The sequence below is a fragment of the Beta vulgaris genome, chromosome 5, assembly GCF_026745355.1.
Source record: "Beta vulgaris subsp. vulgaris cultivar EL10 chromosome 5, EL10.2, whole genome shotgun sequence".
NCBI classification, from domain to species: domain Eukaryota; kingdom Viridiplantae; phylum Streptophyta; class Magnoliopsida; order Caryophyllales; family Amaranthaceae; genus Beta; species Beta vulgaris.
Genome location: NC_079206.1, coordinates 19,498,912 through 19,571,000, shown reverse-complemented (window position 1 = coordinate 19,571,000; position 72,089 = coordinate 19,498,912). Strand labels below are relative to the sequence as shown.

At 35.3% G+C, this 72,089-nt stretch overlaps 3 protein-coding genes across 8 annotated transcripts; all 3 read right to left on the bottom strand.

The window, feature by feature from the left end:
• Positions 1-35,878: 35,878 nt before the first annotated feature.
• LOC104893263 (uncharacterized) lies at positions 35,879-40,224 on the bottom strand. The gene is made up of 2 exons (XM_048645543.1): positions 39,531-40,224; positions 35,879-36,954 (listed from the first exon to the last, which is right to left on the bottom strand). The coding sequence occupies exons 1-2, from the start codon at positions 40,222-40,224 to the stop codon at positions 35,879-35,881; spliced, it is 1,770 nt and encodes a 589-aa protein (XP_048501500.1).
• Positions 40,225-41,221: 997 nt separating this feature from the next.
• Positions 41,222-41,920, bottom strand: LOC125497844 (uncharacterized). The gene has a single exon (XM_048645544.1). It carries the CDS (start codon positions 41,918-41,920, stop codon positions 41,222-41,224), a length of 699 nt encoding a protein of 232 aa, XP_048501501.1.
• Positions 41,921-56,858: 14,938 nt separating this feature from the next.
• On the bottom strand, positions 56,859-64,861 carry LOC104893027 (probable transcription factor KAN2). 6 transcript variants are annotated; one of them, XM_057395041.1, is made up of 6 exons: positions 63,685-64,861; positions 63,485-63,561; positions 62,407-62,451; positions 62,101-62,275; positions 60,532-60,601; positions 56,859-57,645 (listed from the first exon to the last, which is right to left on the bottom strand). In XM_057395041.1, exons 1-6 carry the CDS (start codon positions 64,391-64,393, stop codon positions 57,636-57,638), a joined length of 1,086 nt encoding a protein of 361 aa, XP_057251024.1. In that variant the 5' UTR covers positions 64,394-64,861; the 3' UTR covers positions 56,859-57,635. The 6 variants fall into 6 exon arrangements, with proteins under 6 accessions (XP_057251024.1, XP_010677369.1, XP_057251023.1 ...); XM_010679067.4 differs by having other exon boundaries at positions 62,101-62,269; positions 62,406-62,451; positions 63,685-64,860; XM_057395040.1 differs by having other exon boundaries at positions 60,532-60,604; positions 63,685-64,860.
• Between the last annotated feature and the right edge of the window lie 7,228 nt (positions 64,862-72,089).

The window sequence follows — 72,089 nt, the reverse complement described above, 5'->3', positions numbered from 1 at the left end:
AATTGCCAAATGCACCGTGGTGGTATTCTGTATTACTACAACAGATGGTATTAAGTATTAACAAAAGCTGAGTCAAGTTACGTCCGACTTTATACAAGGTGGGGTATTCTGACTCCAGCTGCGTTACAACTTTTTCATGCAACGTCCTCGAGCTACTCAACTCACTGTAAATTTATTAACATTTGTGTGAAAACAAGGCTGTAATTTTTTTCAATACCATAAATTATTGTAGTAATTGAAAACGTCACAATCGGTGTGGGTCAGTTTCCCCGCGGAAACAGAGCATTGACGATCTGACGGCTAATAGACCTTAGAGGTTGTCCAAACCAATACGACAAGATGAGAACACGTGTAAAGTATGGTTGGACCTAAGAATGAATGATAGTGTAATGATTATTAAATAATTTGACATTCTGACCTGATAGTCTTTAAGAGTAGGTTTTTTCTCTCTCCTCATTATATATATATGTATATTAAAATAATATATATATATGTAAATGTAGAAAAAATAAAAAAAAATAAAAACTAACTTGTGGGTCTTCTGTAATTCAATGCTGCTAGTCACTGGTGATTCTCTGATTTGTAGCACTCATCCTTTTAAATTGTCCCTAGCTAAGCTACAGTCTTTATCAAAAGCTAAGGTCTTTTTCATAAATTTATCCAATTTGCTTTTGCATATTTTATACTCATACTCCTAGAAATGGGAATGTAAGAGTTCTATTAGAGCACCTCAATATTTATTTCTCTCCATATTATTTAGCTTAATATATTTTCAAAAAAAGTTATTAGTGCAATTGCTCCTTTTATAATAAACGTGTAAGTAATTATCAAAAAAAAACTAAATAATCCACATAGGTAAGTATGTAACTAGACTTTTTTTATTGAATTTAGCTAAAACAAATTATTATTATTATTATTATTATTATTATTATTATTATTATTATTATTATTATTATTTAATTAAAATAACAACAACAACAATTTTAATAATGTTTTGGCAATTCATAATTTATTTTTTTGGGGCTCAAAATTTTTTAGAGGGGTATAACTCTAATGAACAAGTGTTGTAACTCTAACCCAATTGTATGGTTGAGATTCATTCTTATTTCTCATGTAAGGAGCATTCTCATGTGATCTTACCCCTATGTATATATATCAAGTCTTGGCAGAAGGCGTTTGATGCTTGATAATCAAGCCCATGGGAGGTATGTTACTCCTGATGATAATGTTGCATTAATATTATCACAACCTAAGAGAAATAAAATGGCGAGAAATGAGATATCTTTTGGCTTGAATTTTCATGTATATTACTTAAAGGATCATTGAGTTCTATAATGACTAAGTTTTCATATATATTTAATGTGTAAGAGGATCCTTGAACATTTAGTGATGCTATGAGGTCTTAAGATGCTGCTTTTTGGAAAGAGGCAATTGATGTTGAGATGGATTCCATCATGGGAAATAACACTTGGGTTCTAGCTGATTTACCACCTAATTGTAAACCAATTGTGTGTAAATGGATTTTCAAAAATAAAATGAAAGTTGATGGGACTATTGGTAAGTTTAAAGCTCGTCTAGTGGCTCAAGGTTTCTCACAAAAACTGGGTATTGATTATTTTTATAAATATGCACCCGTTGCTAGAAATCTCCACATAAGGTTATTAATAGCTCTTGTGGTATTCATAAGCTTGTGATCCATAAAACGGATGTCAAGAAGACGTTCTTGAATGGAGAACTAGAGGAAGATGTTTACATGCGACAACCGAAAGGGTTTGTCGTGAAAGGTCAAGAGCATAAAGTATGCAAGTTTATCAGATCTTTGATGAGGTTGGGTTGTCTAATGGTTTCCAATTGAATAATTCAAACAAGTGTGTATATGGAAAATTTGATGACAACGGTGATGGTGTCATGATTTGTCTATATGTAGATACTATGTTGATTTTTTGAATGGATTTCTCACAAGTTGAGTGGACAAAATACTTTCTATCTTCACAGAAGTGATCTTGTCGCAATACATTACATCGAGAAATTTCTCAAGAAGTTTAATGTTAGTGATTGCTCACGTGTTTCAACTCCTATGGACCCAAGTGAAAAAATTGTCACTAGATGATGGTAATGTCGTGTCTCAACTTAAGTATGCGAGGGTTATAGGTTGTTTGATGTATGATATGACAAGTACTAGGCAAGATATTGCGTTTGCAGTGGGGAAATTAAGTAGATATACTAGTGATCCTAGTATGGATCATTGGTGAGCTTGTCAAGTATTAGTATTTGAGGAAAATCGTGGGTTATAATTTGTCTTATAGTGGATATCATTCGGTATTCGAAGGGTATTCAGAAGCAAGTTGGTTCTCAAATAGAGAAGATCATTCATCCACAAGTGCACGACTCTTCCTTCTTGGGGGGAGCTGTTATATCTTGGGCTTCCAAGAAACAAACTTGCATTGCAGATTCTTTAATGACATCAGAGTTTATCGCTCTATCATTGCCAAGCAAAAAAGTCGAGTGGTTAAGGAATCTCATATTTGAGATACCTTTGTTGCTGAAACCAATATCACATATGGCTATACTTTGCGATATGATGCAACATTGGCAATAGCTTATAGTCAAGTGTGTGATGGTAAGTCAAGGCGCATTGTTCCTGTGAGCCATAATTATTCCAATGACTTATCAAAGATAGTGCAATCATTATTGACTATGTGAGAACTACGTATAATCTAGCAGATTGTTTCACAAAGGCGTTAGCTAAAGATACAGTTAAAAGGATGGCAATCGGTTTAGGATTAGTGCCCAATGGTGATCACGAGTAGGGAATCTTAACCTAACCCCAATAAGACGTTGGATCTTGAATTCAATAAGTTTAATTTCCTTATTTGATGATTAGAAGAACTTATATGAACATCCAAGGTAAATTTCTTTAAATCCGTGATGGTTAAGAGGTTGTTTTATCTTAATAGGTCTCTTGACATTATGATTTATCACAGGAGCATGTTTATTAGAGATCTACCTATGTGAACTTTAGCCGCTTCAAGGAGCTAGAGGGGCATAAATTTGATGTACTTATGAATTGATATGGACACATGGCTTTTTCCGTGTCAATATATATTGGAAATAAGTAATTAATCTTGTGTTTATAATATCTTCAAGTTTTCATTATGGATTGCTAATGGTTCAATCATTTATCGAAACCATATGGATACGAATGCTTGGAATGTGTATTATACTAAGTGAAGGTTCAAGTCTTTGTTCACTTTCATTTATGCTTGAGGTTGTTTTGTTATGATGATGTTTGTGCAATAGATCTTTGTAAACTCTAAATGGGGAAGGATTGTTGGAGATTTAGAATATCATACAAGATTTAATTCGTGATATATTGTTTGAGTCGCTTGGTTAGGATGTCGTAACTTAAATAGTATTTAAGGTGCCATGCGAATGAGAGGAAGAAAGATGGGATGCTTAGACATTCGACCAATTCTCTGCAGTGGAGAAATATCGATCGGAATTTTCCCTGTTTTGGTAAAGAACCTCAAAATCTTAGTCTTGGACTTTATACAGATGGGATGAACCCACTTGGCACACAAGATACCAACATAGCACTTGGTCGGTTCTACTAACCACAGATTAATAAATGTGCAGTTTTAAGTTTTCGAGTATTTTCCCCCATGGTCATGTATAAACGTAAATTTATTCTGCTATCACTTCTTATTTCGGGTCCTAAACAACCCGGAAATAACTTAGATGTGTATCTTGAATCACTCCTTCAGGATCTTAAATTGTTGGGGCATTAAGGTGTTTTAGTCTTCGATGGGTATGCCAAAACTGACTTCTCATTGTGTGCCATTTATTTTGTACGAACAATGATTCCCCGGCTTATGAAAATTTATAAGGGCATACAGTTGAAGGAGCAAAGGCATGCCCTATTTGTGATGAGGATATGATTGATGAGCGGTTAAATCATTATGGGAAGAATGTATACCTGCATTATCGTACATGGTTTCCTTTATATCGTCGCTTTCATAAGAAGTCCCGGCTTCGTTAGTGTTATGGCTGAATTTTTTGACATGATGATATTGACGCAACGAAATGATGACGCGACGACATGATACCATCCGACATGGCGACGAAGTGACTATGACTTGAAGACGCAGCGGAGAACGCAAGATTGGAGCTAAACACTAAGCAGTAACGGTTTCTCTCAGTAAAGATGGAGCATAAAGAGGCATAAAATCAGCCGTTAAAAAGTATAGATTGTGACGTTGGAACATAAATGGGGAATATCTCCCATGATTGAAGGGACGAAGTTAATGTAATAATTAGTGAATTTATTATGTATTCGTTGAGAAAAAGCCAAGGAAAGAAAAAGGCATACAAAAGAGAGAGGAGGATCATTAGTCATTTTTTACACAACATTATCGGAAAAACACTCGTGAGAAAGATATTTTGTAACGATAGTCACTCACTAAGAGAGGCTGTGAACTATAGTAGATTGGTGGATTTCCATCCACCCGCGGTTTTTACCCGTCTTCATTGGGGTTTTCCGCGTCACCATTTTTGTGTGTTCATCCCCTTTGATCCCCATTGCATTTGTTTATTGCATCGTCGTAAACATAATCTGGTTAAATCGTCCCAAACTTTAATTTCGTCGCAAGCGATAAATTTTAGAATAAACAATTTGGCGCCCACCGTGGGGCATAACCAGACCATCTACTGTTCAAAATCCATCAAATGGGGAAAACACCTAACCTCGAGGAAATGCAGAGACAATATGAACAGATGAGAGCAGAAATGGTCGAAATGAAGCAAGCCAATGAGCGGCTAGCTACCTTAACGACATCGCAGGAGAGAATCTAGAAATTACAGGAAGAGTTAGCGTCGTCTAAAGCTTCGAAATTCCGACATCGCGCTAATCTTAACGACATCCCTTTCATGGGAAACCTCTCTGAGTCAGATAGTGAGGAGCCTGAAAATGACGAAGAGCCCGAGGATGAAGAGCCCTTAAACAATGAAGAGAACGACCAAGGTGAAGGAGAAGCGAATCTTATGGCAAAGCGCATGGTCCAGATCGAAAAGCAGAATAAGCGCTTAATGAAGCTCATGTCCCAGCTCCCCGGGGCTCTGACGCCAGGCATCGTGGAGCATCCAGACGGTTATACAGAGTCACCATTCGTCGAAAGGATCGCGAGGGATGTGCTTCCCATAAAGCTCAATCTGCCTACCCTCGCTGCTAATTATGATGGTTCGACCGATCCAGGCGAGCATGTCGCCCAATACAAGCAGCGGATGTGGCAAGCGTCAATTCCTTGGCATTTGGTAGAGGCCTGCATGTGCAAGTATTTTGGAGCCATGCTCATCGGTCCCGCTCTCAAATGGCTCGGATCCCTCAGGCCATGGAGCATTGGCAATTTTTCCACTCTAGTCAATAAGTTCTATGAGAAGTTTGAAGGCAGTCGTAGCTTGGAAAAGCGGACGAGCGACCTATATGGCGTCGTCCAAGGGCCTAAATAATCTGTTCGCGTTTATTATAATCTCTTTAACAAAGAAATGATTAGCATTAAAGATCTTGATACTAAGACTGCTATCGAATGTTTCAGGAAATGATTAATCTTGCGATTAAAGCTATACAACCGTCTGACAAAGTATTCGTGCCAGACGTTCGAGGAAGTCAAGTCGTGAGCTCTAGCGAGGAGGACGATGCCATCCTTAACACTATATCAACACGACGTGCACCAGAGATCCCTGCTGAGCGGAAGGCTTTCGTCCCCAAGAAGAATAATTGGCAAAGCCACCCATATGGTCGCTCAAATCAGGTAAACAATGTTACTGACGTTGTTGATAATGCAGGTAGTGACGCAAGGACGAAGTCGCCGACCTTCCCAGATCTAGACTCTTACGGATTTTCCGTCGCTGTCGGAGGCGTCGTAAATGCCTTGTCCAAATTTGAAGCACCCGTCCGTTGGCCAAAGAAGAGCGACCGACCGGATGCACAAAAAGATCAAACAAGGTGGTGTCAGTTCCATCATGACCATGGCCGTAAGACGGAAGAGTGCCTTGCGTTGCGACGAGAGGTTGCGTTCATGCTTAATAAGGGGCACCTTAAAGACCTCTTAGACAAAGGTAAAGCGTCCTTAGGGAGAAATACCGCGCAGTCTGACCCTCCTGCGTCGCCCACGCACGTAAAGGTAATCAATGTTAATTCTGGTGGGTCTGATGTATGTGGACTAACGTATTCCGCAGCCAAAAGGCTAGCAAGAGAGGGCACTTCCTCGTCTGCCGTTTTTAAATATTGCAGGTTAGCGGAAGAACGCAAGCTCGAAGCAATGGCAATAACCTTTGATGACGACGACATCTGCGACGTAGAGCATCACGATGGACTAGTCATATCCCTGACTGTCAGTAATTGCTTGTTGAAGCGGGTGTTAGTCGATGGGGGCAGCTCAACCAACATTATATTCAAAAATGCCCTCGAAGGTATGGGTTTGTGCGATAAAGATATTACTAAAAAATCTACTATTTTGGTAGGATTCAGTGGAGAGGCCCAACATACTGTCGGAGAGGTTACATTGCCAACGTTAGCCAAAGGCGTCAACCTACCGACCAGATTCAAAGTTGTGGATTGCCCGTCCGCGTATAACATCATTCTCGGCACTCCATGGATACATAAGATGAAGGTCGTCCTCTCAACCTATCACCAGTCGCTGAAGTTCCCAACTAAGTGGGGCGTCCAAGAAATAAAGGGCGAACAAAAATCTGCAAGAGAATGATATAGTTCGTCGCTCAAGCCCCCAAAGGCGTCCATCTAGCAATTAAAGGATGGGTCAGCGACCGACGTGCCCAGCGAGGAGGACGTGGATGAAGTGATGCTCGACCCATCCATCCCTGATCATGTCGTCCGAATCGGAGCGACGCTGTCGCAAGAAATACGAGGTCAGTTGGTCGATTTTTTGAAAGCTAACCAAGATTGTTTAGCTTGGTCCTATGAGGATATGACAGGAATCAGTCCAGACGTCATCACACATAAACTCAACATCGACCCCGGTCATAGGCCCATAAAGCAAAAAAGACTCAAATTCGCACCTGAAAGGAATCAAGTCATCAATGACGAGGTTCAAAAGCTGATCGACACCGAAAAGATCCGTGAGGTAAAGTATCCAGATTGGCTAGCCAATGTCGTGGTGGTCAGCAAAAAGAACGGGAAGTCGAGAGTCTGCATCGACTTCACAGACTTGAATAAAGCGTGTCCCAAGGATCCATTCCCTCTCCCTCATATAGATGCAATGGTCGACGCGACGGCAGGTCACGAGCTCTTAACGTTCATGGACGCGTATTCGGGGTACAACCAAATATTGATGCATCCGGACGATCAGGAAAATACCGCGTTTGTCACTGATAAAGGTATATATTGTTATAAGGTTATGCCTTTTGGTTTGAAAAATGCAGGTGCCACTTATCAGCGATTGGTCAACCAAATGTTTTAAGACCAACTGGGCGACACCATGGAAGTATATATAGATGATATGCTCGTCAAATCCAAGCGAGCAGACGATCACATCCAACATTTGTCGGGGGCTTTTGATGTCCTGCGAAGGTATGGCATAAAATTAAATCCCACTAAGTGCACATTTGGAGTGTCTGGAGGAAAGTTCTTAGGGTATGTCGTTACGCAACAAGGAATTGAAGCCAGTCCGGATCAAATAAAAGCTATTATTAACATTCAATCTCCACGGAGCGTCAAGGAGGTGCAAAAGTTGACGGGTCGTGTAGCCGTGCTGAATCGCTTCATATCCCGGTCGTCTGAAAAATGCCCATCTATTTTATGACGTCCTAAGAAAGAATAAGGGCTTCGACTGGTCGCAACAACATGAAGACGCGCTGCAGAAACTCAAAAGCTACTTAGCGTCGCCGCCATTGCTGTCGAAGCGAAGCATCGGAGAGGCGTTACAGCTTTATCTCGCGGTAAGCAATGTGTCCGTCAGTGCCGTCCTGACGCGAGAAGCAGAAAGCCAGCAACAACCAATCTACTATGTCAGTAAGTCTCTGCTAGATGCGGAGACTAGGTATTCTTCATTAGAGAAGCTCATTTTAGCCATAGTCGTAGCTGTTAAAAAGCTTAGGCACTATTTTGAAACAAATACTGTTATCTTTATGACTAACTATCCTGTCAAGTCTGTCTTGTGACACCCTGAATTGACAGGACGCATGAGCAAGTGGAAAATAGCACTCAGTGCATACAACATCCAGTTTCATCCAAGAACAGCTACCAAGTCGCAGGCTTGGCAGATTTTGTGGCAGACTTTAGCCCAGAGCTAGAATAGCTTGCGGACGACGAAGTCGCAAAGATTAATCAAGTAAACGACGATTCTTGGATATTATTTGTTGATGGGTCTTCCAATTTTCGTGGTGCAAGTCTGGGCAATGTGCAAAAGTCGCCACAAGGGGGCAAGATAGTACGAGCTATTTGCTGTGAATTTAGAGCGACGAATAACGAAGCCGAATACGAGGCGCTCATAGCAGGAATGACATTAGCAGAAGACATGGGAGCAAAAGCGTTAAAAGTCTTCAGCGATTCACTGCTGATAGTCAGCCAAGTCAAGGGCGAATTCGCGGCAAATGACTCTAAAATGGCCATGTAATTAGATATAGCTCAGCGTAAAAGTAAAGTGTTTAATTCGTTTGACATTTTGCAGATACCAAGGGACCAAAATACGCATGCAGATGCATTGGCCAATCTCGGATCTTCTTTAAGGGACATTTCGTTTACTTCCGTCCCTATAGTTCATCTGGCGAATCCTGCTGTCTCTAGGAATGTTGGGGATGCTGTCGCGATGACGGCCGAACGGCTTCAAGACAACCACGAGGTCGTTAGTAACATCGGTAACCTCGCAGCTACGAGCGACCCTGACGCCGAGGAGGTAAGTGTCAGTTGGACAAAACCGCTTTATGATTTTCTTGCTAACGATGTACTTCCAACAGATAAGGCAGAGGCACGCAGAATTCGGTTTAAAGCGTCGCGATACATACTCATTCAAGGAAACTGTTCAAAAAATCCGCCGCAGGCCCCTACCTGCGTTGTTTGGAAAAGGATCAATGGGGGAAAGTCTTGAAGGACATGCATGAAGGCACTTGTGGAAATCATTCAGGAGGACGCAACTTATCCAATAGAGTGTTACGCATGGGATACTATTGGCCAACAATGAAGAAAGACGCAATAAGGTATATTGCCAAGTGCGATAGCTGTCAACGACATGCAGGTATGACGCATAAACCTTGTGAAGCTTTGCATCCTACTCTAACACCTTAGCCTTTCATGAAATGGGGCATGGACATAGTCGGCAAGTTACCTCCAGCCCCAAGCCAAAAGGTCTTCATGTTGGCGCTAACTGACTACTTTTCTAAGTGGATTGAAGCAGGTTCTTTTTAACAGGTACGCGACAAGGAAGTGATTTCTTTTATATATACTAACATTATTTGCAGGTTTGGTGTCCCGTCCGAGATAGTATGCGACAATGGATCGCAATTCATTAGCAATGAGACAAGACGTTTCTGTGACGAATGGAGCATAACGTTTACAGTACTCGGAGGTACGAAACATTAAATTGTCTTCTTTGGATCTTCAAATTGCAGGCTCTCCGTGGTACACTTTATCGAGAAAATAAGCATTTATTTGGAATCGACTTAAGCAATGGTGTTTACATAAACCCTTTTTTGGGGGAGTGAATTGGAATTCCATAACTTCAAAGTAAAATGAAATGAGCGCTCAGGTGGATACAATTTCTCAAGGCAATGAAGTTATGGACCATAAGAGGGACCTAATTAAAACTTCAGTTTTTGCCTACTCCCACTGGAAAGATTGCACTAAGAATATTAACACAAGACTTAGGGAGATCTCTTCGCCTTTTCTTTTTAATCGCATTAGGCCACGAAAAATCAAAAATGATGTTTGTATGTTGCTTGACATTGTGGGTAATTGGATAATCAACAAGCAATTGAACAGATGATCATTGCTCATTTCAAAGACATATTTTAATTCTCACATTCTTCCAATGCCGATGATGATCAATTAGGTGAGAACATTGGCTAAGTTTTGAGAGAAATTCATATCCCGACTATATCTACTGTTGAACCCTAGTTTTGATGATGACAAAGAAACAAAGATGCAAACTAAGTAGTGAACTAATGAGTTATTTAAGTGTATGATGTTTAAGGTATCAATGAAAGGAACTGGGAGAATACGAAGTCAAGGAAGAAGTCAAGAGGATTTCAAAGGCTAAGTAAAGAAGTTTCTGAGTTGATACTGGAGCAAGCATTGGATCAAGAAGAATAGAAGCTAGGCGTTTTATCTCTAGTTCCAATGTAAAGGAACAAAGTAAGAATGGTAAGGAACAGTGGCAGCCTTGTTTGAGAATGAGAGTTTGTTCCTTTGTAAGGAACAAACTAAGTGGCACTACATGAATAAGTTAAAGGAACTAAGTTAATAAAAGGAACTAGACTTAGGCGTGCAAATACATAACGGTAAAATGAGCAATTGAGTAAGTCATGCCTAAATTATAGGAAATTAGTTTTATCTAATTTCAAATGATAAAATCTGTTTTAAAAAGAAAAAGATTTTATTTTTCGGAAAAATCAAGAAAATAATTATCCGGTTTTTTAGAAAGAATTTGTTTAAAAGATATTATTTTCTTAAAGATTAAAAATTCAGTTTTAAAGATAAAAATTGTTTTTATAAAACTGATTTTCGGATAAAGCTCAAGGAACTCCTATTGCTTAGGAGTAGTGGCTAAAATATATCCACGTTCATTTATAGTTCATGGGATCATGGGACATGATGTGAAACGTGTTCCTTGGGAAGGAACATCATGGGTTAATGGACTAAACATGTACTCTAGTTTTAATCCCACGTTCTTCATGATTAACACTATAAATATTGTAGTCTAGATAAGTTCCAAATTGTGTCTGACTAAGTAATTAAGTGAGTTTAACTAATTAAGTGTCAGTGCCTTCATTCTCTCATAATAGCCATTTGTTCTTTGCCTTCTTACTCTAATTTCACTAAGCTTATTTCGATCAATTGTGTTATGGTTTTTGGGGGTAAGGGAACTTTGAGTGAAGTTTTGTAAGAGAGAGGCTTTGAGTGAAGCTTGTGTGAGTGAGGAAACTTCGAGTGAAGTTGAGAGGAACTGCTGTTAAGGGAACAGTGGTTCAGGAACTTGAGTTTAGGAACTCAAGGTGTGGCTCGAGTTAGAATTAGGTTGTAACAAAGTTGTTTGGCCTAATTAGTGAAAGTGTTAAGTTTAAAATCCCTAGTGGTCGAGGTTGTTTCTTCTTGTTGGGCCCAAGAAGTTTTTCCTCGTAAAAATCCCTCTTGTTCCTCTAGCTTGTTTATTCGTTTAAGTTTTAATTTCCGCAAAAAGTTACGTTTATTTCTACACCTACAATTCACCCCCCCTCTTGTAGTGTTCCTAGGGAAATAACATCTACGTATGATTCATACATGCTACTAGCTCCGTTCTCATACTCTAAAATTTAGGAAGCTATTCCCTCAAAAAAAAAAATTAGGAAGCTACGTTTGACATAAACAATGATAAGTCTCCAAGTTTTGATGGCTTCCCTCCTGAATTTTTTGTCAATCGATTCTTCACGACTAACCATCTGCTGAAGGAGTGGAATCAATCTATACCGATTCCCATTCCTAAACAAGATCCTCCATAAGAGGTAACTCACTTACGTCCTATTAGCCTTTGCAATATGCTTTGTAAATGCATCTGCAAATGTATGGTCAAGCATATGTGTAACATCCCCAAATTACTCACTTTTAAATAAATAATTTAATAAATAAATATTTGAGTAATTTAGGATTATTACAGCCACGTGACTACCACGCTTTCGGCAACCAACTACTAACTAACCAAAATAACTTGCAGCGGAAGACTTTAACCAAAAATAATAATACTTCTTTATTAATAAAAGTAAATATTGTCTCAAAACTCAAAATAAATGAAATTCTAATCTAGGTGAAGATCCCCTTCCTAGTATGTCCCATGCACATCCAAAATTCACCTGCAAATTGCTTACCAAAAAGGTAAACAGGGCAAAGCCAAATAGGAAAAAGAAATACGCGTCAGTATAAAACTGAGTACGAAATGTACTAGATAAGTAACACATTTGTTAGTTCGTCATAATTTTTCATTTCGAAAACTCCATAACCAAAATTCAAGAATAACTCTTTAAGAATAAACTATTTTCAAACACTTAATAATAATTCAAGAATAACATTTTAAGAACAAACTCTTACCAAACACTTGAATAATAATTAAGAACAACAAGAACAAACTCTTTCCAAACACTTGAATAGTAATTCAAGAATAACCTTTTTAAGAATAAACTTTTCCAAACACTTGGATTAAAAATAATCCTGAAAACAATTCCTCTTCTTATTCCCCTTCTATTTTGCTAAGTGTGCACACCCCCCAAGCTAGTCATCCCATCACGGAGCTATATCAAGGGGTAACTATAATTGCCAACAAGTGGACTTTGAATCTCTTGATATTAATCAAGCGGAAATAATAATAATATGACTTGTAAGTCATGAATAAACCTCCTTTCCTCATAAACAACTTTTTGAACATTCAAAGTTCATAAAAACCAATCAACCTTTCCTTGTAAAAATAATTTAATTTTCCAAAAAGGATAACAAAACTTCTATATAAAATGATTGATAATATCATTCCTTCTTTTCACTTTCAAGAGTGAATAATAAAACATTGTAACCATTTTAAACCAAATTTCTAAACCAATCCAACCAATAAAATCAATAAACAACTTTATCATATAAACCACATTTTAAAAGATCTAGCTACATAACGTACCTTGATCTTGCACAAAAAGTATACTAGTATCTCCACTTAGTCTTAATCTTGAAGATCTCTAACAAACCAATAATAAAATCTAATAAGTAACTTATCACATGAACTTAATCATGAATGTAAACATGAATACCTATCATGAGCATAATATTTTTGAGTAAGAAACATGGAAAATCTTTTTCTTTTCTTAACCAAAGAGAATTAGAACTTGAATAAGAAATATAAAACTAGAATAGATAAGAAGAGAAAGAAGAACCTTGAAGTATGGATTCTCCAAAGTTTTTGTGTGGAAAAGATGGCTAAAGGTGTGGGGTATTTATAGGAGTAGAATAGGTAGTACTTAATTTTGAAAATTAAAGAGTTTGTAACCTTCACCATAAATTAGGAGATTAAACCAAGATTTGTAACCTTCATCATAATTTGGAAAACAAAACTCCCCCATTACTTACAATCCCTTCAAAATAATGGCCTAAAAAAAAATTTTTTTTTTTTTTTTTGTTTTTTTTTTGAATAATTTTGACTAGGATTTAAAACCAAAAGTTTAACAAATCCAATTTTGGCGCCATCTTCCGCCAAAATAATTTAAAACGAGTGAAATTGCTAAAATACCCTTTGCTTAAAATATTTATTTTAGAAAATAAATATTTTAATTAATAAATAAATACTTGAAAATATGGGGTATTACAGTCTACCCCCCTTAAAAGAAGTTTCGACCTCGAAACTCAAGACAAAAAGTCATAATCACTTTCCAAAAATGGATTAAAATTTAAAATTGTAGTTTCTAACTCAAATGCTCATGTCTAAAATGCATATAATGACTCAAAAATATGCTAAAATGTAATAACTATAGTAAAAGCGCGAAACTCTATCGCATTCTACCCCCTTTAAAAGGAGTTACGACCCCGTAACTCGACAACTAACATCGAAAAAAACCGGATATTTCTTGCGCATATCCGCTTCTGCTTCCCATGTTGCTTCCTCAGTCTGATGGTTTGACCATAATACTTTGACTAATCTTACATCCTTAGTCGAGTACTTCTAACTTTACTATCAAGGATTCTTACAGGTCTTTCCTCGTAAGTCAAACTATCATCTAATTCAATGGTCTCAGGTTGCAGCACATGAGACACATCCGGAATATACTTCCTTAACTAGATATATGGAAAACATCATGGACTCGACTTAAATCATTTGGCAAATTCAACTTATATGCCACTTTTCCGATCTTCTTTAACACCTCATATGGCCCGATATACTTTGGGCTTAACTTTCCTTCTTCACAAATTGCATCACCACTTTCATTGGAGATATTTTAACAATACCTTCTCCCCAACCTGAAACTCTTCATCCCTTCGCTTCAAATCAGCATAACTCTTCTGCGATCTTGAGCTGTTTGATCTTTTCTTGAATCACTTTCACCTGCTTCACGCTCTTCGAGGAACTCGGGTCCAAGCACCACAGTTTCACTAATATCATTCCAGCAGACTGGACTTCTACACTTCCGACCATACAAAGCCTCAAACGGAGCCATACCAATACTTGCATGATGACTGTTGTTGTAGGAAAATTCTATTAAATCCAAGAAATCCTCCCACGAACCCTGATACTCCATAACACAAGATCGCAACATATCTTCTAAAGTCTGAATTGTTCGTTCTATTTGCCATCTGTAGCCGGATGAAAAGCTTGTACTCATTAACAAATTAGTACCCAAAGCCTTCTGCAAACTCTGCCAAAAGTTGGACAAGAATCGTGAATCACGATCGGAAACAATGTCCTTAGGCACACCATGATATTTCACCACCCACTTCACATATGCTTTAGCCAATTGATCCATCGACCAAGTATTCTTCATAGGTATGAAAGTTGCAGATTTAGTTAGACGATCTACCACTACCCAAATTGTATCATTTCCAGCCTTAGTTCTTGGTAATGCAGACACAAAATCCATTGATATAGAATCCCATTTCCAACTCGGAATATCCAGGGTTGAACCTTCCCTTGCGGCCTCTTGTGCTCAAACTTGACCTTTTGACATGTGAGACACTTAGCCACGAACTCTGCTACCTCTCGCTTCATGTTTGGCCACCAGAACATTATACAACTTATCACCACCTGGGTGTACTGAATAAGGTGAGCTATGAGCTTCTTCCATTAATTTCCGCTTCAACTCTTCTCTATTACTTGGTATACACCACCTCCCTTGAACCGAATACTCCATCATCGGCTATCTGGAAATCCGACACCTGACCATCCCAGATCTTCTCTCGAATCTTTTCTAAATTTTCATCCTTTGATTGACGACCCTCCCTAATCTCATCATAGATTGAGGGTTGAATCGACAAAGAACCCAATAATTGCCTTCTTCTAGTACCTCCAATGACTTTTCTGAAACTCGACACATAACTGACTTGGCAGCACCATTGCATTAACTGAATGACTCGACTTTCGACTCAATGCATCAGCAACAACATTAGCTTTCCCTTCATGATACTGGATCTCAAGATCATAATCCTTGATCAACTCCAACCACCTCCTCTGCCTCATGTTCAACTCCTTCTGAGTGAAAATATACTTTAAGCTCTTATGATCCGTGTACAACTTACACGTTGCCCCATACAAGTAGTGTCGCCATATCTTCAAAGCAAACACTATTGCAGCTAATTCAGATCATGGTTGGATAATTCACCTCATATGGTTTTAACTGCCTAGAAGCATAAGCGATGACCTTCCGGTTCTGCATCAATACACACCCTAACCCAAATTTCGAAGCATCACTATAAACATCATACTGCTGGCTTTCATCAGGTAGAGCCAAAACTGGTGTTGTAGTCAACCTTTCCTTCAACGCCGAAAAAGCTTCCTCACACTCTGGAGTCCAAACAAACTTACATTCTTTCTTCATCAGGCTAGTCATTGGTCTCGATATCTTTGAGAAATCCTTTACAAATCTTCGATAGTAACCAGCTAACCCAAGGAAACTCCTTATATCAGACACCGTCTTCGGTGTTTGGCCATTCACGCACCACTTGAATCTTAGTAGGATCCACCGAAACTCCTTCCTTTGAGATAACATGTCCAAAAATGCAACCTCATCCAACCAAAACTCACACTTAGAGAGCTTGGCGTACAACTTATGCTCTCTTAGGGTGGAAAAAACTTCCCTCAAATGCAGCTCATGACAACTCCTATCCTTTGAATATATCAAAATATCATCTATAAACACAACACATATATATCCAAGTATGGTCTGAAACCCTATGCATCAAATCCATGAACACTGCAGGTGCATTGGTCAGACCAAACGGCATCACTGTAAACTCATAGTGACCATACCGCGTCCTAAACGCAGTCTTAGGAATATCACCCTCAGCAATCCTCAATTGGTGATAACCTGACCTTAAATCTATCTTCGAGAAAATTCCCGCTCCTTTCAACTGGTCAAATAAATCATCAATTCTCGGAAGCGATACTTATTCTTGATCGTCACATTGTTCAACTCCCGATAATCAATGCACAACCTCAAACTACCATCCTTCTTTTTCACGAACAATACAGGTGCACCCCAAGGAGAAGAACTAGGTCTTATATACCCTTTTTCCTCCAACTGAACTTTTAACTCTTCATCTCAGCTGGAGCCATTCTATACGGAGCCTTTGAAATAGGTCCGGTTCCTGGCATCAAGTCTACGGTGAACTCAAGATCCCTAACGGTGGCATACCCGGTATCTCTTCAGGAAACACATCAGGAAACTCAGATACGACTGGAATCTCCCTATTCTCATCTTCCTTTTCAATCCTCTGAACCCACATAAGAATAACGGACACCCCTTCTTCACATAAGATTGAATTCTCATCGCAGACACTATCTTCATTCCCTTCTCCTTCCCAAGCTTCCTATAAGTCACCCTTTCTTTCTTAGGACCGACTAAGGACACCTTCTGGGCCTCACAATCAATTTGAGCGAATCTTCCCAACCAATCCATCCCCAAAACAACATCGAGGTCTGACAAATCAAACTCAACTAAGTCGGATGGAAGTTCACCCCAACTATCACTAAAGGTACTTGACTATGCAACCTAGTACAATTAAACATTTCCCCTGATGGCAATGCAATTTCTAATGAAATAGACACTGGACTGCTTAACTGGAGCTTGTCTACTAAAGTGCTAGAAATAAATGAATGAGATGCTCCTGAATCAAATAACACTTTGACAGACAAGGAATTAATGAAAAAGGTTCCAACTACTACCTCAGAAACATTCTGAGCCTCACGGCGGTTCATGACGAAAATCTGCCTTTAGACTGATTTCCCATCCCTGGTTTAACACCAGCATTGGAAGAAGCTAACTTCTGTTGATCATTCTGAGGTGCCTTACTACTCGGGTCAGGTTTAACTGCAGGTTCTCCACCAGCTTTTCTAAAGCACTCATATTCACGGTGCCCCAATTTCTGACAATAATGGCATGTCACCAAGTTGCCTTGACAATCTTTTCCAGGGTGGTTCTTATCACACCTTTTGCAGAAAAAGGTTCTCTCAGCTTTCTTCCCATTCCTTGGTTCCCATTAGGCTTCCGACTAGGGTACCTATTATCTTTCTCAGTTTGGTTAAATCCACCATTGGGCTTAGGCTTCTTATCTCCAATTTGTTGGTTCCCATTGTTGTTATACTTCCTCTTTTCCCCAGAGGAAGTCCCTTCAATCTCTCTTCCTTTAATCCCATATAAGTGAGCAGCTCTACCATAAATTTCATCAAGAGTCTCAAAAGTTACTCCTCCTAGCTTACTTTGGAGAGTTAAGGTTAACCCTTGCTCAAACCTTTGGGCCTTTAAAGTCTCAGATGGTACTATCTCAGGTGCGAACCTCATCAACTCCAAAAATTTGCTATAATACTCATTAACAGACATAGTCCCCATTCTCAGATTGGTGAACTCCATAGCCTTTTGCTTCCTTAAGTACGCAGGATAAAACTTACTCCTCAGGGCTTCTTTAAACTCGTCCCACCCAAAGTTCGGATCCTCTAAAAGATCATCTTTTCGTTGTTTCCACCAAGGTCTGCCTCATCTCTCAAATAATAAACAGCATTATTAACTCTAAGGTTTTCAGGGCACACTATGGCATCAAAAAGCTTATCAAATTCTCGGATCCAGTTTTCTAAGCTAGCTGGGTCCTCTTTCCCATGGTAAGTCGGAGGTTTGACAGCTGCTACCCTCTTAAAGACCTCACCAAAACTATAGTCTCACTCTGCTTGGTTTCTTGATTAGCTATCACTTAAGTGATGTTTTCAGTGATCTTTGCTAGCCATTCAACCATAGAACTCATACTCCTTCTCCTTCTTTCTGCCATTCTGCTAGGAGTAAAAGTGTTTGAGTAAATATACATATATAAACATTCAGAAAATAGCTATCTATCTACCAAACAATTCAATAAATAACCATGTCATATAACTAGTTCAAAATATAGCAATCACATATTTCGTACATCACGGCCAAATATGAGGCCTTATTCATAACAACTACTAGAACATTTGAGTGTATCAAAATATTCTTAAGACAACTAGGCCGTTTCATGGCCGAAACAAAACTATATATTCCTCTGGTTACTGGAGACTTCAAACTCTGGTAGCCCGCCTCAATAACATTCTCCAACTCGTCAATAGCCATATAATCATATTGGCCTGGGTATTCTCGAGGGGTATATTCTGGGCTATCAGGCTCAGATGAACCTTCATATCCCATGCTATCAACTGAAGAAATTGTGGATACTGGGCTAGGTAGGTCAATATCAATGGCATCCCCACCCCTTTGGGCTCCATCTATTTCTATATACATTAACTCGGTGCCAAAATGAAGAATAGTGGCTAACCAAACTCCCTGGAACTCATGATTATCTTTGTTCCACTCCCCAGTTGGTAGGACTACATTAGCGTACTTATCATGGAGGATTTGGTATTTGGGTGTCTGAGGAAGGTGAATTAAGGCTAACAGAATTTGGTAGGGTTCCTCACTGACCCATGGCTCCCAGTCAAATGCATTAATACCACTGGCCTCAACAATATCATCTATAAAATCAGGGACCTTTTTCCTTCCAAAAGAAGTTCTTCAGAGTAATACATGTCCCTCATATGGTTAATCATTGTTAACAAAATTACTCATTAAAAGAAATATAATACACATAATACACTATTTGCTGGCCAATGCAGCATGACCTCTTTTTTATCCCATACATAGGGAATAACATAAATTTTTTCCTCTACTTCCAAGAACAATCATATAAAAGTAAAAAGAATTGAGATATTACAAGAATATCATAAGAGTAATACTAATATATGATAACTAAATATAGTTCAAGATTTGTACTAGATGCACCATTTTGGCTTAAAATATTTATTTTTAAAAAAAAAATCATAAATTTTTTTTTAAGTGTACTTGATTTCAAGATATAGAATAACCAAGGTGATTATAGCTCCCAGGTAAGGAAGTTACCCACAGCGTCGGGGAGAACCTTCCTAATCCTAGACAGAGCTTGTCACCCCAACATATCTACACCCTTCATCTTTCCAAATAAAATTATAAATATAAATATGTATATACCTTTTTGTGGCACTAGCAAGATGCATCTATACAAATCGTCAAAAATAAAATAACTAAACTTAAAAAAAAACAATTTAGAATGCAAATGCGAACTCTATATGCCCATCTTATGTCTACCCATCAATTTTAATGTTCAACTTTTATCTTTTCAAAACCTGAAAAGTGATACCACTTTGTAACACCCCCAAATTACTCACTTTTAAATAAATAATTTAATAAATAAATATTTGAGTAATTTAGGAGTATTACCGCCACGTGACTACCACGCTTTAGGCAACCAACTACTAACTAACCAAAATAACTTGCAGCGGAAGACTTTAACCAAAAATAATAATACTTCTTTATTAATAAAAGTAAATATTGTCTCAAAACTCAAAATAAATGAAACATTCTAATCTAGGTGAAGATCCCCTTCCTAGTATGCTCCCATGCACATCCAAAATTCACCTGCAAATCTGCTTACCAAAAAGTAAACAGGGCAAAGCCAAATAGGAAAAAGAAAATACGCGTCAGTATAAAACTGAGTACGAAATGTACTAGATAAGTAACACATTTGTTAGTTCGTCATAATTTTTCATTTCGAAAACTCCATAACCAAAAATTCAAGAATAACTCTTTATGAATAAACTATTTTCAAACACTTAATAATAATTCAAGAATAACATTTTAAGAACAAACTCTTATCAAACACTTGAATAATAATTCAAGAACAACAAGAACAAACTCTTTCCAAACACTTGAATAGTAATTCAAGAATAACCTTTTTAAGAATAAACTCTTTCCAAACAACTTGGATTAAAAATAATCCTGAAAACAATTCCTCTTCTTATCTCCCCTTCTATTTTGCTAAGTGTGCACACCCCCAAGCTAGTCATCCCATCACGGAGCTATATCAAGGGGTAACTATAATTGCCAACAAGTGGACTTTGAATCTCTTGATATTAATCAAGCGGAAATAATAATAATATGACTTGTAAGTCAATAAACCTCCATCCTCATAAACAACTTTTTGAACATTCAAAGTTCATAAAAACCAATCAACCTTTCCTTGTAAAAATAATTTAATTTTCCAAAAAGGATAACAAAACTTCTATATAAAATGATTGATAATATCATTCCTTCTTTTCACTTTCAAGAGTGAATAATAAAACATTGTAACCATTTTAAACCAAATTTCTAAACCAATCCAACCAATAAAATCAATAAACAACTTTATCATATAAACCACATTTTAAAAGATCTAGCTACATAACGTACCTTGATCTTGCACAAAAAGTATACTAGTATCTCCACTTAGTCTTAATCTTGAACGATCTCCTAACAAACCAATAAAAAAATCTAATAAGTAACTTATCACATGAACTTAATCATGAATGTAAACATGAATAACCTATCATGAGCATAATATTTTTGAGTTAGAAACATGGAAAATCTTTTTCTTTTCTTAACCCAAAGAGAATTAGAACTTGAATTAGAAATATAAAACTAGAATAGATAAGAAGAGAAAGAAGAACCTTGAAGTATGGATTCTCCAAAGTTTTTGTGTGAAAAAGATGGCTAAAGGTGTGGGGTATTTATAGGAGTAGAATAGGTAGAGTACTTAATTTTGAAAATTAAAGAGTTTGTAACCTTCACCATAAATTAGGAGATTAAACCAAGATTTGTAACCTTCATCATGAATTTGAAAAACAAAACTCCCCCATTTACTTCACATTCCCGTGAAAAATAATGGCCTAAAAAAAAAATTTTTTTTTTTTTTTTGGTTTTTTTTTTGAATAATTTTGACTAGGATTTAAAACCAAAAGTTTAACAAATCCAATTTTGGCGCCATCTTCCGCCAAAATAATTTAAAACGAGTGAAATTGCTAAAATACCCTTTGCTTAAAATATTTATTTTTGAGAATAAATATTTTAATTAATAAATAAATACTTGAAAATATGGGGTATTACAATATGCAACCTCTGCGGCCTAATCTGAGAGACAACTATCAAAATGCTTTTGTGTCGGGTCGTCAGATGGATGGTGCAAAATCATGAAGGTCTCTCGAGAAGAAGTTGCGCCAGCTCACAACCTTGCTCAAGCCTACAAGAACTCTAGCTTTCCTTTTCTTACGCATTGATTTCGTTTAAATTGTTGGTTTTTTTTCTGTACGTTTTCCATGTTGTCAAAACAAAATCTATGTTAAACAGTAACCCACACAACATATACCTACACTAGGGGAAAAAATGGAAGAGCTGCGGTTAGCCCAAAATCCGCAGCTCTTCACAAATGAAGGGATGCGGTCGATGCAAAAACGCAGCCCTTTAAGTAATAAAGGGCTTTGCTTTTTAAAAAACGCGACCCTTTAAGTAATAAAGGGCTGCGGTTTTTTAAAAACGCAACCTTTTAAGTAATAAAAGGCTTCGTTTTTTTAAAAACGCGGCCTTTTAAGTAATAAAAGGCTGCGTTTTTTAAAAAAAACGCAGCCCTTTAAGTAATAAATGGGTGCGTTTTTTAAAAAAACGCAGCCCTTTACAATTAATTCTCGCGGGCTAATGGGCTTAGGTTAAAACAATGCAACCCGCGCTTTATAATCAATGAAACTCTCTCTCATGCATTATTTTCATTGAGCGGCCCTCATCTTTCTCTCTCTCACTCTAACAAATCTTCACCACAAACTCCTCTTCGCCGATCACAAACTCCTCTTCACCGACTATAGCCGCCGAATTCCGGCGACGCTCAAACTCCTTCGTCACTCGCCGGCATTTGCGCACACCACCAGTCAGTATTCTGGCATAATTTCATCGTAAACTATCATAAGAACTAGGTTTGATGGTTAAGGATGAAATTATGCCAGAATACTGACTGGGAAATGAAATTTTCTGAGCATTCTTAGAAAAATACTCCTCAAATTTGTCAATTTTTGTTGCGGAAATATGGTAGGCAGTAATTTAGTCCCTTGTGGTTTAAATGTTACTCATAGTTTTAATAGATCGACTAATATATAATCCTTCTCTGTAGCCAGCGGAAATATGGTACGTTCTCGAACCAAGCTGAAGTTTTTGGATTGACATACCTTGTGAATCTGTTTAGTTTACAGTTTCAGTTTCATCATGATCTGTAGTTGCCATGTTCTTTTTTTGTCATTTTCGTTTGTTTTTTTATTTTCGTTTTTTTCTCATTTTCGTTCATTTTTCTGGTTGATATGTAATTTCGTTTTTTTTTTCAGATCTATAAATTTCGACAATAATTTTTTTTCAGATCTATAAATTTCGACTGTCTTGTTGTTATGTAATTTTGTATTTTTTTATTTTCGTTCGTTCTTGTTGATATATAATTTTGACTATTATTGTTCGTTTTTTTAATAGTTAATGCCTTAAATTGTTCTCTTTTTTTTACTGTAAATTGTAATTTGATGTTCTTGTTGATTGTTAATAAATAATTTCGTTTTGTTTGTTTGTTGATTCGTTTTTTTATTTTTTCTGTTGTAAATTTCTTGATATATTTAGGAATAAAAAATTGCCAAAAGGGTTGCGGTTATGGTCAAAACCGCAGCCCTTTGTACAAAGAAGGGATGCATTTTAGGCCCAACACCGCAGCCGTTGGGCCTAAAACGCAAGTGAATGGCTGCTACGTAAAGTGCTGCTGGCCAAAAACGCAACCCTTAGGCCTGTTTTAACCGCAATCCTTCCGTTTTTCTCCACTAGTGCTAGTCCTTTATATTCATATATACATATAATAAAAACCTAAATACTTTTTAAAAAGTTTTATAAAGAATATTTCATATTAATGGGATAACATATGTAGTAGGATTATATTCGTCGTTGGGGCTAAAATTAATACTTCCTATGTTCTGTTTTAAATGAAACGTTTTCTTTTTCATGCAACTCAACGCGCTTCTTTAATCAATAATTAATATCTTTCTAAAAAAATTGTAATTTGATAATATGCATTGAGACGAATCTAACAAAATTCGACTTGACTATGTTCAGCTTTATATAATGGCGATAAATTAGAGTCAAAATTGATAAATAAATAGTGTTATTTCACCCAATGTTTTATTTTAAACCAAATGGAACAACTACTTTGATTTATGTGGAGGGTATATGTTTCACTATGGAAGCGCGTGGGGCCTTTGTAGGGCGCGAAAGTGGACAGGTGGGGTGTGGGAAAGTATTGATGGAAACAGACAGGCTGAGAAAGAATGGAATGGAATGGAATTAATGGACAATGAAAGGAATTAATTTACTCTATCTTCGGAGTAGCATGTTTTTTTTCTCTTACCTTTTTCTTTTTTTCGCAAAAAAAATAAATATACTCTACTTGTGTGCTATAGTGCCACGTGTCACGGTGGTTATCGTATGCATGGTAGTTCCTTTGCAATTATTGTTGTCATGATTAGTAGTTGCTACCACTTTGTTTTATCTTTTGTATCCACCATCTCATGCTTGTTTACTTTTAATGTGATTTAGAACTCCACTTGACAATTGAGTCTTGGACCTTTTATTATCCCGAAATTTAATTATGAGAAATATTGATTTTTTTTGTTCTCCCATCGGAAATTCCTTAATAAAGAGAAGGACTCTATTCGATCTATATCTCTTACAGGTCAATTAACCCACCTAACAAATCAACATTGTAAAGTAGAGGGATATAAGAAATCTCTACTCCCAAGTCCAAATAAGTAGTGAATTCGAATTTGTGACCTAAAAGATATGAGGTAAGTTTTCCACCACCCCCACCAAGCAAACTTGGTATATAGGAAACTAGTCATATATGCACGCGATGGTTGTATTAATAACCTTATGTAGCTATATGTACGAATGGACATTTTTTTTAATTTAAACTTATTTTGATAGTGATGTAAATTATCGAGGTTATTTTATATATTTTACTATCTTTTTTAATTGAAGGTGATGGACTTTTAACTGTTCAATGCCCTTACTGAAAAATTTGATCGATGATTTAATAATTACTTCTCAACGGCTTTAGTACAATTCTTTAACGATTATAAATGTTAATAAACCATATTGGTTGAACTTTAGTAAATACGAAATATTATGTTGTTAGGATATATCACTAATTTTTTTGATTGAAGATTCTCATCAATTTCGTGAATTGATTATGTCAATCTATTTTGTCAAGTAATGTTGATTGCATATTCAATCTTTGACTTATTACATATGGCATGTTGCATTGATTCTCGATTTTTTATTTTTTAAACAAAAAAATGTTGTTTAAATTATTAAAAGGTTTCCAGTCATTTTAAAGGGGGACATCATACCTCATCCCTTGACTTTAGATATATAATCAATAGGTATATAATCAATACCAAAATATACAAAATTACACCCATTGTATATATTTTTCTCCTACTTTCATTGTATGCATTTGCTAATACAACTCTTTGACTTGAGATATATTTCATAACATATTAGCAAAACTTATAATAATTGAAGATTAATAAATTATTCATTTAGATGAATCAAACAAGACCCCAAATAATCATATATTTTCTTATATATTGAGGAGAATTTAAAAGAGTTTTCTAGTTGTGAATAAGATTGTCAAGATTTCAATTATGAAGAATAAAAAAAATATAAGGAGAGTAATTAACAACTATAAGAATTTTCAACCCGATACTCCCCTGTTTTTACTTTTTAACTAATATTTGGGCCCGGGAACTGCCTCGGGTGGTATTTTTCCGAACTTGATATGTATTTTCTTCAATTCGCTTTAGAATATAATAAAGAAAACTCAACATTTAAAAGGTACAAATATAATAATGTGAATATCTAAAGCATAATTAAAAGTTAGTTGAGATGGTAACTATGTATATGTAATAGTAAAATGTCATGGGTTCAAATCTTGTTACAAATCAATGCAATTTAATTTTGTTAGTGTACATGAAATACAAGTATTGGAAAATTCTAAATTTCTGTGGAGTAGAGTCGCCTTTTGACATATACATGTCCGACACACCTTTTAATATATTTCTATAGATAGATTGTTGCACTATATTTTTTCAGGTTTGTCAATATTCAACGTTGATCATTAACACCTTTAGTTACTTTTGCTAACCTCTTGATTGAATATCAATGCTAAATTTTTTAAGAAGATCCGCATTTTCAACACAAATATACCCTCCGTTATTTGTCAAGCACGTTATATATCCAAGTCCACTATAGCTTATAGGGTGCAATATAAGTAATTATACATGTAAGGATATCTGGGTATATATATATATATATATATATATATATATATATATATATATATATATATATATATAATATATATATATATATATATATATATATATATTGTTATATACTTTCTCCATTTCAAAATAGTTGTATTATTTGACATTTAATCAATATTTATCAATTAACTCTGACAAGCTTTTTCTCACATTGTATAAGGAAAAACATAGTCAAGTGGGATCTTGTAAAATTTATCTTAATATGAGGATTTCAAATATCAACTTTTTTATAATTTTACTTATACGCAATTAGAGATATTTACGTTCAATAAAGCGTCTTGACAAACGTTAAAAAGCAAACGGTGCCACTATTTTAAAATGGATGAAGTATATATATTACTACCTCCGTTTCTACCAAGTACCCTTTGGTCCAATGGTATGGCTTGTTATCTCCCACATGGGTGGGAGACCAAGGTTTAAATCTTGGTGGAAGCATAATTTCAATGTTGGGGGGAGGGGTTTGAGGCTTGTTGGACGGTAGGGTCAGTGAGACAGCGACCCTGTGCTAGGTAAGACCAGAGAAAATTCTTCTTACCATATGATTCCCGAAAGGGGTTTCCCAAAAAAAGAAAAAAAAATTACCTCCATTCCTATTTAATATGTACGGTTTGCTTTTCACTAAAATCAAATAATAAAGTGAAAGGTACTCCCTCCGTTTCATTTTAATTGTTACACCTTGATATTTTACACTATTCACAAATTTAACTTGGACCATCATTATTGTGATTTATACGCGAATGAAAATATAGTCATGTGGGATCTTGCTAGATTCATAATAACATGTATATTATAAATATGTACTTTCTATAATTTTTACAAATACAAAACTAAAGATATATGTACTCAAAGTTTTGCATTGACATGTGTGAAAAGTGTAATTGTATATATTAAAATGAAATGGAATGAGTAGAAGAGATAGTAGAGACAATTATGAGAAGTGAATAGTAAGAAGTACAAAAAGTAGATAAAAATTAGAAGAGGGAGGAAATGAGGTAGGTAGCTAGGGGGTTAGTGGGTTAACTTATTTGGTGAGGGACCACATGAGGGACAAAAGTGGAAAATAATGATTGAGAATTTTACCGTATACTCCCTCCATCCCAAAATATAGTTCCCATTTTCATATTTAGTTCCACATTTTTTCGTAATTTGTCTAGAAAAACTGTGTCCCATCATTTATTTGCTTCTTGAATTTTGTTTTTCCTTTGTTTGTTCAACCAAAATGTTACAATTAATGCTCTTTCACCAATTATTCTCCACTCTCTCTCCTAAAATCATCTTTTCCTATACAACATTTATTTAAATAAACAAAAAATCTTTACTATCCCTCTTATATTCTACTTGCATAAATTACCGTGAAAAAAGGGAAATAAGAACTATATTTTGGGACGGAGGGAGTACATATAAATTACCAGAAACCATGAGAAATGAATAGCACGAAAAAAATGTGTAGATCAAAAACGATTGGAGGTAGTATGTCATAAGCTCTTTTCTTGCCTTAGGGCCTGCTCTCCCCAACTTATTTTCAGTTCAGTTCAGTTCAGCTCCAATCAGTTTAGTTCAGTTGAGTTCAGCTCAAATCAGTTCAGTTTAGTTCACATCAGTTCAGTTCAGTTCCATTCTTTTATAACCATTTTGTTAAATATTATTATTATGTTGGTATAATTTATTTTACTAATTACTCTTATTATTATTATTTATTTATTTTTATATCATTATTATTAAGTATTATTATTATTATTATTATTATTGTTATTATTATTATTATTATTATTATTATTATTATTATTATTATTATTATTATTATTATTGTTGTTGTTGTTGTAGTTGTTGTTTCTATATATTACTTTATTTATTATAGCTTTACTCATTATTATTACTATTATTATTAGAAGGGACATGGTTTAGGTCAAAGCACAAGTAAACCCACGTTTTTTAGCGCATAAACCAATCAAATCGCGTCAAGACGGTTTATGATGTAATTTTCGCTGTCCAGCTTTACTCATTATTTTATTACTAAATATTATTATATTCTTAAATCTAATTATTAAAATAGTAATATTAATTTACTTCTTAGATATTATTGTTATTATATATCATCAACAAGTATTAATATATTAATACAAATAATATAAAATAATTATTATTAATTATCATTATCATCATGAATTATTATTATTATTAATTTATGATTATTAATATTATATATTTATAACTATCATTTAAAAATATCCAAAATACTTATTATTATTATTATTCATTATTATTACTTATCATTATAATTATTATTTAATATTCATATTATTATTGTTTAAATATTATTTATATATTTATTACATTCAATTTAAGTCAATTTAATTTAATTCAATTCAATTTAGTTCAGTTCAGTTCAGTTCAGTTCTTTTCAGCTCCGATAAGTTCAGTTCATCTGTTTTATGCCGAAGAGAACAGACCCTTAGTATAGATATTAATATGTTACCTAAATTAAGGGTTTTGGTATTTCGACATAAAATCTTATAATAACTGTAATATTGCTGCACTAGAAATCTAGATATCAATTTGGGTTTTAGGTGTTGGTTTTAGAATACTGAAAGAGTCACCATTTTATCAATATAGATATAGATAGGAGGTAAAGATCTTGAAAAGTCAGAACCTAAATGAAGATTATTTGTTTGAAAAATGGTAGTGTAAGTTTTTTTTTTTTTTTTTTTTTTTGAAAATTGGTAGTGTAAGTTTAGCTTCATTGAAATCTTCTCCCCAACAAATAGACGAAATCACTTACCAATTTCACCAAAACTTCCTCCATTCAATTTTTTTTTTTTAAAAAAAAAATACACTCGACACTTTGATCTGGGAGATGAACATAAATATTTAAATTTTCGATTTCGTAGATGTGCAATTTCTTGTATTCAGCTAACAACCAGGGAGGTCTAGGTACTTGATATGAGTTACTTATGCAAATTTGGCGCTAGGAAACGTCAGTTGGTGCCGTGTAAAATAGGGATGAATATGATATGCTATGTTTTCTTCTATTCTCACGGGTGCTCCAAAAACAAATCCAAAATTTTTAGACAAAAACGTGTCATTGTCGTACAAATTCATGCCCAAGACCTCTCATTTTCTAGTATGGAATGATCAATGCAAGACGTCAACAGTGTCAAATTCATGTCTTGTATACGTTACATCTTTATCATAATTACTCACATCTTTCCTGCTTATTAGCTTCTGCGAATAACCATCGGTGGTATAATCTCCTTATGCCAGTAAGAGAATGACACATCAAATTCTCTTTGAATTAGCCAATTTAGTATTTTTTCTATCAACGTATGGTGAAGTTAAAATATTGACTGTATTTAGTTTTCGGGGCCGATATTGAGTCGCTTCATTAGGAATTTTGCTTGCAAACCACTATTTTTGGACTTCAAATCAAGTATGTTATATACAAGTGATAGAGAACCAAATTGCAAGTACTAATTGCAATTATATTTTTTCTGACAACAAGAAAAAATACAAAGTAAATGAGTAGCGAGAAAACAAAGGGGAAAATACATGTATAGACTTTGTAGCTAAACTAGAAGTCGTAGTAAGGTCGTCCCTGTGGACCTTTATGATACGGCACCACCCAAACGCACTTATGAGGTTCCTAATAGTAGAAAGTGAGTGACGAATGGAGATATCCGATGTTGTAGTAGTTTGAAGTACTCGAACCAAAGCCTTTGAATTCGTGTAAATTGCAATGTTGTTAAGGCCAACAGACTTGGCAGCAAAGTGCAAGAAGCAAGGCAAGATTGGACTTCCATATGTAGAGCGGAGGAGGCAAAATATTGGCACAGGTACTTCCTGTCAAAATCAAAATTGTGCGTAGGGAGACCGAGCTAGGCCATGTCAGAAAGGTACCACGGTTTATGAAGGTGGGAAGAAATTTCCACCATAGGGATAGATGCCAGTTCCGCCTAGTTTGCCCAGTCTTTTACTAACCCCCACGTAATATCAATCGAATTATCACCCTTTATTAGACCATGATTGTAGCACTAGTGGAAACAGTAGCATTTTAAAAGTTGACAAACCAGGCAATTCCACCTTGCTTCGTCCTTTTATTCCAGCGAAAGGTCATTTTTGGTGTCTGTTGTGTAAGTCTGCCAAAATGAGCAAACATAAACCCCGAAGGAGGAGCCTCCTTTGAAAATGATGTTGGTAATCGAAGAAGGCGGTTGAGAGTTAGTGATATGTTGTTGGTTGCCCATTTGAAACTGATGCTCGAAAACTTCAATTGTTGCTCGAATGTGGCAAAAGACTTGCGAGTTGTGTGTTGTCCAAATGGCCCACAGCGTGTTGATGAAGTGAGATCCCTTAATATGAATGAAGTGCAGGATCTTGTGTATGAGCCAATTATATTAGGCATATACACAAGATAATAGGAACTATAAATGTTAACTGCTAAAATAAAAAATTAACACAAAATATTACATTACATCCAAGAGAATGTTGCGTATATATTACTTCCTCCTTTTCAAAATCGTTTCATCATTTGGCCTTTGGTCACTATTCATGAACCAACTTTGACAAGCCCTCCCTCGCCATTATATCAGAAAAAAATATAGTCAAGTAGGATCTTGTTAAATTCATCTCAATACAAAGATTGTTAATGTCAACTTTTTATGATTTTTACTTATATGCAATTAGAGATATTAACGTTAAAAAAAAGTGTCTTGGGCAAACGTGAAAAAGCAAACGGTTCAACTATTTTGAAACGGAGGAAGTATTTCACTATGCCTATTTGACTGTGCATTTGTCGATACTGGCCCTAAACATCTTTCTTTATATATCAGTGAAGATTATAACGATTGGATATCAATAAAGTACTCACCGAGATAAATCAAACAAGTTCCCGCATAATTATTGTTTCGGTATCGAAAACGGTATCGGACTTTATGGAGCATCCGATAACGATAGGGTTGTCCGTGAGGGATGATCTGCAAGGAGAACAAACGTGAGCTACCCTCGGGGGTGTTTCGAGGAAACCCCCTCCGATGCTCAAGTCAGCTAATGCCCGAGAGGAATTTAGAGAGAGAGATAAGCTATTTTTAGTATTAGAGAATGTACCTGCAGGAATAGTACTATCCAGCTATTTATAGGCGTACTATTCATCTGACAAGGTAGGTAATCCTTTGGCACGTGTATGGCTGTGGTGATTCTGTCAGAAGGAAGATTCTCTTTATTTTGTCTCCTTCGATGGCCGTGACGGCAGTCCCGGCTCATGAATTGAGGATATGCATCTTGTCTTTTATGAGTTTGCATCTTCACTATTTTTTCCCGGCCTCATTATGTGTCCATTAGCAAACTTCGGTACTACCCATACAACAAGCCCCCCAGCATTTGTGACAGTTGCGGCCGTCATGGATGTTTGATTTGATGACGTGGACGAATTTGGTACGTCCTTTGGTTAGGTCTTCACTGTTGCCACGTGTCAACCTGGGGTAAGTTATTGATTTTCGAAAAGTGTAATCATTACTTAACTCTGGAATCCCGCTCGTTTTTTCTTTGTTTTATTAGGGCTTGTTGTGCGGTGACACTTGTCGCTAATCTGCGAGAGCAGTTGATACGTTTTCAATCTCAACCACTTATCCCAGTATTTAAAAGCAAAATCCCTTTTCCTTTTCACTTTTACTCAACTTCTTCTCCTTCCTTCAGACATTTTCTTTGGTTTTCTTTGCTTTTCTTCGAACTTCAGACTTACTGTTCAGTGAGCAAAGAACATTTCTTTTACTCTAAACTTACTAAAAATTGTTACTTTGTTCTCATTTCTTTCTTATTTTTCGAAGAGATTCTTGCATTCTCCGACGTTTCTTCTGGGTTTGTTTTCGGGGATTTCTTCAGTTCTGTTGCGACATTTTTTCCGGCGAGTCCTTGCTTGAGGAGAGCTTTTTGGTGCTTTTCGGGAGTCTATCCTTCGTGCGAATTTTCACTCAGGTACCCTTTCTCATAACTTTTGTTTTTTGCTGCTTTTTCTTCCTTGGGGCCATATCGGACCAGTCAAATAGTCAAAATTCTCTAGGAAATAACTTTATGACTGAGAGTGAACCTTTTTCCCCTTCCTTTAATGGCGGACATAGTTTGTCAGATTCTAGCCCCCGAGATGGGAGAACTCGTGTTTTGGCTGACCTTCCTCTCATGGCCGACACAGATAGAGAACTTAGGTCAAAATTTCTGAATGACCGCTCTTCTCCTGAACGAGCCAACTTAACTGCCCAATTCTTGACTGCGAGGATGAGCGGTGATAAGCAAACACTTAAGGAAGTACGGCACCAAATTCTCGCCCGTAGGACCCTTAGACATCCTCCTCCTGATGCCGTTCCCGGCCTAGATGTCCAGCCTTTAAGGGAGCATGCTTGGTTAGAGAGTTTGGCCGATGCTGGGGTCGTGACAGACACCAGTGTTTTTGATCGTCTTGCCCGCGAGTCAGCTCCTTCTCATCCTTCTCACCCTCCTGTTGTCAATTTAGGTTCTGATAGTGACTCTATCACCAGCATGGAGACTGACGCCATTCTCTCTACATCTAGCCGGGATCATGCTTCCCATCCCAACCAAATTGATATAGGCGAGAGTTCCAGCATGCCTCCTTCCCGTCTCGAGCCTATTCTGGACCGGGATGACGTTCTTCACTCTGGGATCTCGCTGCTCATAGACTATAGCTCTGACCCTAAGAACACTATTATCTGCAAAAGCTGGCGGGCGGCAGCTTTGGAGTTGAAGTACTGCGAGGTGGCGAAGGATTTGTATGGATTTCCACCCGAGTACAATCTGGTCATCCCGGCCAAGGGGTCCAAGGTGGTTGATTGTCCGGCATGGCACGTAGCTGTGTACGCCCACCATCTCGAATTTGGGCTGCGATTCCCCTTGGATTTGGTGTTGGTGAAGATCCTGCAGGCTTTCAATGTTTGCCTTGCTCAGCTCACCCCTCTGGCCGTGAGGAATATCATAGCCTACGTCTGGGTCTGCCGCTACTTAGGTTTTCCCGAGACTCTCAACCTCTTCTAGCATCTTCACTGGTTGAGACGGAATGGTTCTGCCGAGAAGGGATGGTGGTCTCTGATGACGGCCAAGGACAAGATGACTGTCTACCCTAAGCTGAGTGGGTTAAAGGGCTACCAAGGGGCTGCGATTCCCCTTGGATTTGGTGTTGGTGAAGATCCTCTCTGGCGGCATTTCACTAAGCCTTATTCAAGGATGGGAGATGTGCCTTCATATGGTTTGTCCGAGGCCGAGCAAGAGGCTTTTGACTATTTTGAGTCAGAGGAGGCGGATGTTGAAGGTGATGAGGCCGAGATACGGGTTCCTTGCAACTGCCTTCCTCAGGCCAAGTATATTCTCGGCAACGGGCCCTTATCCGCTCTTTTCCTGTGCCGGACTCACCCTGAAGGTGTGTATTATGATTCCTGGTCCGACACATTCCTTTGGAATTTTTGTTGCGTTTTTTGTTTCCTTGTTATTTACTGACGTACTAAATAACTTGTGTGATTTCCTTTTCAGGTGACGTCAGCCTGGACCTGGAAGAGTTAGGATTAGATGATCAACTGTGTCCAATGTCGAAAACTCCTGATGAACCCATCTTTGACCATGATACAGTCCACGGGCTTACTGGGGGGGTCCATGAGGCGCTGACCGGAATGCCGGCCACGATGGTCGCACGGCTGGGAGGACTATACGCCGTGCCGGGCGCACTCAAGGTCGTGCTCCCGGCCGGGGGGAGCAAACTCCGTCTCGTTCTGCCGTCCAGGTCCCTATCAACAGGGGTGGCGATAGCACGAGCCGTAGGCGTCCAAGGGAGCCTGAAGCTGAGGTTCCTCAAAAGCGTCAATCTGTGGAGGTTGACTCCGTTAATGTGGCTGCCATTGAGGCTCGGGCTCTCTCTACTTCTCCTGTCCGGGAGCCGGTGCTGGAAGGTCCTCGGTCGCCACCATCTTATGCCCTCAGCATGGGAGCAGCATTGGGGTCCAGTTCTTCCACACGCCAGAGAGTCTATGAGATGCTCAGCGTTCCGAGTTTTCTCTCGGACCTTGGTCCGGGAATCTACTGCCGGCCCAAGGAGTGGATAGAGACGAATATCGTCCCCCTCTGTGCTTCCGCCAAGGCTGCCCTCTCTCATCCCCCTTCCACTGCAGGCCAACCGTTTAGGCCGGCTTTGGATGTCAGGGAGGACGAGTCTATCTTCGCAGACATTCCTGCGAATGGCGGCACTCTAGGGTACAGTCTTCTGAAAGGACTTCAGTTGCCCTTTGACTGTCCTGCGAACAAGTTGGTGGCGCCTGCTACTCAGTTGGCTCACGACCTTGTTGTTGTAAGTACTCTGTTTTGCCTCATCATTTCATATATTTTTTTAAACCTATTCTTCTTTCGTATTTTGCAGGCTGGGAACTCCGCTGTGGAATTGATAGCTCAACATCTTGAGTACCAGCGCGCAGCCGAGGGCACCATGGAGGTCATTAAAGGCTTGGAGGCTGCCCGGGACAGTGCTCTATCCCAGGTCACTCAGCTGAAGGCGGACTTGGATGCCGAGAAGATAACCAAAGCTGAAGTTGATAAAGAAGTGGCTGAGCTGCGCCCGAAAGCTAAGGAGCTTGAGGACGTCAAGACTAAGAACCAGAACTTGGAGCTTGGCCTTCAGGCCGCTAAGGATGAGATGGTCGTCGCTGTGGAAGGTGCCAAGGCTGAGGCCGGCCAAACTGCTGTGGCCGGTTTCAAGAAGTCTGAAGAATTAATCGGGCTTCTGGGTGAACGGTATGACGGCGGGTGGGTGGCCGCCAAGAGATGTGTCTGCCATTCCCATCCTGACTTTGACTGGGAGCGAATGGAGGTCGCTTTTGGCGAGGGTGCCCATCTGCAACCCTTGGTGGATGAGCCTTATATTAGCCTCGAGGAAGCCATTGCCAATTTCCTGCCTATTGCTGAAGATGGGGTGCCTCCCTCCTGAAGACTTTGGCGGTCATCTTCAACATCTTCCATAGCGTCCATTAGTCTGTAATAGCTTTTAGTTGTCAGCCTTTTGATGGCATTTAAACTTTTCAGCTTAAATTTTTGCTACTGAATTCATAAATGCCGTATTTTGAGTGGCTCCCTAATTTTGCTTGTAGTTGGCCGCCATGCCAGTAATTTATGATTCACTTTTTATTTCTGAATTATATTGTCCGTCAATATTAATTGTCTTGAAATGTTTTTTGCTTGTGAATTTTGTTGTTCAAGGCCTGTTATGTGGCCGCTAATTTTCAATTTGCCTGTCATATGGCTGTTGATATTTATTTTGCCTGTCATATGGCTATCAACCTTTATTTTTGCCTGTCATATGGCTATCAACCTTTATTTTTGCCTGTCATACGGCTATCAACCTTTATTTTTGCCTGTCATATGGCTGTTGATATTTATTTTGCCTGTCATATGGCTATCAACCTTTATTTTTGCCTGTCATATGGCTGTTGATTTTTATTTTACCTGTCATATGACTGTCAACCTTTATTTTTGCCTGTCATATGGTTGTATCTCTTGGGCTTGTTATATGGCCGCTAATAAGTTTTGTGCGAAGAAAATATAAAAGACAATAAATAACAAGAGAGAATTTATCAAAACGCTGGCAAAAGCTATATTATTTATGCTACTCAATCAAAGGCTCTCGGTCCATTACATTCTTCCTGATTAAACATAGTATTTTTTAAGAACATCAGCGTTCCAACAGTTTTTAAGTTCTTTCCCATCCATTCCTCTGAGGATAAAGGAACCGGGACCTATCTTCCGAGCAATGATATAAGGACCTTCCTAGTTAGTAGTTAGCTTTCCCTCAGCATGTGCTTTTCCGGTAGCGGCCGTTCTATGTAGGACCAGCTCGCCTTCTGCTAACGGCCTTTCCATGACCCTCTTGTTATATGCTGCTGCTCTCAGCTCTGCCCTTAGCCTTATCTCGGGCAAGAAGTCCATATTCTCCCTCAATGCTTGATCATTCTTCTCCAGGATCTGGTATTTAACCCGATAGGTGGGTAGTCCTACTTCCACTGGCAATACTGCTTCTGCGCCAAAGGCCAGCCTGAAAGGGCTTTCCCCTGTCGACTCCTTTTCAGTTGTTCTATTTTCCCATAGGACGGCCGATACCATTTCTACCCACTTACCTTTGAATTCGTCCAATTTCTTCTTTAAAGCATTCAGAATCTGTTTGTTAGCGGCTTCTCTTGACCGTTACTCTGCGGATGACATACTGCTGAATAGGCAAACTTGAACCTGAAATCCGCGAGGAAAGCTTGGACGGGGCAACAGTCAAATTGGAGTCCGTGATCAAACACAATCGATGCCGGGATACCGAATCTAGTCATGATGTTTTCCCAGATGAACTTTTTTACTTGGTTTACTTTTATCTTTGCTGTCGGCTCGGCTTCTATCCATTTTGTGAAATAGTCAATTCCCACAATAAGGAAGCGCCTGCCTCCCGTCGCGGTGGTGAATGGCCCTAAGATATCCATCCCCCATTGGGCGAATGGTATCGGACACAAAATTGGCTGCAAGTCGTTTGCAGGTCTGTTTATCACATGGGTGAATTTCTGACACTTATCACATTTTCTCACGAAGCTTTGAGCCTCCGCTAACATGCTAGGCCAATAGAAGCCAGCTCTCAACGCCTTCAGAGCCAATGCCTTTCCCCCAATGTGGTTCCCGCAAATTCCTTCATGGATTTCCTCCATTATCTTCACGGCTTCGGCAGTTGTCGCGCATTTTAATAATGGCAAGCTGAACGATTTTTTATACAGCTCATTTTGGTATATTACATACCAATTCGCCTGCCTTCGCAATTTCTTAGCGGCCATAGGATCGGCTGGGAGCTCTCCCTTCAGCTTGTATTTCACTAGCTCCGTGAACCACTCCCCTTGCTGATCTATGTTGTTTATCATTACCTTCTGAGTGATGCTTTTTTCTTTTAGGACGTCGATGACCACCATCCCTTCAATGCTGACAGAATCTGAGCTAGCTGGCTTTGACAATGCATCTGCTTTCATATTCTCGGCCCTTGGGATTGCTTCTACCTCAAATTGTTCCAGTTGAGCTATGATCTCTTTCGCTTTTTCCACATACTTAATCATATTGGCCTCTCGGGCCTCAAATTCTCCTTTGAGTTGGCCGCTAACCAACTGTGAATCTGTCTTTAAAAGGACGTTCTTGGCTCCTGCCGCGATGCACATTCGCAGTCCGGCAATAGCTGCTTCATATTCAGACTCATTATTTGAGGCTGTGTAATCAACCACATTTTTAAAGGATTTTCATAAATATATTAAGTTATTTATGTAATTATATTTAAATCCAAATGAGTTTGGAAAATGATTTGACTTTTAAAAAGGGTTGACTATTTTAAAAGTCAACTAAAAATATTTTTCTTAGCTTAATAAAATTTGTAATATTTTAATTAAGCGTGTTTTAAATAAGAGTTTAATTATTAAAAGCATATTTGAAAAGAAAACTTAATGGAATCGAAAGCCCAAAAGTAATAAAAAGGGAAAGGATAATTTGATGACTAAAGTCCTAATAAGCCCATCTTGTTAGTCATCAAAGTTTTAATTATTGAAATTCCTTTTCCTAAGCCCAATAGGATTAGCCTATTTAAATATCCTAAAAACCCAAATATTTTGCCCTACACTTATTTTCTCTCTCCTCCCTTGCACGTGATTTCGAGTTCTCCCTCTCACTCGACATTTTCTCTCTCCTCTTCCTCTTGAGCGTGATTTCATATTTCTCTCAAAAATCGTTTCTTCTTCGCTAAGTAACGTTTCTTGTTGAACAAGAAACGTCACAAACATTTTCTTGAAGCCGAAAAACTGCTGCCGCCGGTCCTTGCTGCTGTCTCAGTCCGGCGCCCCTTCTTCCTCTATTTTGGTTGTTTTCTTTACTTCTCCTTTAAGATTCCATTAAAGTTCTAATTTTTATTGTTATTTTATTATTATTTGCATGATTACGATTTGAGTTTATTTTTATTATGAAGAATTTTTCGGACTCATATGTATAAAAGAAAAAAATTTCAGATTTATTATTTTTAGTTTTAATCATGAAAGATGTGATTTTTAGGGTTTTAAATCACTAGAAATCGTATATTTAAAGTATGAATATGAATTTTGATTGGAATACGATTTTTATATGCATTTAAAATATTTTCAGAAGGTTTAGAAAATTTTATAATGCTGGAAATTCAGAAAGTTAGTATTTTAAGGTTTTTAATGGTTTTTAATCACTAGAATAGTTGATCTATACTAGGGATTAAAAATAACGAGAGTTTAAATTATAAAAACGATTTTTAAAGAAGTTTAAAAGGGTTTGGGACGTTTTAAAGTTGCTGTATTTTTTTAGTTCAAGTATTTACTTGATTATTTATTGTTCTAGGCGAGAATTCATGTAGGGGACTTTTAGAGCTTAAAAGTGGCCTACCGTTGCGTTTATACAAGGTACGTACATAGTCTACGTGCTATATGGTTAGAAACATGCCTTAGGGATGTTTTTATTATTAGTATCATGTATAGGACCTTGTTGTTCTATATATGATTTACTGAATTGTTTACATGTATTTTGCCTTGTGCTACATGTAAACTGAAGAATTATGAAGTATGATTGTTTGTATGGAAGTTTGATGCAAGCAATAAGTTTCAGTTTGGTATTAATTCGTGAGTGAATTAATGTAAGTAAGTTGAATCATGTGTTACATAGATTTGAGTTTATTTATTTATCTTATAAGAACCGTGGATCTTATTTGGTAATTATGAGTTATACCTATATAAAGGTACATTTACTGTTGGCTAGGTTCAACAGGCAATTAGTAAAGAATAAAAGAAGTTAAAAGAGTCTTGATGTAAGTTGTGAACACTTTTGATTATCTAAGATTAAAAAGGAGTTTTGTGATGTTATGTGATTATTAGTTGTGAGTATTATGTGCTTGGTTGGTGTCAACACAAGTATAAAATGAATGCAACGTAAAGTGAAACGAGAATAGGTTATAGACTTTAGACTGGTGCACGTCTAGAGTTGGACACTAAGGGTTGGGTACATGGGTAGCCCATGGCTTTCTGATTGGATTGATCACCTTTCCTCTTAGCTCAAAGGTTCCTCGATATCGCAGGTCAATTTGGTTTACAGAGTCATGACCGTATTTCCTATTTCAGTATAGACAACTCGTCCCATAACTATTCCATTTAAAGAAGAAATAAAAGTTTAGAGTCTAGTTCAGTAAGAGTCATCTACAGTTTGTTATGTATTATTATTTATTCTACAAGTTTGTTGTAGTATCATGTTTAGGATTATTTTGTCTGATATGTAGTACTCAGCTTTGCTGATTACGTGCTTGTCTGTGTTTGTGATCATGGTTTGCCTATTGATCCTGTGGTGATCCTTCGGGGGAGCAGAGTCAAGAAAGCATTGACATTACAGGTTCGAAGATGCATACCATTGGGAATCTGGAATGGAGAGGCTTTTGTGACATTAGTGTATTTAAGTTGTTTCTAGGAAGTTATATTTAACTTTAGCTTTAAGTTGGTGTTTTAGTTCAAACATTGTTTGACTCTTATTTCATAAGTTTAATAAAGTTGGTTTTGTTTTAGTAAGTTTTCCGCTGCAAAATTCTGAGTAAGCCGAAACGTTATCACACGGGCGATAATGCCTGGGTAATTCTCTAGATTTGTTATAAAAGTATTTTCTAGAAAGAGAGAATTATCAGGGTGTTACAGGCTGGGAAGGCGAATTTAATTGCGTATTAAAAAATGTTTCCTTCTGGGCTGGTAATTAAAATTCCGGCTCCGGCTCCGGCTTCACTCGCGGCCGAAGAACCATCAACCTCCAGCAACCATGATTCTTTTTCTTTCATCTCGTCCTCTTCATATGCTTCTGTTATGAAGTCCGCCAACGCTTGGGCCTTTATGGCCGTTTGCGGCCTATACTGGATATCATACTCCGACAATTCAACGACCCACTTCAATAGACGCTCTGAGGTATCCATTCTTTGCAGCGCTTTTTCCAGCTGCTGATTCGTTAGTACTTGTATTGGATGGCAGTCGAAATAGGGTCTAAGCTTTCTGGCCGCTATGACGACTGCCAATGCCATTTTCTCGATCAGCTGGTAGCGACCCTCTAGACCATTAAGGATATGGCTGATAAAGTATATGGGGTGTTGTTGCTTCTCCTTTTCCACTAACAATACCGCCGCTACGGTTTTTGGCGAGGCCGATATATACAACTGCAAAGTATCTTCAGTCTCGGGCCTTGAGATCGTAGGCAGTTTTGTTAGACGTTCTTTGACGGCCAAGAAGGCTTTACTCTGTTCCTCTCCCCATTCGAACTTCTTATTTCCCCTTAACAGTACGAAAAATGGGAGAGCCTTATCGGCTGATTTCGAGATGAACCTTGTCAAGGCGGCCATTCTTCCCGTCAATCTCTGGATGTCCTTGACCCCCTTTGGCTCCGGGAGGCTCATAATTGCTTGAACCTTGTCCGGGTTTGCATCAATGCCTCTTTTGCTGACCATAAACCCTAGGAACTTTCATGCTCTCACACCAAAGACACATTTCTTCGGGTTTAACTTCATTTTGTACCTTCTCAGCGTGTTGAATGTTTTTTCAAAGTCTGCCAAATGCTCCCGGTCAGTTTTACTTTTCACAATGGAATCGTCCACATACACCTCTATGTTGGTTCCTTTCTGGTCCGCGAAGACCTTGTCGACCAACTTCTGGTAGGTTGCACCGGCATTCCTCAAACCAAAAGGCATTGCCTTGTAATTGTATACTCCTCCATCTGTTATGAATGTTGTTTTCTTCCGGTCCTCTTTCAGCAAGCTGATCTGATTATATCCCGAAAACGCGTCCATGAAGCTCAACAAGGCATGTCCGCTAGTGGAGTCCACTAACTGGTCTATCCTGGGCAGAGGATAGCAATCCTTTGGGAACGCTCTATTCAGATTCGTGAAATCCACACACATGCGCCATTGACCGTTGGCCTTTTTTTACCATTACTACGTTCGCCAACCATTCAGGATAATCACATGGCTCGATGAAGCTTGCAGAACTGCCTCCGTCCACCAAGATTCTGTGGACAAGGCAGTTTGAGATCTTCAGCGTTACCACTAGAGGATCGTCATGAGGGTAGACGACATGTTTGGCTTCCTCCAGGGTAAATGACATCGCTGGCATTGATGGCGTATTCCTCCACTGTAGGCTCTCATTGAAGTTGACTTGATGCCTAAATTCCTTCAAGCTTGCTTTTGCCCCGTTTATGCTTCTTCCATGGATGGGACCACCGCTAATAACATGGATCTCACTGATCCGGGACTGAACATTACGGTTTACTGGTTTTATCAAATCTCCTTCTTTAGTCTAAGCTTTATACTGGCTGAAGTAACCCCTTCTTATCAGATCCTCCAGATTGTCTTTTAGATGCCGACAATCTTCAGTCAGGTGGTCGTGATCCCCATGGAAATCACACCACTTACTCTTATCGCGGTTCTTATGGAACATCTGCCTCGGACGCTACCATTTGTCACTATCCTTGTTCATTAGCAAAATCTGGCTTCTTGAAGTAGTGAGCTGAGTGTACGCATCGAATCTATCCTTGCGTTCACCCCCTTCTCGATTGCTTTTCTCGCGGTCTCTCCGATCGCGGTCATACTTCTCATTTTCTCTTTCTCGGTCATTTCCTCTCTTGACCATATTAGACTCCTGCCTTCTTTCATCTCGGCCGCGGTCACTCTCGCAACCTTTTTCTTTTCTCTGCCTATCCTCCTTCTTATCTGATTCACGGCTGCCTACTGCCTTGTCGAACTCTTCTCCTCTGATGTAATCACTGGCCTTACCAAGGACTGGGCCCAGGGATGTGTAGGATTTTCGGCCTAGATAGTTCTGGAATGGCGATCCTTCCTTGAGTCCCGTCATCAGAGCTAACACAGCCACGTCTTGCTGCAGCCTGGGTATCGAGACCGCTTCGACATTGAAACGACCGATATAATCCCTTAGACTCTCATTTGCCCCTTGCTTAACTGAAAGCAATTCTCCGGTATTACGCTCACGGCGCCTATTGCTTACGAAATGTGTACTAAATGTAGATGATAGCTGAGAAAAGCTTGAGATGCTACCTCGTTTGAGATTTTTACACCACGTCTGAGCTATCCTAGTCAGAGTGGACGGGAAGACTTTGCACCAGATGGCGTCCACCTGTGTGTACAGAAACATGTGACCTTTGTAGGCCGCGACATGATCATCTGGGTCAGAAGTGCCGTCATATTTGGAGGATGGCATCTTGATTCTCATCATGAGGTGATTTAATATCTCTGGGGTGAAGGGAGAAGGTCTCGGCTTGATAAAGGAGGTAACCCCCGGCCGTATAGTTACTAGCACCGGCGGTGCTATACTCACGGCGGGAGTAACCCTGCATCTCCTCTTCAGAGTGGTATAATTCCTCCGTGTCCAGAATCGCTTCCTCATAGTCAGATCGATCTATCTTTTTCTCCATCTCACGCCCATCTTTACCCAAGGACTGCATCTTTCGAAGCGGGGTACCGTCAGCGTTCCTACTGGCCATAGCCAGTGGTCGCTTATGGGTTCCGCCAGACTATTGGGGAGGAGTGTTTTGTTGAGGGTTGCCTGAGAGCATCTAGATGAATGATGCTACGTTTGCAATTGTTCAAGAGAGAACTGACTTAACTGAGCCAGATTGAACGGTACATTGTTATTTGGAGTTTGTTCTTCATTCCCTGGTGTCCGGTAATGGAACTGTGGGTTTCCCAGTGCTCCCGTAATAGCAGGCTGTGAGGAAGTTTGACCACCTTCGAGCTCAGGCTGACCGTGACTAGTATTGTTTGCATCATCCATGACTGATACCTTGAAAGGGTAGGAGGCCCCCTCCTTCTAGCCCAGTTATTGTTTCGGTATCGAGAACGGTATCGGACTTTAAGGAGCGTCCGATAACGATAGGGTTGTCCGTGAGGGATGATCTCCAAGGAGAACAAACATGAGCTACCCTCGGTGATGTTTCGAGGAAGCCCCCTCCGACGCTCAAGTCAGCTAATGCCCGAGAGGAATTTAGAGAGAGAAAGCTTAGAGAGGCAGATAAGCTATTTTTAGTATTAGAGAATGTACCTGCAGGAATAGTATTATCCTGCTATTTATAGGCATACTATTCATCTGACAAGGTAGGTAATCCTTTGACACGTGTATGGCTGCGGTGATTCTGTCAGAGGGAAGATTCCCTTTATTTTGTCTTCTTCGATGGTTGTGACGGCAGTCCCGGCTCATGAATTGAGGATATGCGTCTTGTTTTTTATGAGTTCGCGTCTTCACTGTTTGCTCCCGGCCTCACTATGTGTCCGTTAGCAAACTTGAGTACTACCCATACAATTATATGTTTTAGAATTGTTTGAAGTAAAAAATATATCATTTATTGATCAGAAGTTTAGAATGGAGGACAAGAATTTCCAGTTTGGCCGTATATGAACCTAACTTTTGCTTGACGTGGTATAAACTCCAAGAATTAATTAATTTTGTGCATTTCGGAGAAGTAATTTCATAAGAAGATCCGAGAATGGAATAATAATTAGTGAAGTTATTAATGTGTGGTTGAAATATGTATGATTGACGAGAGATGGTGACATTGAAAAGGGTAATGAAGAATTAATTTATGAAGTCGGACCACATACAGCTGCTGGCTTGGAACAGTACATGAAAATCCTGCATTTCTTCCCTTTTATTTCCTGTGATCTCTATTTGCATTCTTTGGCCCCAAGACAATTTTCACTATTTGTGTACTCTTTAGAAAGAAACGGTTGACCTGAAAACAAGAGAATTTTGGGCAGGAATATTTCATTCTACAAATATTTTCCGAACGTGATCGCAATTTGTTGCTTTATTGTTTTCCTCCTCTTATTCCAATAATTTTAGGATTTTAAAATTTACAGCTCCAACAAAAATGTACTTAATATGAGATTTTTTTGGTTGTCTCACTGAATCTACCAGCATACTTGCTCAATTTTTTTGAAAGTTGATACATCATGTTTTTACACAGAAGTTTAGACAATGTCACTTTTAAACTTTTTGAAGGGCAATTTTTGACCTATTTAATGTAAAATAAGAAGAAAAAGTAAAAAAAAAGAGTACTTTTTAGTGGAAAAGAGGAAAATAAATATGATACTATTACATTTTAATGGGACAAGTACTTCAAATAAGGAAATTTTCAATAATGTAGCAATCGAAACAACCATTTAATAAAAATGTACCAATTGAAAAAATGACGGAGTAGTACTTCTTATCTTCTTTTTTAATATAGCTCAATATTTTTATAATTTAGATAAAGGTGAGTCACTTACATGCTAAGCTAAAATTATAATTTGTTTTTGTGGGCAAGCTGCTGATTTGAAAGGAAAACCATTTAAAAGAAATTGAAATTTATACAAGTATATTAAAAGGCGTGCATGACAATGTATATACGCCATCTGGCACCTCTGTTACTCCACTAGACTTGTCTAATGTGTAGATAAGTCATTTCAATTAAAAAAGTAAAATTAGCTTGTAACAAGATTTAAACTCGTGACCTCTTGCTATTATACATGACACAATTACTATCTCAACCAACTTTTAATCATGCTTTAAATGTCTACATTATTATATTTGTACCGTTTAAATGTTGAGTTTTCCTTAATATATTTTAATAGGAATGGGAAAAAAATGCATAACAAGTTTGGAAACGCAATACCAACCCGGGGTAACTTCCGAGCCCAAACACTAGTTATATATGGACATGGTGAACTCTAACGAAAAAGGTTATATATTATAATATTTTTATTTGTTAGATTTACAAACAATAACTTTCTATTTTGATGTGATATTTCATTTATTGTAATTGTTATTATGTGCCCATGAGCACACATTATAAATTTATAACTAGTGAGTGTCCCGGGCGATGCTTCGGGTTGTTTCTTTTCTTAAATTTTTGTCTTGTGAGGAAATAATTGAGCACAATATTCTATTATCATTACCATTAATGTGTTAAGTTTCTAACTATTTGTATAGTCTTTTAATGAGATATAATTACAAGACCTTATTATATTTTATTTGAAATATTAATCAATGATGTTATGTTGGATCAATGGTTAAACTCTCATTTTTTGTTTCAAAGGTCATGTGTTCGATACCTTCTAACCACACAACATTATTTTTCTATTTGAGAGGTCGTTTGACATGAAAATAGATCATATGCATTAGAGTCTTAGAAGAGAGTGCCACATAGCACATAGACGTTCTTATGAATGCCTTTTATTATATTAGTATAGATATTTTTTTAAATAAAGCACAAGTTTAAACTACTCGTAATCCAATAATCTTTTACGGAGTTCATATATATCACCTTTAAAAATAAGTTAAAATTTAGGTCTAATAAATTTGAATGAATTCGGGTAAATTCAGCTACGTTCAGATATTTAGAAAATATTTTGACTAATCACCTTGGATCATGAATCATTTGTCATTTTTACAACAATAATTCCACTAGTTGACAATATTGTCACTCCATATGATTACCAAAATTTCTATTATAAGTCAGGGTATGGTAATACTAGCACCTTTATGAACAATATGCTCAAAAATTATTAATTAGATGAAAATGAGGCTCATTCTTATTATAGGTGGTAAAAATCAATTGAACCGATCAACTTATCTCGAACTCAACCCAATAATAATAGGTTAGGGAAAAAAATTTCAACCCATTTAATTATTTTAAATTGATCAATCCAACCCAATAAATATAATTAAATGGGTTAGGTTAGTTTGAAATTTTCAACCTGAAATTCAACCCATCTAACCCGTTTACTTAGATTAGTTAGGTTAAGGTTGAGTTGACCCACAAATCCATTTATTTTTCCATCCAAAATGCCATTATTCCAAGTCAAATGAAAAATTTGGTATTGTATCTAGATTTGTCTTCTTGTTATTTATGTAATCTATTGGAAATGACTTGTTGCTCATACTTGATTCACGAACATGGGAAAGAGGGTGATGTGCAGCAGCTCGGGCGGGCGGTGCGCGGGCACACTCACTCAGCTCTTGGCAGAAGAGAGCAGGGCCGTCTCATAAAATTAGGGGCCCTGTGCTAAATTAAATTATAAAAATTAATTTTTTTTTGGTGAATATGAAGAGATGGGAGGGTCATTAATGGTTTTTTTTGGAGAATAGGAGGAGAAGAAACACCAAACAAAAAAAAATTAAAATTGCATCCAACATTACACTCTATAAGATTGAAAATGGAGAGTTTGTAATTAGAATTAGGTTTTTTTCCCCTTTAAGAGAGGACAACTAATAGAATTGGGCCCCTTATACTTTGGAGGCCCTGTGCAGTTGCTCACCCTGCACATGGCCTTAGCCGCCTATGGAAGAGAGGCATGAAGTTTGGGAACTTCATGCCCAGGGTGGGCAGTAACTGGGCCCGGACGGATAGTGTATCTCAGGCGGGCGGTGCTCGGGCACTCTCGCTTAGCTAATGGTAAAAGGGAGGCAAGGAAGTTTTCCTTCCCCGGGAGGCAACATTTGTGCCCGGGCGGGTGGGCGGGCCCCTGTTCACTACATGTGTTTTAAGCGGGGTTGAGGCTAATTTCAGTAAGATTGGTTTGTAACCTAAGCACATTTATAAGCCTCTTTTCAGATTGTGTGAATATTCAAAAATAGAGAAAAAGCTAGAGAGTTTGAATTTTTTCTCCTTTAAACACTCTTGTGCTTGGTGAGAGAAAATTAGTGAGAGATTTGTTTAATCCTCTTGTAAACACTAATTCTTCTTCAATAATATTTATTCTCTTTATTTGAGTAGGTTTTATAGCATTCAAGTAATTGCTAGAAGGATCATCCGACCTTCCAAACCTTGTGTCTTCTTGTGTTCAAATTTTCTCATTTGTGTGCTTAACTTCTTCATAGTTATTCTTCATTATCTACTAATTAATCTAACATATTGGTAACAGAGCTATGTTAATCTTTAATTTGGTGGAGTTAGGCTTGTTCTTAGTAGATTGAAGTTTAAGGTATTGAAGTTGTTTCTAGCTGGGTTACTAGAAGATTGAAAGTAAGTTCAAGTATGAGGGATTGAAATCATTAAAATCTAGGATTAACCGTCAAGTTATGTTAGAGGAAGAATTAAGTATAATTGTAGAATATAAGTTTGAACTTCAAAAGTTATAAGCTTTCACCTAAATTACATAAATGGGTTCGAGGATGATTTACATTATGAGCTTTGGGTATATATGATATGAACTTTGAAATTTATAGATAAAAGCAATGTACGATTTGGGATTATTGTGTTTTAACATTATAGCCATTTTCAAAAAGGATAATGTTCTATTGGGATATGACAAGAATATTATACTAGTATGATCGATATAAGTATCAAGATTTGCTCGTTTATAAGTTGTATAGGTTGTTTAATAAGATTAAAGGAAAGATATTTATCGATACAAAACTTTTGTAGCAAAAGTATAAAATATATAAGACTTACATCCCAATTTGGGACATGGACCGGTAAGCTATATATTACACTATAATTATAGTAAAGTCAAAGATTGGACCATATTACTGTCAAAGTAGTATTTAAGTAATTTTTGTCAAATGAATTTTATAAACGATTGATTTATATTAAGTTATTTCAAAATCGAATATACTGTTTTTATCAACAGATGGAGTTTGTGTATGAAATACTCGTATGCGATTATTTTATGACATTTTGGTACATTTGATTCGAGAAGTATGAATTGGATTTTTGAAAATACTGATTGATGAATTATGTTTTGTGGGGGGAAGAGGCTATTGGAGTTGTGATAAACAACATTCTGGGGACATGTCTTGAAAATTCTTGCAATTTGTACACATCGGAGAGGAAAACGTCCCTTGTAAAAGCTTGGACACTTCGCATGGGTGACAACTCTATTCGTGTTCTCTTCCCCAATATAATATGATTTCTAAAAAAAATAGAATATATATTTGAATATGTAAATGGTTTCATGGAAAGTTGTTTAAAGCTTGATTTTCGAAGTAATGTTTTACTCTCCCAAGTCTACGAAGATCATGTGCCAAATATGAGAATGATTTACTAATAAACTCAATTAGCAATATATAAAAGGAGTGACTATGCTGCATATATTTGGGGTAAATGTTATTATAAATAAAATAAGCGGGAGATATTATGATATCTTAGAGTTTGTCAGAATTAGAGTAGTATCAGAGTTGATTATGGGAGATCAATCGTATTAGATTCTATAGAATTTTAATAATTTCTCCAATTGAAAGTATTTACTACTTATTTTGTTTGATATTCATATATTATTTCAAACAAGTAATATAATAAATTGTGTGCAAGTATTGGTTATATTCTCTCATTACACATTATCTATATCTTGATTTCATATGTCTCGCAAGATAAGCTTAACTACGAAAATACTTTTCAAGCCACCGAAGTGATATTATGGTTGGACAGTGTGTACTCGATTTTACTGATTTGTTTTCGGAACCTGTCCTGGTGGGGACCGAGTTTATTGTTAGTAATTTTGCAATCAAGTGCGCTTTTAAGGGGATTGATGATAGTAAGTTATGATATGAGAGATATCTAGTTCAACCCAAGATGGAGATTACACGCTTTTAAGAAATATTCTTATGATGTATGATTGTACCTATATGGAGATTCTATTGGTTTAGTTTTGAAGTTCTATATACTATTGTGGGTTGATGTATTGTGGACCATAAAGATCTAGAAACGTATTTTGAATTATGTTCAGCTGCATGTGATTGTGTAATTGAGGTTAATTAATGATAACAGAGCTTCGTGAATGCTGAGCATGATTAGATATTAGTTCGAAAGTACGGGCTATTACAAGGGAGACAGAAAGTTTGGAAACCTCTTACCCCGAGTGGGCAGCAGTTGCTCCCCGAAGGGCGGGTAGCTGGCTCGGGCAAGCCCCTGTTTGCCAAAACGTATTCTATGTGGGATTGAGTTTAATCTCAACCAGTGGATTGGTTTGTAACCTTGCATATTTATAGGCCTCTTTTCATGTTTTATGGGCATCCAAAGATAGAGAGAAAGCTAGAGGGTTTGAAGTTCATATTCTTTAAACACTCTTGTGATTGGTGAGAGAAAATTAGTGAGAGATTTATTTAATCCTCTTGTAAACACTAATTCTTATTCAATAATATTTATTCTCCTTGTTTGGGTGGGTTTATTGTCTTCAAGTAATTGCTTGAATGATTTTCCCACTCCCAAACCTTGTGTCATCTTGTGTTCAAGTTTTGTCATTTGTGTGCTTAACTTTCTCATAGTTGTTCTTCATTATCTACTAATTACTCTAAAAAAATTTTTAATTTGAAGTTTATGAATTTGAGCTAAGTAATTATTAATCAGATTGTCGTTATCGAAAATTGAGAAATTATATTCCTGGGTCAAGTTTAAGTTGACCCATTTATTATCTGGTTGGTTTAGATTGAGAATTCTAATACATTCAACTAAACAAGTTTAGTTGGATTGAGGATATTAACCCGTTTAAGTAAACGAGTCAACCAAAACCCAAACGAAAACCAGGTCGACACATTACCACCCTAATTCTTATATCAATTGATATGAGAGGACTTTTGGTTTGTAAATTGGCATAGGATTGAAATTAGGCAAACCACGATGGTATGAGAGTTGGAATTCCTAATACGATATGTTTTTTTTTTTTGGTAAGTAACACGATATGTTATGTTCAGTTATTGAATGATTATAAAACCTAGTGCTTGGTTTGAGTCTTTTGGAATCAGGAATACAATCCAATCAAAATTATTTTGTTTTCTCTTATATTATCTTTGAACAAATCACATGCGTTACCATAATGTTATTTTATAGCTTTTTTTCCTTATACTCCCTCCGTCCCAAAATATAGTTCCCATTTCCATTTTGGGTGTCCCAAAATATAGTTCCCATTTCCATATTTAGTTCCACATTTTTCCGTAATTTGTCTAGAAAAACCGTGTCCCATCATTTATTTGCTTCTTGAATTTTGTTTTTTCCTTAGTTTATTCAACCAAAATGTTACAATTAATGCTCTTTCACCAATTATCTCCATTCTCTCTCCTAAAATAATCTTTTCCCATACAACTTTTATTTAAATAAACAAAAAAAATTTACTATCCCAACTTGCATAAATTACCGTGAAAAAAGGGAAATGGGAACTATATTTTGGGATGGAGGGAGTACTTCTTTTAAAAGACAAAAAACAGAATGATGGAGTACTTGAACACTTTTACGACATGTGATACCATATATATATACTAGTTGCATATGCACGCGATGCGTGCTTGGACAATCTTATGTAGTTATATATAAATAGACATGTTTTTTTATCTAAAATTATTTAGATAGTGATGTAAATTATTGAGGTTCTTCCGTAGATCATGTTTTTATCTTTTTAAATTAAAGGTGAATGATTTTAATTGTTCAATACCGTCACTGTAAAATTTGATCGATAATTTAATAATTTTCTTTTCAGTGACTTTAGTATAGTTCTTTAACAATTATAAATGTTAATAAACCATATTGTTTGAACTTCGTAAATATAAAATATTATGTTATCACGATATATTGCTAACTTTTTTTTGGTGGAAAATTCTAATTGATTTCGGAATTGATTGTGTTAATCTAGTTTTTCAAATTATTAATGGTATTGCATATTCCATTTTTGACCTACTCATATGGCAAGTTTCATTGATTCCCATTTTTCAACTTTTCATAAAAATAAAAATATTGTTTTAAATTATTAGAGGGTATTTTAGTCACTTCAAAAGAGGACACCACACCTCCTCCCTTGACTTATATAATAGAGATATATATAAGTGAGTTCATATGAGAATACATACTTATATGAGAAATGAGAATGAATTTTACGCGATATAACTCTTATAAATAAGTGATGTAACTCTAATGAAAAAGTTATGTAACTCCAAATAAAGAATATTAGAAAAAAAATTCAAAAAAAAAAAAATTTTTTTTTGAGCTCAAAATTTTTTAGGGGGTATAACTCTAATGAACAAGTGTTGTAACTCTAATCCAATCGTGTGGTTGAGATTCATTCTCATTTCTCATGTGATCTTGCCCCTAAAATATTTTGAGCCCAATATTTTATTTTTGGAGTTACATCACTTTTTCATTAGAGTTACATCACTTATTCATAAAAGTTATAGCGCGTAAAATTCATTCTCATTTCTCATTTAAGTATGCATTCTCATATAAACTCACTTATATATATATATATATATATATATATATATATATATATATATGTAAGTATGCATTCTCATTTAAACTCACTTCTATATAAATTTTTATTTTATTTTTTTCTCTAATATTCCTTTTGTAGAGTTACATCACTTTTTCATTAGAATTACATCACTTATTCATAAGAGTTATAACGCGTAAAATTCATTCTCATTTCTCATATAATAAGTATGCATTATCATATATATATATATATATATATATATATTATATATATATATTATATATATATATATATGACACTTTTGCGCGCCTTAGGTTGTTCAGGGTCGAGTCATGGACCGCTTTACTAGCTACCCACAAATGTTGTTATCCACATATTCTGGTACTCGCATAGTAGAGTATACACATATATGGAACCCGAATAGTTAGGCAATCGGCTATGAACACTCCTAAACAACAAACTCCATTAATTGATTGCATTCCTTAAATAAAAAAGCAAGAAAAAGAATGACATTAACCATCTGAACAACTAAACTGTAATACATACTATAGATTAACGTCAGGGTATCGATCGGGTCAAGAACTAGTTGTTCTATAAATCTTCCGGATAATAGTAATGGTAGGAAAAAACGACTATTTGTCAAAATAATAGCAAGAAAGTTTTATTGCTGTAAATCGAATCACAACATTAATAATAGTAATTACCCAAAAAAAAAAAAATCAATAATAATGATAACTATATTAAATGGGCGTAAATGTAAAGTCCTTTTTTAGTTTCAGAAATCAGAAATTAATTAATGAAAAATTACAGTTTTCTTGATATGGTGAAACAATAGTCTGTTAGAGCTAATATTGGGGAAAGTAAAATAAAGAAGTTGCCTTCTGTCCGGTGCTAAATTGGCACTTTGGATATTATACAAAGCATATATACTTCTACACCTGCATTTTTCTTTTGTACTCTCACATACTTTAATTCTTAAAACATACCCTTCTTTGTGGACCAAAACGAGTATCCTAAGCTCCAACTTTTTATTTGCTCTTTTTCATATATGGTTAACTATTTTTTGGGGTTGGGGGGTGGGTGTGGGGATACAACTCTTAATTACTTTGTAGCTCTAGCAGGAAAGCAAAAACCTTTAGTTTGATTATAAAGTTTACCATATTTATGTTATTCTTTTTGTAAGGAATTTATATAATTCTTGAGAGATTGACTAAGAGTAATTACTTGTCCTTAAAGGTTGATTTCTCAAATTGGTACGATACGTGTCCTCTTTTTTCCTTACATTTTCTTAAAAGCAATTTTAATGATTTTCAATTTGTATTTGTGAGTTAATGGATACACCAGAAGTTCATGTTGAAAAATATGATCTTATTCAAATTACCATTTCTTGACTTACATGTTTCGATGTGATATTAAAACAGGAAAACCATGTGTCGAATATTCTGCTGCACAAATTGAAGACGTGGGTTGTTCAGCAGAATTCAAAGGACAACCATTTTAGCAACTTTGATTTGTGTGTTCTATTTACATGATATTATTTATCCGAAATTATTTAAATTTACTTGAACTTATTAGATCTATATGACATTAGTTACTAAACGTGTAGGTTGATCGTAGCTTATATGAACTTTTCGCAGTTGTGGAACTTGGCCAACCTTTTATAATTTGTAAATGAAACTTATCTGAAATTATCTAAATTAATTACAAATTATCATTTGTAAATTGAACTTGGGTAGCTTTATTGGTCAGAAATAACTTAGCATAATGATTTGAGCTTATTGGATCTGAGCTTGTCTTGTCTAATTTTGTTAGCATGAACCTAATTTTTATGAATTTCTTCTTAATTAAGTCAATCTATTTTTTATTTATTATTCTAAAATAAGTGAAATTTCGATGAGAGGAGAGCCTAATATGTGAAGCTTTTTTAGGTAATTAAGTAATGTCAATATAAATTAAGAGACATTAGGAAATAATTCGAGAGCGGAAGTGCAAAGCACTTAAAATGGCAATTGCATGTAGGAGAAGAAGGATTGTAATGAATTTTACGCGATATAATTTTTATGAAAAAGTGATGTTACTTTAATGAAAAATCTTTTTCGAATATTTTATTGGAGTTACATCACTTATTCATAAGAGTTATAACACGTAAAATTTATTCTCATTTCTCATATAAGTATGTATTTTCATATGAACCCATATATATATATATATATATATATATATATATATATATATATATATATATATATATATATATATATATATATATATATTACTCCCTCCGTTTCCTAAAGATCTTCCCTCTTTCCGTTTAAGGGTGTTTCCAAAAGATCTTCCCTCTTTTGCTTTATTCCTTATTTGGCAAAACAAATTTCCCTATCTACCCTCTCATGTCACTATCATATGGTCCACCATTACATTATTAATTCAATTTTACTCCCTTTCTCTCTCCTACTTTATCCCCTTTTATTTGTTTATTTATCTTAACCCCTTTCTCTCTCCTACTTTACTCACACCATGCCCCACACAACTTGATTTTCCTTGGTATCTGTAGGAACAGTAAGTGGGAAGATCTTTAGGAAACGGAGGGAGTAGTAAACAAAGCCTGATAAATATGTTTATAGAGCATATACGAGTATATAATATAATATGTCTCACAAACTCATTTTTTTTAACCTTGCTTTTGAAACAGACGTGAAAAAGCAAACGGTGCAACTATTTTGAAACAGATGAAGTATTTGTATAGATGACTTTCAATCTTTGTAGGAAATTACCTCATCTCTAGTCAGAAACTCTTTTCTACTTTCAATTCATGAAATATAACTTTTATCTGGAAAAAAAGTCAACCAAAATCAGTAAAGTAAAAAAAATTTGTAGTTGTTTATTTATTTTAATAACAAAAGGACTTTCAAATGTATGAAAGGTGCTTAGATTTACTTTCAAAAAGGAAAACAAAAATAGAAAAGAAAGGGTGCTTAAATTTCCAGGAATGGCTTGCAGTAATAAGAGTAATACAGTGTTTGGCATTAATGCACTTTAATTAGATGCAATGAAAAGTCAGCTTATTGTTACTTTTAAGTTTGATTAACATGTTTTAGCTTGAAGTTAGTAGTTGTCCATTTTTCAACTGCCAGTTAAATTACTTGCGACAAAAGAGTCTGATTAAATCTTAGATTGCCATTAATACTTGGGGTTGTTGCCCTAGCTTGCACTCAATTAAGGGAACGAGAATATTGGTAATGTCCGGATACTAATTTAAAGCATACCACTGATTCCTAATAGTAAGTTCATGTTAGTAGACTTCACCGTGACTCAAGCCTTAGATTCTTTATTTTTTTTAAAAGAAAATTGGGACTCTAATATTTTTTATGTTGTCACTCTAAGGAGAGGTGTAAATGATGCAAGTCGAGTTCAAGTTTGATCTAGCTTGATTCGTCTCGTTAGTATTTTGAGTAGAGCTCACTCTAATCGAGTTTCGACCATTTGACCAAGTCGAGTAGATTTCGAGTAGTTTGCAAGTGGCTCATGTTAAAAGCAACCATAAAATAGAAAAATGTTGAATTTAGGTACTTTGTTGTTGATAATTGTTTGTTCTAGCTTCTCACAAGTTTTCGAGTCGAGTAACAAGTTGCTTAACTCAACTCGTCAACATCTCGAATCGAACTTGAGTTTCATTTGAGCTCACTCAAGTCGAGTTCTGAACGAGATTTGACCCAGTCGATCTCCAATAGCTCGCGACTTATCTAATCTCTATTACACTCCTAACTCTAGATGAGAAGTGTTGTAATTCTAAGTGAAAAATGTTGTGACTTTTAACTTTGAAGTTATTCTGACTTCTCAAGTAAGATCCGCTCATCACTATATGACGCGCTCTCTCTCTCTTAGTTTGTCTGTCCATTTACAACTTCTATTTGCATAGCTATTGACCTATTGTTAGAGAATCTCCATGGATGCAAGCTAGCTACTTAGGTTATGTTCTCCTTGCTTGAAAAAGGACTTCTAAGTTGAATTTCAAGTGTGAATTTTTTTCAGACCTAGAAGTTGTATGATTTAACTTGATTTTGTTTAATCTGAGTTTCGTGTAAAAGTTAGGCTCTTGATAGTGTGACCATACTAGTTCTCTTCATATATTTAACGTTGGAGAATATCCATATATAGACGCAAGCATATATATGGTCTGATTTGGTATGGATATTCTTAGTCTTCTTTTTGTCTAGTATGATCTTAATATATTGGCTAGGTCTTATATAATTTGATTTTAAGAAGAGTATATAATAAATTTCTAAAAGAGATTGAAAATTATTGAGGTATGATAATGAACATACATCTATAATTTGAAATTGAAATATGTCTACTGTATGTCATTGTTCTCGGGCTTCTCTATACATTAGAAAGAGAAAATTTAAAAATGCTTTTCCCAGCTATAATCTTTTGTTGACTAAATACACCCTTGTTATCTAGAAGTTAGAGTCCCCTCAAAAAAAAAAAAAAAATCTTGAAGTTAGAGAAAATACAATCAATGTAGAAAATGACACAGAACTAGGATGCACAAGTCAAAGCTATTGCAGTTAAGACTGTTCGTGGGTTGTGTACGATTTGGGATGTAACTCGAACTAAACTTTAAATGTACAGTTTGATATTTTTCCAATGCATATTGCACCACACTTTTGCCCAAATCAACCTAAATGAGACCATGCAGAATGATTATTTGGTGCGGTATGATATGCAGTTTAACCTTATTTTCCTCCATGATATGAATTTTGTAATTTAAGAATTTTTAAAAAATAAAATTGGTACAAAGTTGTTGATAACCCAATACATAGTTTATAAAACTAGATAATAAACACAGAGTCCAAACAAAATAAAAAATTTAACAATTCACATGCTCTCATTGACAGACCGCAAGCAAAGCTAGAAAACAACTAACAAATACTATTAATGAGTGATGAGTGATAACATCCTTAACTTCGATCCTAACCTAATACTCATCATATGTCATATTAATTCCAACTTGTAGTCTTGTACTCTTGTATAGTTTTATTATCTCGTATACTTGTTAGTTTATCGAATATATTTTTTTTTCAAAATATTAAAATAAATAAACTTTATTTATTTAAATCATTATAGTCTTATTAATTATCTCATATATAGCTCGGTTTCGGCTTAAGCTTATAAAAAATCAAACCCGATCCAAACAACGATTTGCTTAAAATGACAAACCAAACCACAATTTTGAAATCACAAATTAACCCAAATCGTGATAAAACGATTTGAATTGCGGTCCAAACTTCACTTTGAACAACCCTAATTGTAATGCCCTTACATAGCCTCAGCATACTACATATATAGCCTTGAAGACTCAATTAATAATATTATTTATAGGATATGTATAGTACTAGATTGATCTAGCCCTACTAATCATAAAATCGTTTCAAAATAATTTCATTTTATTAATGTTGATTTTTCTAACATATTTATAAAAACTTAATTCAAGTGATTCATCCTAAAATATGATGAGAAAGTTTTGAACAATGATGAATTACTTTAGAATGATAAAATACCTATATTTCCAATTGGCCATAATTGCCATGAAATTAACTCCAACGCACCCCAATATTGATGATAATTACTACATACATAATTAAGACTAGAGTTAATTACTGATGAAGCAAAAATATTATCACAAAGTTAATTGAGCATATAAAGAGAGAATAAAATTCTCACTTTTTCTTTTGATGTACTAAACCATATATTATGTTCTTTATGTTTAGTACCTTTGTCATATTCACTTTTCATACTTTCCCTTTGTTGAGAAAGTGTAGAGCATGTGACATTGCTAAGGAATGAACATAAAGCCCTAAAAAAACCAAAAAAAAAAATATATAATTCAATAACTCTTCTTTGTCAATATGAAAATTTCTTTCATTTTTCTCAATCAAAATGTAAAAAGGGATCCATTACAATTACCAAGGATCACTTCATACCTTTTAAGATAAGTAGTAGTAATAGTTAAAAGTGTCTCTCTCTCTCTTCTTTCTCTCTCTAATTCTCACGTAATCCAAAACATACAAAATCAATTAGCATAATCATATTTACGTAGGGAATATAATATATTAGATTTGGATCTTAGGACATGCTTTCTTTCTATTTTTTTTCTTCTTTGAAGCTCCCCAAATTACATACTATTATATTATATCCTTTCCCTTCCTTTCCTTCAATTCCTTCTCCTTTTGTTGCTTTCTGTCTTTTTTGTCTCCTTTTTTCTCTCTCTCCTTTATTTTTTGCCCTTTCCCTTTTCTCCCTTTCTTTTTCTGGCTCTGAATTTTCAACCAGAGGGTACCTGATTCTCATTCATCCAGTTAAAATCCGGTAGACTATAATCATTTCTAAATGAGTAGCAGTAAATATTTTTTTTACTCTTACTCTTACCATCATCATGCTCATCATCATCATCATCATCATCTTCATCTTCATCTTCATCTTCATCATCTCCATCATCATCATTATCTTCTTCTCTTCTTCCAAAAAAAAAAAAGCTAAATTGAACTAATTAAGTTATTGTGGCCTCCCCAAGGTAAACTCCAGATTTGGCTTTGCTGGGCTTGTTTGATGATCACCTGATAAATTTGATGAGCTCACTTCCGATAATCTCTCATAGCTTAGGCACTTTGGATCTAGTTCCTTCTGCAACCAAAATACATGTATGTAAGTAAATAATTATACAAAATACTTAGGTAAATGGTAAACATTTAAGAACAATGAATGACGCGTAACTTAATCATAAACTATCTTTATTTACTTACGTTACGTGCCATTTTCAATATTTCTATACATATTGGATCTTGACGATTTAGGGCTATGCATTAAGATGTAATAACATCGAACAAGTTCTTCAAAAGTAGTAAAATATTCCTTCAAACAAAAAAAAAATAGTAGTAAAACTATTTTAGTTTTTCATTTTATATTAGTTGTATTGTAGGAACTATGTTAAGTACATGAATTCTGTATTTGAGCTTTAGAACTTCTGCAAACAAAATATAATACATGTAGCAACTATGTACTCAAAATGTTTACAAGATGTCCGTCCATAAGAGTCACATTACTAAATATTCTATGGAACGTTTTGGAACTAAAGATGATATTAATTAGATTCTATGATCTAAAGGTAATAAATACTCCTTGTAGCCTTATTTGCAAAGGCAATTTGACAAGAAACTTAAATTTAGATACCACATTGATTACACTTTCACCAGTTCAGAAAAGGTTAAGTAATATCGTTGACAATAGAATATAACTTTTGAATACAAAGTATACTTACATATAATCCTACACTGATCTTTTTCATGAAAAAATTGAGTATAAATTACGTTTGTATATTTTATATATACTCTAAATTCTGAGCAATATATTTATTGGACTCTTGGGATAAGAGCTTCAACATTGTTGTGTTGTTGAGTATAAATAGTTGTGGCGATTTATCCCTTTTCTTTCCACTCAAATCCATGATACTTCCTCTGTTTCGTTTTAAATACAACAAATGGGTATTATTTGTGAGATACAAAATATTCATTTGTTAGATTTAAAACGAAACGGAGGATATATAACTTTAGGTATTAGAGTGCATAAAATAGTTGACCTTCAAAACTTTGTATCAATAGTTTCTACGCACCGGAAAAAGAAATTTTAGTTATCCATTTTAGGAAATAATCACAAGGGCAAGCTCCAAATTTAACACCTCACTCAAGTCAAGATATCATTTTGTGTATAAAGATACATATCTTGTTGAATAAGCTTCTATAGTTTACACTAACATAACTTGGATGTTAGATTGAGTATTTGATATATGTAAAGGTATATTAAGACGTCATATTCTATTGTTTAGAGTTTAGACCCAATTAATTGCAAGGGAAATAAACTATGTTATTCAATTCACATAAAAAGAAGTAAAAGAAGGAATTTACAGAAAGAAGATTGAGGATGTCGATGATGAGTTCACAAGTTCAGTACCATATAAGATGTGGTTGGAGACTTAGCTTGGGGATGAGAATCCAAGGACATTGGACTCAGAGAATAAAAGAATAGATGTTAAGAAAAGGAAAAAGAAATTAAAGAAAGAAAGAAAGATGTTTTACATGTAGAAAGCCTGCTACAATTTTAGTGTCTCATGTGCACTACCTTAGCTATAAAGCTTTACTTCAAAGTCGATAATTTTTCAAATAATATATTATTATTCTCCTACAAAATCTTCCTCGTTAGTTGCTAGACAGCTTTATATTATGCCATACAATTTGCCTACATCATCCAAAAATGTTATACTATCACCATAATTTCATAGTTTTGTTATGAAATATTGAAAAATTATGTTGATCATAGATTACTTATTTATACAGCATATAAACTCTTTTATGTTTTTCGAGTCCATGATCTTGCCATTGTAGTCGTAAAGATATTGATAAAGTATTAAACTATTCCTGAAACTATAATAATGAAATAATTTGAACGGAAATATGAGCTAATCTTATTGAAAAAGAGTGTAAGAAAACACAATTATTGTAATTTTCTATGAATAATCACTAATTTAGAATTCTTTTTGTTGTCCAAAGTTAAGACCTTTAGCTTTTTACACTAAACATTATTTTGGAAGGAAAGTAATTAATTCATTATAATACCCCTTTGACCAAATATATAGAACTTTTGTCATATCTCTTTTTCTTTGCTTTTATTTTCCTTTCTTTCTCTTTGATGCTCTTTTAATTTTGGGCTTTTGCACAGAGCTTTTTCTTGGTCACGAGAAGCCATGTTTCCCTTGGGAAGTAAAATGACAAAATTGTCCCCTAAGAGGAGCAAATGACACTGGACACTCCCTTGTACAGCTTTGAAAGGCTTTTGTCCTTTTTGTAAAATTCTCTTTTTATTTCTACTTTGTAGCAGTGACTTTTATGAGATAAATAAGAAAGAAAGATAGATAGGGAGAGGGGGAAAATGTAAATATATAACACCCTTTTTTTTTCCTTTTACTTTTGCTTTCTTTTTATGGTTAACTTCCTTTTCTTTTCATGCACATTCTCTCAATATTCCTCACAGGAATAATATGTTTAGTATAGTATGTTATGTTTGATAGTGGGAACTAACTTTCAAACTCACTGTGGGTATTGAAAGAAAGTCAAAAATCTTAATTTTTGTTTATGTTTTATTTTTATATCTCATTCGGAATTTAGTTATCACACAGTTCAAGTTACATTATTAACCTGACTAATAATTCTGGACAGTGGAAGTATATTATTTAATACTTCATCCATTTCAAAATAGTTACACTGTTTGCTTTTTCACGTTTGTCAAGACCTTTTTTTGAATGTTAATATATCTAATTGCTATTAAGTAAAAATTATAAAAAGTTGATATTAAAAATCTTCGTATTGAGACGAATTTAACAATACCCCACCTAATTGTGTTTTTTCTTATATAATGGTGAGGAAATGTTTGTCAAAGTTGGTTTATGAATAGTGACCAAACTCCAAATGGTGCAACTATTTCGAAACGGAAGAAGTACGATATAAAACATTGAAGTACCTCAAGAGAAGATTGGCATTGCATGTTGTTTCCTCCAGAATCCTTTGGCTTGCTATGCAACCAAGCTTCCCTGCTACAAAAGTTTCAAACCCAGAAGAGAAAAAGGAATATTTCCATCAGTGGAAACTGAGAGATGAAAAAAGCCCAAAAAAACCCATTCTTTCACACAAATAGTTTTTGTAGAAAACACTTAGTTATGAAGATAGTCCATGGTTAAGCTTAAAATGGAGAAAAGGATCGAACAAATTACTAATGTTTGATGATCAGAATGAAATAACTGTTAGTATTAGAAGTTCCTTTATATATTCCTTGGAAATTATATACTTCATGGAATATTTTCAGTTCTTTTTGTTCTCACATTAATAGTTGTTCATTTCAATTTTTCCCCCTAATGCGGGCTCCATGTAGAGTAAAAAATTTATAATAAAAAAGAACCTTATATTTGAGCCCACAAAATCACAAGGAAAGAGATATCTTCCAATATTCTTATGTTGTACATATATACATGTTGGAAGAGTCATTTGTCAAGTTTAGATTCTTTTGTTATTAATTATATGATGCTTAAATTTTCTTTTTTAACTGCCATTTGAAAACACTGAAGTTCACAATCTGAGTGTTTATAGGTACTTAGTCAATCAAGGAAACCGATATATAAAAGTACACTATATTCTTAATCATACTATTATATTTCCTAGTTTATCCTCTCTAGAACTCTTCTTGCATGTATTTGTATGCAAGTCTGCATGAAAATTGAGCAATCTAGGGAAAAAGGGAAGGGGGGAGACTAAAAGTCATGTAGATCATGCAAGAGATTAGAAGGAAACACATAATTTCCAAATCAAACTTTTTCTTTCCTCTTTTCATAAAGGTTTTTGCAACGAAGTAATACAAACTCATACTACCTCTGTTTTTGTTTAGTTGCAACAACTCCTATTTTTAGGTGTTTTTTATTAGTTGAAACATTTTCCTTTTTAGGAAAGCTTTTGGGATAATTTGACTATATTACCCTTACTTCACCTACTCTCCCCGTTTAATTACACTACTAATAGCACGGGCAAGTGGGTCAATTATAATCTCTTTTCTCCTTTCTTAAATTTTATGCAAAAAGGTAAATGTTGCAACTAAATAAAAACAGAGGTAGTATTTGATTACACCTTTTTCCTCTATAAATTCTAGGCAACAGTGCATCTGTGTATATATTCAATCTTCCAGGACGGCCCCTTAAGCAAGAGTCATCATATTGGTGTATGTTGTATGAATTTTTCCTAGTACAATCTTTATCTTGATACTGGATGTTCTTCACTGAACTTTTACCATGATGAACTATCCACATACATACACACATCAAAAGATATACAGTATTGACCAACTATATATCCTACTCATAGTGTCCTTAATATAATAGTACAAGCTCAATCTTTTTAATAGTATTGTACTATTAAGCAATCATTTAACTTATTATACAGTATAATTCTTCGTTTAGCAAGACTTTAGACTTTGAAGGCATATATGAAAATGTAATAATATATACTTGTAACATGAAAATAAAGAAGATTAGAGATAGTTAACCTTGAAGAATTGCTCCAAAGTCCATGAGAAGAATAATCCTTATCTTGGTGCATATTTGGCGATGTTTTTCCAAGAGTTGGACGCTCTGAACTTCTTGTGCTTTGTATATTCCCAAACATGTCATCTGAAGTATCGCCCGAAGACCCATTTTCATATGCTTCCCCTTGCCCTGCACCATATACATAAATTTTCATAAAAGTTAATTCTACATACTTCATATATATTTGTAGACATGTAGTAGTAGTAGTAGTATAATTTATAAATGCTACCCCCTAAAAAAAAAAGTGATTATCATGTAAGTATACCTGAAGAAGCTGCTGCTCTATCTGTTGTCTTCACTGTTCTATACATCTGAAGAAGCCATAACAAAATCCCAAATTAATTAATAAAAAAAAAGAAAAAAAAATGTGAGTTTAATTTCTTTTATCTTAATTTTTGGGAATGAAATAGAGAGACATGAATAGTAATACTCACGTAAGCTGCAAGTACGAGAGGAAAGGGAGGGTGCAGGGATTAGATGTATGGATAAGCGTGTAGGAGATAAATTTAACCATGGTTAAAAAAGAACGGAAAGAGGGGTTAAAAAAAATGAATGAATGAATAATAATAATAATAATAATATTAATAAGAAAGAAACATGATATCATTGAGAAATGATGGTGTTCCTGTACTTGCTCTCTATTATTCCATAAATTTTCTTCGCCCATCTCAAGGAAGAGAGAGAGAGAGAGTAGCATTTTCCCGAGAAAAAAGAAGAAAAAAGGAAAAAAAAAAAAAGAAAACAAAGGAAAAAAACAGATGAAAATTCAGAAGAAACTTTGTCTTGTATTTTAATCAGAGAGTGTTTGCAGTCTTCTCTCCCCCTTTTCTAGCTACTCGTCCTTTGTCTTACTTAACTTACTTACTCACTTACACATACGAATACGATCAATGTTTCTTGTATAAAAGCTACTTCAGGAGTTTTTCAATATCACTACCCCTTTTTTTCAGATCTATATTTTCAAATTTTTAGTTATTAAAATCAAAACATAATAAAAAAATAAATTGAAGAGATTTTTGTGTGGAGTGGAATATTATGTAAGGTCAAAACACTATAGAAATCCAATCCCTAATTCTTAATGTTCCTTTAGAAAAATTAAAACAAAGCAAGGATACAAATTTTTAAGTAGTGATATTTATGATCATATGAAGGTAATAAAAAAGAAATAGAAAATGGGCTCAAATGACAAACTAATCTTTTGTTTGTTTTATTTAAAAAAAAGGAGGAGTGGAGTCAATCTATATATAGATGAGTATATCCTATTGTTATGGATGTGTAACTAAATAATTATTAAATTTAGGTTATATATAGTTACTAATAATGAAAATTATAAGATAAAATTACCTGTAAATGAGACTTGACATGAGCTAAGGTAAGATCTTTGACATCCATGAGCTCAAGTACTGACTTGGGTGTCGCTCCTATATATTATTACCCACAAATAGAACGAAGAAATTAGTATCAAAGAAATTTTTGTTATCCAAAGTTTTTTTTTTTTTTTTTTTAAAAAAAAAGAAAAAGATGGAAATGGCATTAATAGTTACTTTCATGGCCACCCAAGAGCTCAACGGCGTGAACAAAACGAGCATGAAGGGTAGAAGTCCATCGCATCCGTGGGGCCCGCATACTTCGTTTAGCCGGAAAGCGAGACAAAAACCTCGATCTCATCAGTCCTTGATGATGATGATGATGATGATGATGATGAGGGGATGGTGATTGATAAGGAATATGATGATGATGATGATTATGATGATTGGATGCGGGTGAGGGTATATTAGCATTAGGTAGAGCTGCAGCAACAGTGGAAGTATCCAATGGTTGAGGTAACCCAGGAGGAGCAAAAGGAAAAGAAGGAGGAGGGTTTTGATATACTGGGATCCCTCTAATGGGCCTTAAAAACCCCAACTCTGGACTTAGTCCACTACTAGAATTGGGTTGATGTTGTTGGTGTTGGTGTTGATTTTGTTGTTGCAGCAGCTGTTGGTACAGCTGCTGCTGTTGTTGATGGTGGTGATGGTGGTAGTGATGGAGAAAATTAGCGCCCGTGGCGGCTGAAGAAGCGGCCACGGGATGCGAAAGAGAGAGGTCGAAAGCGGAGGAAGTGTCGATTTTAGCGTTTCGGGAATTATCCGAAGCGCGTTTCCAAAAGCCTAAATCCATTTCAGCTGTTGCTGAGGCAACTGTGGAGTTGGGTTTGGGGTTTGGAGGGCTGATTTGAAGAGATAAATCTGGTTGTGCTGGGAATAACTCCATATATGTATAAATTAAATAAAATTATCCCCCTTTTTTTGTTCTACTTCTAACTAAAAGAAATAAAAACTGAAGAAATTAACACACTAAATTTCTAGTTGATTTGGTTGGCCTAGAAAAAAAACAAAATATGAATACTATTACTATATATAGTAGTAGTATGAGTAGTTATTATATCTGCACTTTGTATGTAGTTCTTGTTGTTGTTCTTGAAGAGGGTTTGATCGATTAAAGAAGGAAAATGAAAGGAGGGAAGGAGGGTAGTTGCAGAGATATGAGATTGAGAAGAGAGAGAAAGAGATGGGGGGAGAGAAATGACAAGGTATAAGTGAATGGTTGTTTCTTTTGTGTGAAGTATATGTGAGAAAATGACACTTGAGGAGCTATAGAAAGAGGAAGAAATTTTAAGAGAGAGAGAGAGAGGAACTCCCTTTTTTGGACGTGGGGGTAAGGAAAAAGAGGGGGGAGAGATGGAGATAATAAAGGAAAAGTTAATTCAAGTTTTAATAAAGAGGCTTTTGTCCAATTTTACTACTATCCCCCTTTTCTTTTCTTTTCTTTTCTTTCTTCTTCTTGTCTTTGGGAGGTAGAAGACGTGTGCCTTTGTCCCTCAACATCTATCTAAATTCTAAGTCATACTAACCTTTGCTAACCACTAACATACACTCTCTTACTCTTCGGTTTAAGATTTCCTTTTCCTATATCTGCAAATGTTGCAATTTCATTATTGCAAATTTCTAATGTGATAAGGGTATGATTAGGATTATTAGACTCTATAATTTACAAGTATAGGAGCAAGATCACATGAGAAAACATCATTCATCAGAAAATGAGAAGTACTTAAGAGTCACAACACTTATTCGTTAGAGTTACAACTAAAAGTTTTCACTTCGAGTCACAACGTTTCTTTTAAAAGGTTGGAGTCACATCACTTATTCATTAGATTCACAACTTTTCTCATTTCTCATAAAAAAATGCATTCTCACAAGAACTTAACTCTCTCTCTCTCTCTCTCTCTCTCTCTCTCTCTCTCTCTCTATATATATATATATATAATATATTTATATATATTATATATATATGTGTGTGTGTGAACAAAAGGGGCTTTTATAAAACATATTATTTAATATTATACTACCTTCGTTTCCTAAAGATCTTTCTTGTTACTGTTACTACAGATACCAATGAGAATCAAGTTGTGTGGGGTGTGGGGTGTGGGGTGGGTAAAGTAGGAGAGAGAAAGGGGTTAAGATAAATAAACAAATAAAAAGGGATTGAAATAGGAGAGAGAAAAGGAGTAAAATTGAATTAATAATGTAATGGTTGACCATATGATAGAGACATGAGAGGGTAAAAAGGGAAAAAAATTTTCAAATAAGGAATAAAGTAAAAGAGGGAAGATCTTTTGGAAACGTACTTAAACGGAAAGAGGGAGGATCTTTAGGAAACGGAGGGAGTATCTCAATGTGTATTTTTACATCTTAAGACAAATAATACTTCCATCGTTTTGTAACACAATTGCAACATTTAGACTTGCACGACGCCCGCCAAAATACAATATTGACTATTAATATATTTTATTGATAAAGAATTATAAATATATAATATTTTCAATAAATACATTAAGGCAAATTTAATAATATCTCACGGAATAACAATTATCTTTACACGTTCATTAGAAATTATGGTCAACAAAAGGTATGTGATAACTTAAAAGTCAAATTGCTGTAATCTTTAGGAAAGGGAGGAAATAGTTGGTTAAAGTATATTTGCTTTCATATATCTTCAGTCTAGATTATAGTCAATCTAGATTATATATGTGAATAATGTAAAAGTCAAATCCTTAATTGTTTTAGGACAGAAAGGAAATAGTTGCTAAGGTATATTTTGAGTATGTTATAATTTATAAACTTCAGTTGTACGATACCATGCTGAAATTAAAGCCGTCCTTATTTTTATTTGACTAATTTTTTTTAATTCTATTCCATTAATATTTGTAGGATGAGCCTTTCAGTCATTTTTTTTTTCTTTGGTTTATGCTGTACTCCCCCCTCTCACAATATAGTACTTTTTTTTTTGGATTTTTCGTAAAGTTATTCCTATTTAAAATTTTGCAATCGTAGTTATTTACTTTATTAATCCTATTGATTGTGTTTTTTTATTTAATTTATTGTTTGAAATATTTAGCACCAATTAAAAGTTTCAATTTTTTTTTTTTTTGTATTTTCATTTTAAGAAAATGAAAAAATAATTGTTTCTCTACAATCCAAGTAAAGCATTAAATGCAAATTATGACATGTTTCACATTTCTTAATTCAATCTACCAAACACTACATTATAAACGGAGGAGCTAAAACCCTAGCCTCCCCTTTCTTTTTCTCTCTCTCAAACCCTAGCCTCTCCTACCTCTTTTCATCAATTAGGGGCTGCCATGGATGTTTTCGTCCATGGTAAGCCCCTTTTCCCCTTTTATTTCCAGTTTTTAATTTATTTTCTTGTTTTGTTCAATAAATTAGTATCTCTTTATGAGATTTTCTCAAACCCTGTTATGGGGTGTTTAGTTTCTGTTTTGGAAATCTCCTTCTCCATTATGGGAGTTGTGAGTATGGTTCTTTTGTTTTTATGTATGAGAAATTATTCTCATTCGTTGAAGTTCGAGACTCAACATGAAGGTATTGGAATCTCAGATGCGGTCAACCTGACTCGATCAATAATGTTCTTCCCAAACTATATCAAAATGATAGACTTCATCAACAATAGCTGCTTGATTCAGCAAATACAAGAGGGTTGTGCTGTATTGTTTGATCTGGTTCATTGTAGTTTCTTCGAAGACGAATTTGATTTAGTTTTGTTTAATTGTATCTTGTTTTATTTTGATACCTATTGTAGATGCCGTTTGGCCTTCAACTAATGAAATTTCTCTTTCAAAAAAAACATTATAAACGGAGGAAGTAGTATGCCATATATTGTGATGTTTTCATCTGATTTAACAATTTATTCATTTACCAACTACCAATCCAACATGAATGTTTTCAAACAATATAACTGATAAGTTTGACAAATAACATTTAGATATAGTACTCCATAGCTCTTATATAAATTAGACAGAGAAAAATTTTTTGACTAGGTTGATCAATTAGAACCTTATTAGCTAACTCAGAGTTAACATTAAACACTTTCCAATCCACAATTGAATTACTTTTTCGATCCGGGATGACCAAAATCTATAACTATCGGACTCGAATTTGTTCCAAGTAGTAACGGGCTAGATCGATGGATCTAACAGTTACAGTTATAGCAAAATTCTATCATCAAAGTATTTGTTACTCCATTATCCTTAAGTTATGTAGTCCATACTAATAACAATAATAACAACAATAATAATAAATCTTTGAAAATAAGTATGATTAAAACTAATCTGATATTATATGATCTGCACTAATTTGATATGATCTGATCTGAAATAAGTAAAAATAAAGGTGAACTAAACATTGTCTGATTCTCTTTTCTTTCTCCTGATACCAAGCAATCTAAATAGAATAATTATAGGCTTCGATCAAACCCTAATCTTTTGCAAATTAAAATACTAGTGCTCCATTAAGGACGTGTAAATTTTAAAGTACATAGCTCTTAGCCTTTTCACTACTCAAATTGATAAGTAATGTTTGGTGAGGTAGTATTATGAGATAGCTTTCAGAGTTTCAGTGCTTGGTTAAGGGTCTGTTCGGCAACAGTTTTTGCACTAGCTTTTAGTGTTTTGACTAAGTCAAAACACTATTTAAGTGTTTGGCATAATAGAGGTTGGAGTAGCTGTTGGAGTTTCAGATAGCTTTTGGATAGCTTTTCCCAAGCGTTAATTTTTATAGCGTCCAGTTTCTGTAGGTAGCTTTCTACTTTTTTTAATTTTTTTCAAAGGAAAAAATTCCACTTTTTAAGGATAAAAACTTGGAATTAATATAATATCATATATTCAGGATAAAAATTTGGGATTAACGGAAAAAAAATCCCACTTTTTAAGGATAAAAAATCCCACTTTATCATTTTTATTAAAGATAATTTTTTTATCAACTAACTCTCTCGTTTTCGTTCTCCTTATATTTTTCAATGTTGATTAGTTTACTAATATAGCTGCTAGATACGTAGATGGCTTGGTGCATTATGTTCTCATTAATATTCTTATATTATTATTCGTGGTTATATTAGATACATAGATGACTTCATCTAATAACAAAGAAGGGACGAACGAGGTATCTAAGTGGACTGATGAGGACACTGTCATCCTAGCATGAATCATATAATAATTAATCATATAATTATAATTAGTATTATAATTAAAAAATATGTTATTTTTATCATATATAAGCATAACAACTACTACCTCCGTTTCTTTTTAATTGTTACACTTTGACATTTTACACTATTCACAAATTGCACTTTGACCCTCGTTTGTAATTTATACGTGAATAAAAACATAGTCATGTGGGATCTTGTTAGATTCGTATTAGTATGTATTTTATTAATATGTAGTTTTTATATTTTTTACAAATACAAAATTAGAGATATAAAGGCTCAAAGTAGTACATCGGCATGCGTAAAAAGTGTAAGTGTAACAATTAAAAAGAAACGGAGGTAGTACTTTTACTGAACACTTATATTGTAAACAGCTACTTTCACAGCTAGGAGCTAATAGCTACTAGCCGACAGCTAATAGCTACTAGCCGACAGCTAATAGCTACCCGAACAACCAACAACTACTCGAACAACCAACAACTACTTTTGCCGAACATGCCCTTAGCCAAGGATTGAGAAAAACTAAATTTAGTTAGATTTGGAACAGAAATAGCTTTAATTATTAGATGTCATTTTTTGACAATAACCTCAAGCTGTTAACATTCTAGCCAGTAGAAGCACTAAAAACCACCACTCTTTTTTTTTTTTTAAAAAAATTCTCAAATAGGCCCTAAAAGTGAAGTAGTGGTGAATTTACATTGTCAACCATTTGTCAAAAATGAAATAAAAATTAGGCCTATAAACTAGATTTCGCCATATCTATATAACTCCGTTTTTATTTATTTTTCTAGCTCTCAAAGTTGCATTGAGACCAATCTTTTTCAATTTCCATTACTAAAGATCGACCTTCCAATACAAACTGTATATTTTACAATGTGAAACAAACATACAAATAAAGATCGACCTTCCCATTCAAACTATACATTCTACAATGTGAAACAAGCATACAAGTATTATTTGTACAGATCAGAATTATATATTACAACTAAAGTTTAGAAGGTAACAGATGAACATACTTAGACTCTGTTTGGCAACAGATCTAAGTCACCTTAAATGAACATGTGCTAAAAGTTTAAGTCACATAAAATAAAGAGTCGTGTTTGGGGTAATAACTTAAATAAATTTTAAGCTCAGAAATTGACTGAAATTGAGTTGATATCAAATGTAGCATCTCAATTTAAGGTGCTGAAATTTTCAGCTACCTTATCACTTTAACTCGTTTCAGTTACCTTATCAGTTTCAACTCTATTTTAGCTTATGCCCCCAAACATAGCCTTAAGCCATACTTCAACTAGTTGACTAAGAGAAATAAATTTACGCTCTAATAGTAGATCTATATAAGCGTAATACTTGAACTTTGATGTGATAAGATGTGTTTGAAGTCATGTCATTCTCAAAGGGAAAAAATTATTTTAAATAAGTGAACCTTTGCACAGTCTTCCCATTTTAAGTCTACCTTTTGATTATTATTCCTGATTGAGTTAGGCTTGTATGTCTATTTTTTTTTCTATTGAGTTTTAACCTGTTTGTGACTTGTTTAGTAGGTTACTTATGATACGTGTTGGTTCTCAAAGAGATCATTTAACGACTCTTGTTGATTCACTCTATTACGTCCCAGGCCAAATCAAGTCTAGCTTGAAATCGAGTGGCGATGATCACTTAGTTCTATGCCTTGCAACACATTTGGAAAAACAATTTAATTAGGAATTTCATTATAAATGTTACAATATATAGTTGTTCATTTAATTATCCAGAATCACCACTAGTGGAAAAAAGCCAATTTAATGAGGTCAAAATCAGACTTACTGATGCGGTTTCCGTCCGCATCAGATGGGCTCGCAGCAGATCCAAATTATTTGCTGATGCGGTTCTTAAGAAAAATCGCACCAGTTACTTATGTTAATTTGTGCGGTTTTTCGTAAGAACCGCATCAGTAAGTCCAAAAACTGATGTGATTTTTGTACAATGACCGCATCAGATAGGTAATTGTGAAGGAAAAAGAATCACTTTATACAAAGCACAGGTAATGTGCTTTGTATAAAGTACTTTTTTGTGTACTTTACAGAGGCTAGAGGCACAAATCCAGCCAAAATAAACATTTACAAATCCAGCCAAATTGAACATTTAAAAATCCAAAAAAAAAAAAGAAAATCAGATTTAACAATCCAAATATATTCAATCTACAACAATATAGTACGGTCATTACACAAAAAACTCAACTTATACCACGATAATTACAACAGTATATGTACGATAATTAAAAAAAACTAGAGGAATAACATGAATAAAGAAAATTATACATAGAAACAACAGAATCAAAAAATTGACATAGAAACGACATTTCAACATAAATACAGAAAATATGTGTACAGAAAATTAATATACTTCCTCCGTTCCATAATAAGTGAAACACTTCTCTAAAAAAGCTCTCACATAAAGGAGAGAAGTGTTTCACTTATTATGGAACGGAGGAAGTATAAAATTACAGAAAATATGTGTACAGAAAATTAACAAACATATCATCCGAATTAAGATATGTACAGAAAATTACAATACATATCCAAAACCAACAGCTAAAAAAATTAAAACAAAGCGAAATATAATTAAGAGCCTGAAAACGAAAAAGAGAAAAATTAAGACCTAAAAAATCTAAATCAGATAAAAAAAAAGAGAAAAATTTAAGAGCCTGAAACCAAAAGAATCGAAACGAAAAGGGCAGCCCAAAAAACCCAAATAAAAACCTACATCCAAAATCTGATCCAAAAATTAAATCCCAAATAAAACAAAAAATTTGGTAAAAAAAACGAAAACATGAAGAAATCTGAAAAAAAATAAAAACGAAAAAATCCGGTAAAAAAAAAAACAAAAAAGCAACAGCTACAAGCAGAACCAAAAACTAAATCCCATCAAAACCAAACGAGCCGATTTCGTTCTTCGATTCTTCGTCACTTCATTTCTTCCTAACGCTTTTCATTTTGTTCTTCATTCGTTTCTTAATTCATTCCCCATTTTCGCTCTTGGTTTCTTCGTTCTTCATTCCCCATACTAATATACTACTTCTAATTTCTTTTTGCTTTTCTGGATAGGAATATATTGAATGTCGGATTTAAAGTTAGATTTTAACCACAAATTTTCACCAATATACAAGAGAAAAAAATCACCACATATGTATGATATCATCATACTATTCGCAAGAAATATATTTCTAAAATATAAAATTTTCAATATTTTCCACAGTTACATAATTAGAGGTACAGGTGAATAAAGGTCACCTTGGAAACTATGAAAAAGCAACATGAAACCTTAAGAAAACGAAAATGAAATAAAAATCCATTTTAATAGACAAAACTTTAGTTTGGAAATATACAAAATGTAGATTAGATTTCTTTAGTGATATTACACACTATGC

Bases quoted from the DNA above. Each gene is read 5' to 3' on its own strand.
- LOC104893263 (XM_048645543.1), bottom strand. From the start codon at position 40,224: ATGGTCAGCAAAAGAGGCATTGATGCAAACCCGGACAAGGTTCAAGCA. The intron at 36,955-39,530 runs GTTCTTCGGCCG...TTGATTACACAG, and splicing joins ATGGTTGCTGGAGGTTGATG to CCTCAAATAATGAGTCTGAA.
- LOC125497844 (XM_048645544.1), bottom strand. From the start codon at position 41,920: ATGTTTCTGTACACACAGGTGGACGCCATCTGGTGCAAAGTCTTCCCG.
- LOC104893027 (XM_010679066.4), bottom strand. From the start codon at position 64,393: ATGGAGTTATTCCCAGCACAACCAGATTTATCTCTTCAAATCAGCCCT. The intron at 62,270-62,405 runs GTATACTTACAT...TATATGGTGCAG, and splicing joins TAGAGCAGCAGCTTCTTCAG to GGCAAGGGGAAGCATATGAA. The intron at 57,646-60,531 runs GTACTTCAATGT...TTTTGGTTGCAG, and splicing joins AATGCCAATCTTCTCTTGAG to AAGGAACTAGATCCAAAGTG.